The 72089-nt window shown below is 33.9% G+C and overlaps 1 protein-coding gene and 1 non-coding gene across 3 annotated transcripts; one reads left to right on the top strand and one right to left on the bottom strand.

The window, feature by feature from the left end:
• Positions 1–13308: 13308 nt before the first annotated feature.
• Positions 13309–68467, bottom strand: BBOX1 (gamma-butyrobetaine hydroxylase 1). Of its 2 annotated transcripts, XM_049780961.1 has the most exons (9): positions 68351–68467; positions 67911–68172; positions 63126–63383; positions 61126–61240; positions 48699–48897; positions 30080–30185; positions 24001–24197; positions 16292–16458; positions 13309–13688 (listed from the first exon to the last, which is right to left on the bottom strand). In XM_049780961.1, the coding sequence occupies exons 3-9, from the start codon at positions 63342–63344 to the stop codon at positions 13528–13530; spliced, it is 1164 nt and encodes a 387-aa protein (XP_049636918.1). In that variant the 5' UTR covers positions 63345–63383; positions 67911–68172; positions 68351–68467; the 3' UTR covers positions 13309–13527. The 2 variants fall into 2 exon arrangements, with proteins under 2 accessions (XP_049636918.1, XP_049636919.1); XM_049780962.1 differs by lacking the exons at positions 67911–68172; positions 68351–68467 and having other exon boundaries at positions 63126–63468.
• Positions 39590–39722, top strand: LOC126019342 (small nucleolar RNA SNORA51). The gene has a single exon (XR_007499068.1). It is a non-coding gene; the product is annotated as a small nucleolar RNA SNORA51 (small nucleolar RNA).
• Positions 68468–72089: the final 3622 nt, after the last annotated feature.

The following is a 72089-nucleotide window of genomic DNA, read 5'->3' as shown; positions in this document are numbered from 1 at the left end:
TAGACATCTATAAAAGGCAGTTAGCTAAACACCTGTTTTAATTTATGCAGCTCTATTTGTTGCTATAGATCTCACTGAAGTAAGAAAGAGAATAAAAGTGCTAAAGATTTCACAGAAGAGGTGGGATATCTAAAACTTCAAGGTCCTCAAACTTAAACAAGTGTTATCTTGTGTATTTATACACTAGGACATGTCTATGTCATATTTGTCTATGTCACCATAATCATTCAAAATAGAAAATAAGTTGTGTTTTTTAGAGTTATTCTTAGATAAATAACATACTATGACAAGTTTTATTTATTTTTTATTTTGGGCCACATCTGGTGATTGATGCTCAGTGGTTACTCCTGGCTCTGCACTCAGAAATCGCTCTTGGCATGGGGGACCATGGGATGCTAGGGGATTGAACTGCAGTCCATCCTGACAGCTGTGTGCAAGGCAAAAACACCCTACCTCTGTGCCATAGCTCAGGCCCCAAGTCAAGGTTTTTAAAGGGAAAGTGCACATAGGTCTGTAATTTTTGAGTCTGCCTGCCATTGTAGGAAAAGCATTTCAGATGCATTAAAAACACAGGTGGTAGTTTTCAAATTTCTATCTTTTGAAAAGAATTCTGCTATGCTCTGCAGTGACTGTAATCAGACCTGTTATCATCTGTCAGTTTTTCTACTTTAGAAAATAACTAGAGGCAGTCCTGTATGTACTTTTATTTGTGGATGTTAATGGCAAAGATAGTTGCATGAAAGTCTCAAATGCCTAGACTTTTTGTGACAAGTGAGACACTGGACTGTGGATATGAACTGGCTTTGAAAAAGTGTAACAATAATAGACTCACTGAGCTATTTGTATGTCTGCCAAGCATACTATGAACCTTTTAAGTCATCAAGAAAAACATTATTTTCCTCTTCTTGTCTTTTCTGCCTAACAGCTTTATTTAGGTTTTCATGGATACCATTCATCAGAAATAGTAGGAGTTTGGGACTGGAGAGATAGCATGGAGGCAAAGCGTTTGCCTTGCATGCAGAAAGTCGGTGGTTTGAATCCCAGCATCCCATATGGTCCCCTGAGCCTGCCAGGAGCAACTTCTGAGCATAGAGCCAGGAGTAACCCCTGAGCGCAGCCGGGTGTGACCCAAAAACAAAACAAACAAAAAAAGAAATAGTAGGAGTTCAAGTGAATCTTATTGGCTGTACCCTGTAAATTGGTCTTTGATCTTCCCAGTGGTTATTTTAAAGTCGTTTGGGCTGATATGCCTGTGCTGTCCTGCCCACAGAGCTTTCATAATTTCAAATTCTTCTGCCACTTTATCCTTTGTTCCAATGGATATAACCCATTAACATCATCCTAGTAACGGTTTTGATTAAAATAATCAGCCAAACATGGAGCATTATCCAGATACTGTAATACTGAGTTCATGTCATGTGTTTCCTAAATAATGAAGTCCAGTGAGAGCCAGACAAGTTCCCTCAAAAACAGAACTGGAATTCTGAATCTGGTTATTTCTAATCCCCATAATCTCAGCTTTTGTGTGATATGTCGACTTGTCCCAATTAACTTTTGGGGTTGCTGCTGTTTTCCTTTTCTCTTTCTCTTGGATAATCTTTGTTGGATCTGGGGAGGAGCAGGAATGCTTCAGCGTGGAAGGCTCCTTAACTCATTCAACAGGAATCTGTAGCTTGGTAACATCATTTTTGTGAGAATTTTGCTTCTGACAAGGTGTTGTGGGACCCAGAGTTCCTTGGTGGAGCTGCCATAAGAAAATTTGATCTCAGTAGCATTAAACATAATTTTCCCAAATACCAACGGTTCTGATTTTTCATTAACCGTTGCTGCTCAGAGCCTGAACTCGGGCACAGCACCAGGAGTCCAGCAGGCCAGGCAGAGGGCGACCCGCAGCAGCCCGACCCAGGATGAGGCAGGGCAGCAGGCAGCTGCCATCTTGACATAGGACCCTCCTATTTCTTTTATTCTTGATAATTTTGCTACAATCTGTCTTACGAAAGACTGTTTTTGATTGTAATATTGGAATGGCTACCTTCATTACAGATATATTCAAATTATTCAGATTTGGAGTGTTCCTAGCTATTATTTATTTAAATAATGTTTTTTATTCCCTGTATATTTCTTTCTGGAACTTTTAACAATTTGAATATTGCTTTTTTTTTTCTTGGTGTCTCAAATATCAGATTGGCTTCCATTGCAAATTTTCATTTTTCTGTATCCCTTTTTAGATTGGTTATTTTAAAGTTTTTATTCTCTAACTTACTGCCTCTTTCTTCTATCTCCTTATTTAATTAGTGAAAATCTTTGGTTCCAGAATTGTTATTTATTAAAAATAAAATAATCTCTTTTATTTATTTATCTATTTTTTTTACTTCTTTGTTTTGGTGTAGATATTGAAGTTGATGTCTCCAATTTTATTTTATCTTTTTCTTTCTTTTTGTGCTCTGGTATGTTTTTATTTCAGGCCGAGACTATTATGTGGTGCTTGTCTTTATTGCTGTAGTGCTCACTGGATATTTTATTTGATATTTCTTTTTGTATTGTTGTGGTGTTTCAATTCCTTTTTTCCTTTCCTCTCTCAAACTGAGGTTGAGTGCCTCTAGAAGGACTCCACCCATTTTCGGCTTATTTAATTTTTACTCCATTTTATTGCTTTTTTCTTCAAACAAAACCACATAACTTGAACTATCTAGTTCGGACTCTCAAATTGAGGGGGAAATAAGGAAGGGTTCCAAGACAAACAGATGTATGATCACTAAATAGTAAGCTAGACACAGAGGGGTTCACTTATTCTAGCACCCCGGGGGGTGAGGGTGGGGGATATGAGATGCAGAATCGGAACAGAGGTGGAGGGAAGATAAATTTGGTGATGGAAATTTCCCTGATTCAATGTTAATATGTACTTAAAATATTATTGTGAAATATATGTAAGCAATATGGTCAAAATAAAAATTATATTTTAAAAATAATTTTTTTTTGTTTTTTTGGGCCACATTCATTTGATGCTCAGGGGTTACTCCTGGCTAAGTGCTCAGAAACTGCCCCTGGCTTGGAGGGACCATATGGGATGCCGGGGGATTGAGCCGTGGTCCTTCCTTGGCTAGCACTTGCAAGGCAGACACCTTACCTCTAGCGCCACCTCACCGGCCTCTTAAAAATAAATTTTATCTTATTTGTAAATGTCTATTTTTCCCTATTTGATCACACCTGGTATTTTTAAGAGACTTCTCCAGGTATAGTGCCCAGAGATATGTCAAAAACTGTTTGGCTGGTGCTGGGGATCAAACATGGGGGACTTTGCATCAAAGCATAAACTCCAGCCTACTGACCCATTTCTCTATCCGTAAATGTATAATTTTGATCAAGTATAAATGATTCATTTCCCGATTAGGGATTTAAGCACTACTCAGGGCTTCTGAGGCCATTCCCAGTAATACTTAGCCAACTGGACTGGGTCTTAAACACTGCCAGGGCCCAAGGATATGTTGATTCTCAATCCTAACCTGTGTCAGGAGCCTCCAGAATCATCATACCTGGTAGATATATTTTCCTGGTTTTATTGCATTTTATTTTATTTCTGTTTTCTTGTAGCTCATTAAATTTTCTTAAAATAGCTATTTGGAGAGCTTTATATGGTAAATTATAGTTTCTCCATGTCATTGATTTAAATTACTAGGTTATATGATATTTTGATATTTTGTTACCCTGATTTTTCACATTTCTTTCATTTTAATGTTCCTTTTATTTACATTTGAAGTAGGTATACTTCTTTTCAATCTTTACTAGGTGCCTTTAGGCTAGAAATTCTTTTTCAACCCTGTTATAGATTTAAGACTTTCTCAGACCGTACATATATATACTTGGTTCACCAAGTGAAATTTCCCCTGTTGCAGAATTCTTAAATTTGTATGTCTTCTTTTAATCCTACTGGGCCTGCTGAAATAATCTCTTCTTTGCTTTCCTGAAGGTGTCACTAAAGTTCAAGTTTATTTTTTCTCTTATTGCTTACAGTCCCTGACCTGTGTGTGCTCCACACTCATTGATCTCAGGATCCTATAAAGAAAGCAGACTGCAGAGGAATTTACTTTGAGATCTATTATTCATATCTATTCATATGCCACATCTTAAAGGTAAAGAGAGGGTTGATTTGATAGAAGGCAATTACTACGATTTTATGTAAAGATAAAATAAGTGACTTGTCCAGCTCTAAAATTAGTCAAGAGTATTAACTGTAGAAATTCCACCTTTTTAAAAAGAAATTTTATTTTATTAAAGTAACATGACTTACAAAGTCATTCATAGTTGAGTTTTAGACATTTAATGTTCCATCACAAATCTCACCACCAGTGTCAAGTTGTCTCTATTGTTATTCCCAGGTTCTTCTCCACCTTATTACTCCAATAAAGCCTCCACCTTGACAGGCACATTTTAAAGTGATTGTTGTGCTTTGGATCTCATGTTTTCAGTTTTACTGACTTTATGGTTTGGCTATTTAGCTCTAGCACCCTCCTAGCCTGCTGATGTGTATGTGTCCCCTTGAGCCTGCCCCCTGTTGCTTCTTAATTTTTTTTTTTACTTCCCCTCTTGAATTCTTTTCTTTGTTTTCCTGTGGGGCCAATGAGAATATAGGCACCCCCTTTTAATATACTCCATTCCATTATCTTGTTATTCTATATAACTAGAAGAATCGAAGAAGGAAAAAAGAGCACAAATTCATCTCATTTGGATGTGGGGTTCTCCCAAAGGAAATGAAATGTCTATTCCATTCTGGAAGTATATAGTAACTATTGCCCTATCAAAACCTTTTCTAATGATAAATACTATAATAAAATAAAAATATTTTAGAAAGCTATTAATGAATAGATTATATACTTATATTTGCTATGAGGACTAATTGAGAAGTTAGTAGAATAGTATTGAAATCTGAGTCCTATCTAGCTCTAATATCACTACTTGCTTCATTCTCGCATTTACTTATAACTCACCAATATTACTAGCCTTCTATGTACATTCTAAACTAGATATTCCTTAGAATATTTTTGCTTGATTATTTTTCTGCCTAATATTTATTTGTTTTAATTGTTTTCAGACTATACCTGGCAGTGCTAATGATATGGTTAGGGATCACTCTTGGTGTTACTCGGGAATAACCACATAAACCAGAATTGTGCCACAGAAAGTGCTAGCTAATCTTTCTGATCATGATTTATGAAAATAACGCTTCACTTATCTAATTATTAATTTTCATTAAATTATCAATTTATGTGTTGAAAATAATAGCGTGACAAATTACAACTCTATCTAACTCTGTCTTGTGATGCTCATCTTATATACAACTATCAAATCAGCATGCTATATTTCTGAAGCACTATATTCCAGTTACTTCAATTAGAACTAAAAGAAAAAAAATACATCTTAATTTTAATTGTACAACATCTAAGATACTATAAATGCTTCCAAAATTGTATTTATTCATTTAATAAAAATGTACACACATAACAGTTATGCCTCATAGTACTATTGATACTGTCAGAGACTATCCTTCATGTATTTTTTAGTGATTTTGATTTCTCACATTTAACATTTTTTTCTGATAATTTACGTATTGATGTTTTTTGTCATTTACTTGTGGATACTTTTCCCATTAAAGCTCATTAACACATTGGTCTTACAGTTTACAGATTTCTGGTCTGATCATTGAGTACTTCTGCCATAGCTCTTTGCTCAATCTCTTTAGACTGTTTTTGATCTTTCAGTATGCCAATTAAATTTTTGTTGAAAGGGAGTATGATGTACAAGCTGAAAGAAACTGAGATTAACAAAGCTTTAATAATGTGATGACAAGATGCGGTAGTGAGTGGGAAGCGAAGGTTTTATAATTCTTGATTGCATCTTAGTCTTTTGGTGAGCTAGTGATTTTGGACATGAAAACATGACTTCTTGTCCTCTTCCAACTGAACTGAGCTGGGAAAAGATGACTGGAGGGCATGGAGTTGTGTATTTCCCTTATTCCCTCAGGTAAAAATAACTTTGATATAAAATTATTTTTCATTAAAATAGTTTTCCTGGAGACAGACCTGGTTAGAACATAATTTCAGGCACATTTCAAAATGGTTCATTTTTCTCCTCCCCTTGACGGAAAAATAGGAATTTCTCTCTGATATGTATTATGAGAAATAAATAAAAATCCTAGAAATAAAAATAAAAAAATGTGATGACAGTTATGACTGTCTTGAAGTTGTTATCTCTTAATTGAATTCACATCGATTTTTCAGCAATCTGTCAATTATAGCTCAGGTTCCTAGCACTGGTTCCTCAAGAGGTTTCAGTTAAGTTATGATTGATTCTTTGTCTATCTCTATAATTTTCTTTGTCTTGTGACCTCAATTGATTGATAGATTCAAGAAGTGTTGCTGATTTTTTTTCCAGATTTTTTTTTAGCATTTTACATGTTGACAAGATTCAGTGAGAAAGAAAAGAATATTATGGTAATAAAAGCTGGAGTTTCCTGAGGCATGTTTTAAGTAGAGGTGAGTGGACAGATATTGGTAGAGAAAGAGAAAAGAAAACTTTTGAGGTAAAATTAGACATAAGCCGTGCTGGAGCGGCCTTGCCCGTGGCCCACACAGGACAGACCCTGGTTCCGATCCCGGCATCTCATAAGGTCCCCTGAGCCTGGCAGGAGTGACTTCTGAGTGTAGAGCCAGAAGTAACCCTTGGCACTACCGGTGTGACCCAACCCCCCACCCCCCAAATTAGGTATATGTGAAGAGAAAATGCATTCTCGGGGCAGAGCAATAGCACAGCTGTAGGGCATTTGCCTTGCATGTGACAGATCCAGAACTGACCCATACATTCAATATGGTCCAGGAGCTTGCCAGGAGTGATTTCTGAGCTCAGAGTCAGGAATAACCCCTTGGGACCGCTGGGTGTGGCCCACCCCCCAAAAAAAATGAAAGGAAAAGATTCTCTAAATGAAAGAAAGGAGAATAATGAAGGCAAAAACTGACTTTTCTGGTTGACTGAGATACTGGGAATCTGATCATTTTCATTATGTGGGGGGGGTGTCATCTTATATGACTGAAACACAACCACAATCATGTTTGTAACCAAGGTGTTTAAATAAAAAATATTAAAAAAAGAATGTAAAATGGAGGACAGTCACATAAACAAACAACCTTTCTTCATTTACTTACTCTACCAATATGTAGATAGTGAAGAAGCATAAATGTAAAATATCCATGCCTAAAGAATTCATCATCCATCCCAAAGTTGGTTGATTACCCAATTTATAGCCACGAGGCTGGATTTATTTCTTCAATGGTATGATTTTTCTCTCGCTGGAGAGACTTTATTGCTTGCTGTGGCTGTGTCTCCTCCTCACTTAGAAGAGTTTCTTATTTATAGAAGCACTGGTTGATTATAGAAAACCAACTCTCACTTCAGTTTTTTAAAAAAATTATTCATACCAAGGATAAAGGTCAGGTCTGCAAATATAAAACCATTAGAGTTCATTTAATTATAATTTTATTTTGACCATAATTAGTTTAGAAGAGTGTATCTGACAAATTCTAGGTAAAGATACAAAAGAAAAATCTTTCAGAGGACTTCTGGGAAAAGGTCCTTTATCTCCAAGAAAGATACAGAAAGAATGTCTCTTTGTCCCTCCCCATGTAACCAATTTGGTACCTGGATATTGGGCAGCATTTTACCAGCTTGAGGTTGAAGCATATAAATGAAGGAAAACAGTCAAGAGAGCTTGTGAGACTGAGGATAAAGAATGATGTAAGGTTTCTGCCTTATGCATAAATTTTATGGTCACAATAAAATTTATTGTTAGATTTAATTATTTATAATTATTTTTAATAATGCATCATCATTTACAAGGTTATTTATATTTGAACTTTAGACAGCCATTAATCTAACACTCTTTTATTGTTTGTTTTGTTTTGTTATTTTGGGCCACACCTGGTGGTGCTCAGGGGTTATTCCTTGGCTCTGTGTTCAGAAAGTGTTACTGGTTTGGTGGACTATATGGGATGTCAGGGATCGAACAGGCGTCCATCCTGGGTCAGCTGCATGCAATGCAAAGATTTTATCATGGTGCTACCACTCCGGCCTCAAATCCAAATAATTCAAATCCAACAAATCCAAACTAATAATCCAATTAATTGAGGCCAACAACTTCATTGATGTATGGCTCAAATATTGCCTTTTAGGTGAAAATTTCCTGTGACCCACTACTCTTAATTTTTTCTGATCTCTTAATTTATGTACTCTAGATTTTTAAATTTTTATATATAATCTATATCTGCCACATTCCCACTCAGGAGAAGCACACACCAAAGTGTAGTGCTCTCCTGAAAAGGAATTATTTGCCAAAAAGGCCTGCTTAGAGCAGTCAAAATCACTTAACCCTTTGCGTGGAGGGTTTGGCAATAATTCTAAATAGTGGCTATAACTATCTCTCTCTTTATTTTAAACCTTTATTAGAAATCAGGCCTTAGTAAATTCTTTCTAGGACAGTACTAATCCCGCCAAAAATCTCCCACTTAATAGCTCCCTGTAATTTTTGCTACTTTGGCACCTAAATTCAGGTTTTTCCATAACTTAGCTCAAAACAAAGTAATTTTCACTTTTCCCCCAAAACTCTGAAACATTCCTCAGTTTTCCAACTTCCATGTTAATTACAAGCCGCCTTTTCACCTTCAGTATTCAGCTCTTTAATATGCTAATCTAAGCCAGAGTCCTCCTTTCTCTCCCAGTTTCTTTGATGTCTAGAATTTGCACCCGCTTTTCCCTGCCTCTACCTTTTAAAAGCTGCCAGCTTAAAAAATAAAATTGTCTCTCGTTCCTTGTAAACGTGAGTCCCCATGCAATCTGTGTGGTTTCATTCATTTTTACAATATATTTTCTGTCATTCTCCATTCCGCGTGCCCACCTTCTCCCGTGGAATTTTTCCCGAACTCCACGAAGGATTTGTTTGCAGGTGCTAAAAACTGCAAACAAAATTTGGCTCGCAGCATATATCTTTATCAATAGTATTTATATAATAAAATGATTAATGCCTTATAGTTGTATTGACCATCAACTCTATGAAGACTCATCTGTGTATCTTATTTACCAGTGTATCATCAGTGTGCTAAATAGTATCTGGTACATAGTTGACACTCTAAATATTTTTGAAATGTATGCATAAGTAAATAAGACTCATTGGATGTCAGGGGAAAGAATTAATGGAAAAATTGGAGAAGACTTCATAAAGGAGTAAATTTGACATTGCATAGGTATTGGTGGGGCGAAGTGCCATTGTACATCAATTCCATAAATGTTAATTCACTATAAATATAATATCAAGATTATAATATACATTATATATACAAAGGAGCAATCAAGATGAATTTTAAAGAAAAAATTTTTTCCAGATCTAAAAGGTCTCAGGAAGAGTGTTTTAAGTAGCTAGAAATATATGTGTGGAAACCCACAATGTGATTCAAGATATTGTAGCTAACTAAATCACGTTTTTATTAAATAATTATTTAATTATAGTCTACCTTTAAATTAAAAGTTAACATAAAAATTAAAATTAAATATAGTATTTCCCAAGTTGCTATTTACCCTTGCATTCACTCAATTTTTATTTTGTATAAATTAACTGTACCCTTATTTACTGACACATTTTTGTGCCAGACTTTGACATGTCTTTATTGTGATCTGTAGAGTGTTTCAAATGAACTATCCAAGCAACTAGTATTCTTCAAGTAAAATCAAAGAAATAGTACATTTAATATGAGTCATTGGGTCAAATAGGGAAAAATCCAAACATAAAATATATCCTATTATGAGATTGGGAAGAAGTCAAATCTTTACACTATTTTAGCCAGGAAATCTAATTATTTTTAGTTAGTTGGCACCAACTGCCATAACCATAATATTATCAGTTCTTTTATAACCCTTTACAAATCGTTGTAAATGGGTTCAATTCTTTTTTCCTAGGCAAAGAGAAAATTTTGGCAGAGATGAAAACAAATAGGCTAAGGGGTGCTGGTTTACTCTCTTCTAGATACAAATTAGATGAGAGAGTTTATCACTGATTATAAATCTTAGCCACTGCTGATTATTTTCTAGATACAAATGGAGATGCTCTCAGTGAATATTTACATAATAAGACTTGTGATCCTGGTCACAATCACTGTCTCTAAAATAATGAGTGATGATTTCATCTATATTTTTTCTTCTGAAGATTTCCAATCAACATCTCTTTGCTGACGCGTATATATGTAAATAATTTCAGACAATTCAAGTTCAGTCTGTTTAAATCTAGGTTCATTTTCTTGCTCATAAGCTTATTTCTGTTATTGTAGCTTTTCTCTTTGTGCATTGTTTCAAAATATTTAATCTTGTTTCAATTTATTTAATCTTATTAGAAACTCAGGTGACATCTTCATTTACAGTCAGTGGATCACCAAATCTACTAGAGTAAGCCATCTAAGTAACCCTATTTCCTATTTCAAACCATTCTTAATTTCTCCTGAGGTTTACTGCAAATTTATAATCACATCCATATATTTACTGCCTCCAATCTTGATAATTTAAATTTTTTATAATATAGCCAGACATGTCTTTTAAAAAATAATATCTAATAAGGATATTTTATTTTGCCTAAAAACCCTTAATGGCTCCAGATTGCTTTCAAGATAAAATATCTCCTTAGTACCACCTACATCTAAACAGGTTTGTTTGGGTTTTTTTGAGGCCCACCAAGCAGTACTCAGAGGTTACTCTAGGTGGGTTTAGGAATCATATAAGGTTGGGGATAAAAGCTGAGTAGTCCACATGTAAGACTACTTACTGTACTATTATTCTGGTCCCACATTTAAACCTTTATGGCTTGGACTCATCTCTTTTCACTGTCACTCACTTTTTTTTCTTCTATGGATTTTTTCATTATAACTAATAATAGTTAACACCTATTGATATAACTTAGCTAGAAACTATGTTAAATGCATTATGTCAATATTTTCCAAACCTTTGGCCCATGTCACATAAGACCCTTGCTAAAAATACAATTCCCGGTTCTTGTTCCAGACTTATTGAGTCATTCTCTTTAGGGAATGAGTTTGAAAGTTGTATTATAAAAATACAAAAACTGTATTTATGATTTGTGACTCATGAGAATTATGGGGAAACAATGCTTTTATATAAACTTACATCCAATCCTTACTGATTATGTAATGATAAGATCTTGATTACATTTATAAATATAAAAATAAAGAACTATAGTAAGAAGCAATTTGCTAAAAATGAGAGTTATTGATTGTTTTCTTTATATTTGAATAAAGGTGTTCACTGCCAGAATTTATACTATTGTTTTGATTTAAACTCTATTACCTCTATTAAAGTAACACTTTTCATTATTTTTTTCCTCCTAGTCACCTGGAAAGTTACTTGTCCATTTTTTCTGGAAAAGTGCTATTTTTTCTTAAACAAAGACTTAAGCCTACTTGATTGCCTTCCTATGAACCCGTTCTGTGAATACATCATTAAATATATAGTTCCCTGTTCTCACATCAGACTATAAGCAGATATATATCAAATACTATTGACTCCTTAGTCTAGTGTCTGACATATATCAGACATATATTAAATATACATTAAATGAATAAAACACTTTAGATTGGAAGTACGTAAAGTACAGATTCTAAGAATGAACCTAAGATAACTCTAGAAAATTATTTTAGGTATTAAATGCTGCCTCTTAGATCGCGTCATTCTCCTATTAAAATCAACCATTTTCATCCTGGAATTGTTTTAGAGAAGATAGTAGTGAAAACATCAGTTGAAATTTAAAATTTTTTTTTATGAATTTGTGATGTTGTTCAGTTGTAGAATATGTACTTTGCATATAGAAAATCCTGAGTTTTATACCTTGTAAAATTGTAGGTGGTATGTGAGGTGAGATGGGATGGGTGAAGGAAGAAGGAATAAATCTGTAGGGAAGAGGGATAGGTCTATAGTTCAATGGCCAAGGACATGTGTCAGAAACTGCATTGTCACATGCACACGATCCCCTGGCTATGCCAGGTTGTTCCTGATGGCCTCCAATACAGCTGGGCCTGAGTAATACCTCATCTTTGGGCTAGCATTGAATTGTTTTGTCAGTCCCAACCACTCACCACAGCCCCTAACTCATCCCACCTAGACCTACCTTTTACCGCAGGCTTTCTAAGCATTATGTTAAAGTATTCCTCCCTATTTTATTTAAGAGAAATAAAATGGGTAGTATGCTGCAGTAGCTGTGATCAAGAGATGCTCCATAGTGGAAAAAATAAGGTAAAATGGTAAGAAAAGATAATAAAGCCTTCAGAAATAGGCAGTATTATAAGGAAAGTTGGAGTTGGTCTTACAACATGACCTTAATTCATGTCAGAATTCAACGAGGATTGACTGGTAATGAGCTAGACACTAAATTTAGACTCTCCTAGCTTTAATCTCATGTTTTGTTATGAAGCAAAATTTAAAATATGGTTGGAAGTAATATTTCCACTTCATCTTAAACTTTTCAACAACAGATAGAGATCTGTATGGAGACAGTGATTTAAAGCTTTCAAAAGAAAAGATTATATCATCCCAAAACATGCAGAGTAAAAATCTACTTAGGACTATATTTCAGCAATGTCAATGTAAAGATTCTCTTATTTGCAAGCATAGGAAAGGTGCTGAAATCAACAGGAATTGGACTTTCATGGATGAGAGTGACATTTATATTTCAATACCAGTGACAAGGCAAGGACCATGGAGAAAACCAAGATTGTAGATGACATTGTTCAGTTTAACCTATATTGGATCCACTTGAGTGTCACATGTATCTTGGTTAGACATTTCCTAGTTACATGTTAAAAGTAAGGAATCAACAGAATTGATCATGAACAGGCAGTTCTTGAAAGTATGTATGTGAATAACTTATATTGACTAGGTTTTTTCTTTATTTGGTATGGTTGGGATTGGTGCATAACTAATATATTAAAGGAAATATTAATGTTAGCAAGGTCTGAGAAATTGACTAATAGAATCTGTAATAAAAATTAATAAAACATATCATTGAAAATATGAAGATCATTACTTCATGCCTGTTATTGAGAAATACACCATCAAATATCTATTTGATGTAGAAACAGAGAAGAACCAAGTTGAATATGAATATTTACTTTTATGAAGGCTTTATTTGAATAAATCTTTTATTTGACATAAACTATTTGCAGGCATCCATAAAACTTTCTATGGGTAAAGGTATGATATCATTCATGTAACAGAGAAGGAAAGATGCTTTATTTTGGCAAGAGTAAAAGACTATAACAACATCTTAAAAGTTGCCATTGTATGTAATTACAATAAAAACTTGTGAGAAAGGTGATGCAAACAATGTTAAAGAAATAAAAATATAAATGGCATAATTTATGGTCTGTGGAGACAAATAACCTGACCATAACTCCCAAAACACATTTATTGAAGAAAATCATAGGAGATTTAGTTTCTGTTCTCCACACTTTGCTTTAAGATGCGAAGCCTTGACATGACCACATCCCAATCGGCATATGCTCCTTCTAAGTGGCGGGTTATCTCAGTTCCTGCTTCATAACTGCGTCGGCCATGAAGCAAGCGCCAGTTATCAAAAATAATCACATCACCTAGACAAAAAAAACAAAACAAAACAAAGTTTAATATGAGTTATCTTGTTTTTAAAAGGTCTGTAGAGCTAGAAAATGACAACCGTCATTATTTCTTGGTTTATATTAAGAAATAGTATTCTTGGGCTGGAAAAATAGTACAAGAGTTAAGGTACATACATTACTTTGCATGTAGCAGATAACACTTTGATTCCTAGTACCCCATAGTTCTGCAACATCCTTAGATGTATTTTAAAAGGCTATAAATCCTCCCAAGGACTCACAAAACAAACAAACAAACAAAAAAAACAATGAGTTGGCCCATAGTCTTCTAAAAACTTCACAGATAACTTTGGTGGTCCTTGACACTACTGTAGTTCCTTAGACTCTTCCTTTGAAACTGCTGGCCAGTTGACCAAAAATCACCTGGAAGGACCCCAGACTTCCTGATCAGTGCTGGGTTTCCTACTCGCAAATCAACCAACCAAAACCAATATGCTTCTTCATATTGAAGTGTAAATTATACATCAGACAATTGAATGCAGAATTTTTCTATTTATTTTTTACACAGTTTGGGGATCAAATCCAGGGCCTCATACATGAAAGGTAGGTATTTTATCCTATCATCAGTCTTGCTTTAAACTTTAGAAATTTAATTTGTAGTCTACCAGGGTCCTATAGACACTTTTTATACTTCACACACAAAATATTTCTATCTAAAGCAGTTTAATTTTTTTCTGCTCAATACTTATCTCTTAAATTAGAATATTTTTTTAACAGTTTAAAAGCTTCAAATAACTATTGGAAAACTGATTTACTTATCTTAAATTTTATGTGCATGGGGCTGGAGAGATTACATGGAGGTAAGGCATTTGCCTTGCATGCAGAAAGACAGTGGTTCGAATTCTGGCATCCCATATAGTCCCCTGAGCCTGCCAGGAGCAATTTCTGAGTGTAGAGCCAGGAGTAGAGCACTGCTGGGTGTGACCCAAAAACCAAAAAAAAATTTATGTGCACTATATTTAAGTTTTTTTAAAATCCTGGAAGGGTGTTGGGGAGATGATAATTCAAAGGTTAGAGAGAATACCTGGAATGCAAAGGGCCCTGGTTTGATTACAGGTACCACATAAGTAACCAATTATTATTAATATAGCCTTGGTGACCCCTATCACCAATAGTAAGGCCAAACAAAATAAAATAAAACAATAACCCCCCAAAGCATTATTTTAACATTTTTTCATACATGAGAAAAATAAAGCTTTGATAAGTTGGAGGATTTTTTCCTTAAGCCACACTGCTATCATATGGAGAATGGACTCCATTTTTCTTTCCCTTTTAGAATTTTCCCCATAGTAATATTATTTTCTATACTATTTCTTTTTAAAATAAGCCTGTTTTTTTTTTTTTTTTTTTTTTTTTTTTTTGTGGTTTTTGGGTCACACCCGGCAGTGCTCAGGGGTTATTCCTGGTTCCAGGCTCAGAAATTGCTCCTGGCAGGCACGGGGGACCATATGGGGCGCCGGGATTCGAACTGATGACCTCCTGCATGAAAGGCAAATGCCTTACCTCCATGCTATCTCTCCGGCCCCAAAATAAGCCTGTTTTATGGTTTAGCCATGGCCTCATTGAGCTTTCCTGTATACTTTATTATTCAATAATCAATAATCAATACACACAAGTGAAAAATCTAATTTGACAAATTAACAATAAAAGAAAATTATGATTTTAATATATACAAAACTTTTGTTTGATGACTTTATACATGTATTTTTGTTAATATCTATACATATCTATCTATCTATCTATCTATCTATCTATCTATCTATCTATCTATCTATCTATCTATCTATCTATCTACCTACCTACCTAAAGCCTCAAGTTTGATGTCACTTTCTGAGATGAGATAGTCCAGAAAAAATATAATGCATTTTTCTTTTCTATTTAAAGTATATGGAGTACTGAATATATCAAAGATAGTTATCTCTGTCATACCAAATAAATTTAATTAATAATCATTATTTACTTAATTTAGAATGAGAATTATGGTGATGATCCTACAGTAAGGAAAACTTAAGTTTTAAGACAGCATAACAGACATTAGTTTTCCTTTCATCTATAACTTGTCTTTTAAAATTTATTTTTTTCTCCAAACATTCATTCTATAGTTGTAGTTTATTAAATTTGGTGTGTTTAGGAGCTACTTAGAAGCTTGTTAAATGTTTTTAAAATCTAGAGAATTGGAGCCAGAGACATAGCTGAGCAAATGAAAAGCAATATTTATTTATTGGAGGTCCAGGTTTGATCCTCAGTACTGCTCGGTTCCTCTAACCACCACTGGAAAAGATCTCTATCCAGGAGTTAGTTACTCAGAGAGCTACTTCCTTGAGCACTACCAGATATGGTCTGAACACCCAATCCCAAACAAAACAAGAAAAAATCTGGAGAACAAATGTATTAGGGATAGGCTAGAAATGTTCTCTTTAAGCATGTTTACAGCTCCCTAATATTTTCATCTAAAGTATCTGTAAACCATAATGGAGAAAATATGATTTAGATATTGCTTTAGGTGTTAAAGAATTAAAAAAAATTACACCCTTTACATTAGGGAAAATGAATTCACTGACCTGGATTCATCTTGAAAGTAAATTTGAAGTCTTTGCAGTTCATAAGGTCAACAAACTCCTTCAAAGCAGCATAGAAAGGTTGAACTTTTTCAATGGGTGCATCAAATATTGTGTCTCTAGTTGCGTTATTGAAATTGATGCGAATCACTTGGCCTTTATCATCTAATCTAAAGTTTTTAAGGAGAAAACGTTAAAATGTTTCATTCATAATGTTTTACTTACATTTATTTTTGTTTTATTTTGTTTTTGGTCCATACCCAGTGATACTCCTCGCTCTGTGCTCAGAAATTATTCCTGATGCTTGGGGGGGACCAAATGGGATTTCAAGTTTTGAAACTGAGTCTATTGTGAGCAAGTTCCCTACTCACTATACCCTGGCCCCTTATTTACATTTCTAAAGTTCTATTGAACTTAAAAAATGTTAATGGAATATAATATTAAAGAAGTAAAAATTGTATAAAAGGTATTAAGATGATCTATTATACAATATTAATCTTCTTTTTAATTTATTCATTTGTAAATTCTTTTTTTTAAATTTCACACAGGGGCCACTTTCTAAAGAATATTGAGCCACTCTAGCCCATGTTCCTGATACCATAGTGATAGTTGTGTGCTTGAGCTAGCACTGCTCAAGGGACACTCGGGCTATACCCACTGGTGCTAGGGATACCAAGTATAATGCACATGCTATGAATGTGTTCTTGAATTGTCTTCCTGATTTAGATAAATATTCTTGAAATCTTACCACATAAATGTCAAAAGGATTAAAGTTAATATAAAGCAAATGTTACTGAAAGACTTTTTAACAGAGCTTTTAATATTTACAGAAATGAATTTGTTCTTTAAAGCATTAGAGTTTATACAATTAAATAATTTTATGTTACAAATTTATACATCCATTTGTATATAAGTTTCATCTATTGAGCTTTCAATTTTTATTTGTTGGGAGCTTTATTGAAAAAAAATTGATTATTTGAAATACATTGCCTTTTAATGTAATCTTTAGGTTTTTTTTTTCTTTAGACACAAAGAGATGAGATCAGTGCAGCACACATTGTTTGTACCTTCATGCCCATAACTTCTTTTTCAGTGTATTGACTTATAGAAGACTAATTTTCCTTTAATGCTTTATTCTCACCATTTAATACAGAACCTGGACACAGAAGACAGTTATATACTAGTTGCAAATGTAACTCTTTATATTTTTAGTATCTTTGGAGAGTATATGAATAATGAATCTGAGACAGTTGCAAAATATCAGTTTTTAAAAGAAAGACTCAAAAATTATCTATAAACTTAAGATATACTGATAATAAATAGAAATGAATGAGCATTGATTAGACACAGACTGAAATGAAAATAATAGTGGAAGGTGGCTTTTCAACCGTCCAAAAAAAAAAAAAAAAGAAGAACTAAAACCACCTATTCTTTAAAACCAAAACCAAGGTCTGAGAAGATGGGGAAGGGTTGTGGTTAAATGCCTGAGATTATTCCTGAGATTATTCTGGGCACCCAGAAGTAGAATACAGACATGATGGGTCAATTAAAAATTCCACATGTTCCAGCGTTTGGAGACATTGACTGAAGGTCTGGATTACACTTAGATGAGCAATCACAAGTCACTTCGAGTCTGTTATTAAGACAGGTAGAGAAAAATGGGTGTGATTGACTTTGGGGTTAAAATTTTTGTGGTGCCCTTCTGTTAAAGTCCCAGAATCTTAAGAGTAAAAAATAGGCCAAGATGAGTATGTCTATATTTATGAAAACGTAGACTAGGGACCTATAGTGATAGTACAATGTATAAGCCTTGCATGTGGCTGACCATCATCAATCCCAGTGCCACATATGGCAGTGTAAGCCCCAAGAGTGATCCATAGCATTGCCATGAGTATACCCTGACTGCCAGGTGTGGCCCCTAAACAAACAAAAATATTAAATAATTGAACACCCAATGAAGCTGCCTCTTTTGTCCTATCTTCTCTAAAAGAACTTTGTGAGGTATAGTTAGAATATAAGTTCACACTGCTCATTTAAAATTTTGTAAAGCCATTTTGCTTTTAATCTTAGGTTTAAAATTCTAGTTCTACTGTTCCTGACCCATTTTTTTCTCCTTGGTCTCTGTATATGTCAGCATTTTTTTCTTCCATTCTCTGTGTAATGATAAGGTTATGATGAAACTTTGAAACTTTGTGGAGTTATTTCCTTCTAGTTACCCTGGGTAATTTTTTCTTTCCTTTCTTTCTTTTTTTTTTTTTTGGAGGGGGAGACAGTCTTTCATGCTCAGTGGACCCAGAAACCACTCTTGGTAATTATTAGTCAACAGGAACATACAGTTGAGGGGGAAAGTCTAAGGATGCATTGGTGCTTGTACCCTGCAGTTTGAAGGGCCACAAGGCCATCTATTAGTGATTAAGTGCCACATCCAGTAGTATTTGAAAGATCATATGGTATAGGAGATCAAACTAGTTCCTACATATGCCAGACTCACATCTTAGTCCCCTTGTGTTCTATCTCACAAATACAGATTTGTTCTACTTCTTGATGTAAATAAATAGTCATGATAGGAAGAATTTTTTCTTTTCTTCTTTCTTTCTTCTTTCTTTCTTCTTTCTTTCTTTCTTTCTTTCTTTCTTTCTTTCTTTCTTTCTTTCTTTCTTTCTTTCTTTTCTCTTTCTTTCTTCCTTTCTTCTTTCTTCTTTCTTCTTTCTTTCTTTCTTCTTTCTTTCTTTCTTTCTTTCTTTCTTTCTTTCTTTCTTTCTTTCTTTCTTTCTTTCTTTCTTTCTTTCTTTCTTTCTTTCTTTCTTTCTTTCTTTCTTTCTTTCTTTCTTTCTTTCTTTCTTTCTTTCTTTCTTTCTTTCTTTCTTTCTTTCTTTCTTTCTTTCTCTCTTTCTCTCTTTCTTTCTTTCTTTCTCTCTTTCTCTCTTTCTCTCTTTCTCTCTTTCTTTCTCTCTCTCTTTCTTTCTTTCTCTCTTTCTTTCTCTCTCTCTCTTTCTTTCTTTCTTTCTTTCTTTCTTTCTTTCTTTCTTTCTTTCTTTCTTTCTTTCTTTCTTTCTTTCTTTCTTTCTTTCTTTCTTTCTTTCTTTCTTTCTTTCTTTCTTTCTTTCTTCCTTCTTTTTATTTATTTGTTTGTTTATTTACTTATTTAGTTATTTATTTATCTTTTTTGGTTTTTGGGCTACACCCACTGCACTCAAGGCTTACTCCTGTTTCTGGGCTCAGAAATCGCTCCTGGCAGGCTCAGTGGACCATATGGGTTGCCAAAGATCAAACCAGGGTTGATCCTGGATAGGCTGCTAGAAATTTTATTTTCTAGAATCTGTTTCTTTACAGATCAGTGAAAAGAGCCTTTCAATTTATTAAGTTAATGAAATCAAAATTGTGTATTTCTTTCAATTTTAGTTTTAGGGACACAATTAGTAGTGTTTCTGGGCTAATCCTGTCTCAATGCTAGGGACTTGCTCACTGAAGCGCTCAGTTAACTATGCAGTTCCAGATTAAATCTTGAACTCCAATATGCAAAAATCCCCCCTTTGAACTATGTTCCAGCCCTATTATGTATATTAAGCTTTTGTTTTTATGTATGTATGTATGCATGTATGCATGTATGTATTTGTGCCACACCTGGAGGTGCTCAGGTATTACTCCTGGCTCTGCACTCAAAAATCACTCCAGACAGGCTCAGGGATGCTGAGTATCCAAGCTGGGTTTGTCAACTGCATGCAAGACAAAAGCCTTACCACTGTGCTATCACTCTGGCCTCAAGCTTTTGTTTATGAGAGTTCACATGTTTGGATAAAAGTATTCCATTTTATGAATCAGCTCCAAGGGAAACATGTTATTACCATGATTATCAATGACATCTCATTGGAGATGTGTGTTTATTGAGAGATGAGATTTTTGATGGAACTCTTGTGTTTGTCATTGGAAACTCACAATAGTATGGCCCATCACATCAAAGCTCAAAAGGCTCTGCCGGAATCTTTTAAATTGATTATATATATCCTCCTTTATTTGCCTTATAAACTCAATTGAATTTGAGATTAGCAGTAAATGTTAACTCATTAATCAAATTTTTATTATGCCCCTTTCTATGAATATTTTTTTTCTACTCTGGTAGGTGTATTAACAGTATTATTACACTGAAATTACAGGATTATAATACCAATTCTATCTGATGTGATAGATACTAACATTACTCCATTTAAATTGGCAAAGATGCCTTAATAAACATATTTCTTGTTCCAAAATGCACTGTTAGTAAGAATAGGAATTTGGGGCCAGAGCAATACCACAGCAAGTAGGCTGTTTGCCTTGCATGTGGCCAACCCAGGTTCAATTCCAGGCATCCCATATGGTCTGGTCCATCATAGTTGCCAAGAATGATTTTTATTGAAGAGCCAGGAGTAACACCTGAGTGCTTCTGAGTGTGGCCCCCAAGAGAAAAGTAGAAATTATCAGGGCTGGAGTGGTAGCCCAAGTGGTAGGGCTTTTGCCTTGCATGTGCTGACCTAGGATAAACCTCGGTTCAATCTCTCGCATCCCACATAGTCCCCCAAGCCAGGAGTGATTTCTGAGCGCATAGCCAGGAGTGACCCCGGAGCACCACCGGGTGTGCCCCAAACACCGCCCTCCAAATAAAAGAGAAGGAAGTATCTTTTTGATATATTAGGATACACTACTAAAGATTAGTCTCATCCATATTATTTTTGCCCTACTTCCATTGTTTATTTATTTTTTATTGTACTGCATTAACACTATTTCTGTCAGCATCTTCCACAATTTTTTTGTTTTAGGTAAAAAATGAGCTTCTCAAAATAATTGAAATATGTGACCCTGAGGAAAATGAAATGAACCAGATAAATTCAGGAAATAAAAACTCCCGTTAAGTGAAATTGCTCTGTTTTATCCCTGTTGTCAAAAATGCATTTTAAGTGGATTAATTTTAACCAGTTTATATTCTCTAGACTATACCTGATACCTTGAAAATAAACAGATTCTGGAAGTTTACTATAAAATATACACAAAACCTAGTATTGATTCAGATGTAGACCATTTAGTTAATCACATTTAATAGCTATATTCTTTGCTTTTGTTTACCAATCTTTTAGGACCTGTACAGTGTGCCATAACACACTGGTAATTTATCATGAACTTTTAAAGTAGCTATAGAATAGTTAAAATGGTCATGTTACAAACTAGAATTTTATAATTATTTATTCTCTTTTCTATCTTAGATTGACCTCTTAGAGGATATATCAGATTTATGGTAACTAGAATTTATTTATTAAGCCTATATTTCTTTTAGACTTTTTCCAATTTGTCATTTTATACCTACAAAATATTCCCCACCTGGACGTAATATTCATGTTTTAAGGTATCCTCACCTCTAGTCTGTAGTCTTTCCAATTGGTCTTCTTGTTCATGTCTTTACTTTTGTATACACTATTTAGCATAGGAAGCTGTGTGACCTAGTTAAGCTAATTAAATTTATACAAATATAAGTTGTCAAACACTGTGGTTGCTCTGTATTTGTGAATGAAAGATTTTGACCTAACAATGACTCATGGGAATTTATATGTACTTTCCCTCATGTAAGACTGCACTAAATACCTTCTTTCTTACTCAGTTCTATACTGCTCTTCTTATTGTCTCTGAACACTTAAGACATATTCTTAGGATCTTGACATTAGCAGATTTTGGAAGCTACCTCTCAGTATACATCGCTCTTGTAAACTTTTTCCTTAGAAATCACCTACACAGTAATTGCAGATTGTTTTTATACCATATTATAAAATGATACAAATCCCATCTTCCCTATGCTTTTATTTATATGAATTTACTATCCTCCCCTACTTTTAAATTTTTTCTCAAGCACTTACAATTTTTTAACCTTCATGATAATATACACATGTTTAAAAAAGTTCAAATTCTCCTCTTTCCTATTGGATTGTATGGAATTTGAAAGTAGAAATCTTGGGGCCATAGTGAGCATTTGCCTTGCATGCTGTTGATCCAGGATGGACCCAGGTTCGATCTCTGGCATATGGTTTATATAAAATTCACTTTGCTGCAGAATTGAATATTTGAATCAGGAATGTCCAATAAGTGATCTCTAATTTTCTGGCTATGCTGATACCTCAAAATATATTTAGAAACCAAATGAATAATAAATAATCTATTTTTGGGGAAAATAATGCACTTTGTGTGCTTCACTGTAGATGAAAGCAGAAATTCTAATGATTATTAAAAGAATAAAGTCAACACATTTCCTTAAAGAAGAGATATAGATGGCAAAAAGCACATGAAAAATGCTCCACATCACTAGTCATCAAGGAGATGCAGATTAAAACAATGAGATATTATCTCATGCCACAGAGACTGGCACACAACACAAAAACAAGAATGACCACTGCTGGCGTAGATGTGGGGAGCAAGGAACTCTCTTCACTGCTGGTAGGAATGCCATCTAGTACAGTCTTTCTGGAAAACTATATAAAGTTTCTGGAAAACTTAAGATTCTGGGCACTGAACTCCCATATAGTCCAGCAATTTCACTCCTAGGGATATACCCCAGGATCACAAAACACAATACAATAATGCCCTCTTGACTCCTATGTGTTCATAGCAGTGCTATTTACAAAAGCCAGAATCTGGAAACAACCCAAAGGCCCAACAACAGATGAGAGCTAAAGAAACTGTGGTCCATATACACAATGGAATACTATGCAACTGTTAGAAAAATGAAGTCATAATATTTGCCTATACATGGATGAATAAAGAGACTATTTTGTTGAGTAAAATAAGTCAGAAAGAGAGATAAACACAGAATAGCCTCACTCATCTGTGGAATTTAAGAAAAATAAAAGTAGTATAGTAATAATACCCACAGACAATATAGATGAGTCATGATATGAGCTTACCACAGAATAGTATATGCTGTTATAGAAATAATTATATTAACAAATACCATGATAATAATAGAGAGAGAAATACAATGCCTGTCTTAAAGACAGGCAGGGGATAGGGAAGGAGAGAAATTGGGGACATTGGTGGTGGGAGTTTTGCTGGTGAAGGTTTATGACTGAAACCCAGTTATGAACAAATTTGTAATCATGGTGTTTAAATTAAGAGATTACTTCCATAAAAATAGCACACACAAAAAAAGAAAATAAAGTCAATAGAGAGGATAAGAAAGCTAATAAGTAAAGAAAAGAGAGAACTAAATTTTTACATAATATTATTTAGCTCCTAGATAGTCTTTCACTTCTTGCTGGAAAGATTGTAATATAAGCATTTATATCTTTTTGCAAGTGTATTTTAAAAAAAAGGAAGTGCTTTAAATATAATATCTTTATATATTTTCACATCTTAAAATTCATTTTAAATTTGAGTCATGATTATTTGTAATATTGTTAATGATAAGATTTCTGCTTACAATGTTGCCACATCACACTTTCACCAGAGTTTCTGCTTAAAAATCAAATATGCATCATGTTTCAATTACTTATATGCTACTGATGAACCACTATAAAATTTGATGGAAAAACTTTTTGTGGGGAAACTGTTTCTTTGTTTTTCTCTAAAATTGGATTAAACACTTATTAAAAAGTAAAGTTTTGGAATTAGTGAAAACTGTGTCTAAGTTTTAGATTCATAACTCTTATTGTTAGCAGTTTTATTGCTATGAGAAATTTAAAAATAGTACTTACTCTATAATTTTGTGTTTGGATTGTACAGAGAAATCACAATAATCCACTCCAATGTCTGTAAAATCCACAAAGGTAGAAGATAAAATCTGAAATGCCCGAGGGTTTCTTTCCTTGAGCTTTCGGCATATGTTAAATCCATCTACGATTTCTGTATCACCACCAGTGACTGTCTGTTTTATGCAATGAAGAAGTTGAACCTATCGAAATAAATAGAAAAGGATGCTTTTATAAGTAATTACATTTTTTTCATATGTGCTAAAAATATTTAAAAAATACCTTAAGTGAATTTTTTATTCACCTAGTGTTAGAAAAGAGGGTGGCTGTAGAAAAAGTTGCTTACTTAATGTTAATGTTTTGTAGTTAATAATTAAAAACAAGCATAGACATGTATTTATCTTTTATAAACAAAAAGCACACATTACAATAGCTTCAAGAAATGAAGATATTATTTTCTAGTATTAAAGCACTTCTTTAGAAAGAAGTTAGATTCAATCTTGGCAAAAAAGAATGGAAACATTTCAAATATATAAAACAGAATGCAGAAAGAAAAAAGGCAGCAATGATAATTGATATACAAAAATCCATATTTCACTAATTGCCAATAAGTCCCTAGATTAGCATGTCATAAATGGGAAGAGTAGACCCAGTAGGAAAGGTAACCGAGGACCTTGTCAAGAAGAATTTTGAGGGGCCGGGGAGGTGGTGCTAGAGGTAAAGTGTCTGTCTTGCAAGCGCTAGCCAAGGAACGGACCACGGTTCGATCCCCCGGCATCCCATATGGTCCCCCCAAGCCAGGGGCGATTTCTGAGCGCTTAGCCAGCGGTAACCCCTGAGCATCAAATGGGTGTGGCCCCAAAACAAAAAACAAAATTTTTAACATTACATGTTTCGACTTCCTATTGCACAGAGTAAAACATTAAGTACTCCAGAAACTGGGGCAATAGTTACAGTGAGTTAGGTACTCGTCTTGCAGACAGTAACCAGCTTTCAATCTCCGGTTCACCATATGAAACTCTGAATCTTGCCAGTAATGATCACTGAACACAGAGCCAGGATCAGATCATATCCTGATCACTGTCAGCAGTAAACCTCTAGAAGAGTTGCATGTGGCCAAAAATAGCCAAGTATACAAAAACATAAAATCATGGAAAGCTTTTGAGTATGTAAGTGATGTAGACGAGACTTTATTTAAGAATATTAGTCCAGTGGTATTACATAGGATGAATTGTCTAAGAGCTGGGGATTATGAGTCATAAACCACTTGGGAGTGGGATGTGTTCACGTAAGGATAAAAGGACAATGAGGTAGCACTGAAAATGAGAAATCAAAATGATACTATATATGATTTTTATAAAATTAAAGGACAATTTTAAAAGATTATTTTGTTTGGAAAAGTTAACCCCAAGGATATAGTATAGTGCTCAGGGCACATGCCTTGCACGTGATGGTCCAGGGTTCAATCCCTGGCATCTCATAAGGTACTACAAATCTGCCAGCATTAATTACTGAGTGCAGAGTCAGGAGTAACTCCTGAGCACCACTGGGTGTGGTCCAAAAACAAATGAATAAACAAAAATATTAAATATATATAAAAATAAAAACCAACCCATAAAACTTAAAAAATGCGTTTGAATGGAGTTGTGCTTCTATAATTATACTGATGTCTTAAGTGTTAAGAAATCGACTCTGCTTAACTGTGAAAATTTCCATCTTACTGAGAAATACGAAAATAAAAATAAATGATAGAACTTGTAGGCTGGAAAAGGAAAATATGATTAAATATATTAAAGGAGGAGGCTATTAGGAAAGGAAACAAATACTCATTTAGCTTGGTTTTCTTCAAAATTGGTCTAGAATTATTCTGGCCATCAGAACTTTCTGATGTTTTATGTTGCCCTACATTGTGGTTGTTAATGAGTGAGTCTCAGCAATTGAATGTTTTTGTTTTTGTTTTTGGGCCACACCCGGTGACACTGAAGGGTTACTCCTAGCCATGGACTCAGAAATCGATCCTGGCTCAGGGGACCATATGGAACGACGGGATCCAACCAGGGTCTGTCCTGAGTCAGCCCTGTGTAAGGCAAACGCCCTACTACTGTGCTATTGCTTCGGCCCCTGAAATTTATTTTTTATTTAAATAAGAAGACAATTATATGGCAAATGAAATCATTAGATTTTCAGTAATGAAGGTAATGTAGCTTATATACATGCATTTTTAATGATGCACATGTACCGTAATATTATAAAATTTTTAATGTAATGTGTTACTTCAATATATAACAATCTTTTTTTTTTTTTTTTTTTTTTTGGTTTTTGGGCCACACCTGGCAGTGCTCAGGGGTTACTCCTGGCTGTCTGCTCAGAAATAGCTCCTGGCAGGCACGGGGGACCATATGGGACACCGGGATTCGAACCAACCACCTTAGGTCCTGGATTGGCTGCTTGCAAGGCAAACAACGCTGTGCTATCTCTCCGGGCCCTATAATAATCTTGTATACATACAGAATGAAGATTTTAAACATATTTTTATTCCTAAATGTCACAGAATTAAAGCATTTGAAGTAGAATTGTGATCATGTTTTTGTTAAGCTGCCATCGAGTAAGTTATGGATAATTATAGAAATTTTTAATAATTAGAGCTTTTTTTTTTTGAAGTACTGGGGATTGAACCCAGGACCTCAAACATGTAAGGCAAGGACTCTACTGCTAAGGTACATTCCTGATTCCACAAATTAACTAGCTTATAAGTGAGAGGTGATAAAGATTGCTAGTTCAGTAAATGACTGTCATTAAAATGATTAAGAAACTATTATTTCAGTTAAATAGCAGCATATGATTAGTGGCTCTCCTGCATCTTCTTAAATTGCACAAATTTTTTCAATATTTTAAATCTTACATATATGTTGTTCTAATGTCATGATTATGTTAATTACACATCTTAATTATGCATAAATCCTTAGGATTTTATATTTTTATTTTCATCTTATTATAAAAACACAGACGAAGTGGTCAAAAATATACAATTGGTGAAATCTCAGCTCACAAAAGGTAAAAAGCTATATTCAAACTTTGATTTGTTTGCCTCAAAATTCTCTTGGAGCAATTTCTTTTACAATAAGGGTAACAATCTTACTAAGTCAGAATTGAGTGCTTTGTGGGTTTAACATCCATTTCAGGCTAATGAGGTCTGATTTTCTGATTCTAGGAGAGATCTAGCCTAAATAAAGTTTGTTTTTTTAATATGCCTTTCTTAAATCTAAGAAATATATACATAAACCAGCTATATCATTTTGAAAATCATCTCATCATCAGTGCAATGAGATGTGAAGTTGCAAGATTAAAAAGAAGATTAAAAAAAGTTAACCTAAAATCTACTGAACTCCAAGCAGAAAAATAAAAATCATAATAACATTTTCTTGAGAGAATTAGCATGTTATTTTAAAGTCTTTTTAGGTTTAGATGAAGTCATAGAATTTTTCAAATATAAGTATTTAAAAAGACTTTCAAAAAGTCATCTGATAAATTTTACATATGGTCAGGCCAAGTAATTGTCTACTTTTATGAACTTAAATTTTAATGCATTCTTGTGAAACAGAAAAGATGATGGGCCTAATAACACTCACAATTAATTCAAAAGATAAATCTATATTTTCTATGTAAATTCCAACTTTATTTCATATAAGCCATTTATTTTGGTTCTATATATTACTTTATGCCATTTTGACTTTTGTCTTCGAGTAAAAAAAGCAACATTTGGGTCTCCTAAGAGATGTGTCTTCTTATTTTGCTCACATATGTTCCCAATTGGTTAAACTCAATTTGCACAGGTAAGATTTTATCTAGATTATTTTCTGGATATTATCTATGTTCTTTTATCTTAATTTATACTTTTATTACTACAAAAAGCTTAGGCTTTGGCATATCTTTAAATAATTAAAACTGGATTTTAACAATAGCACAAACAAGTTCCAACTTTACAGTCATTCTACTAGAATATGAACAGAATTTTTATTTAAAGCTTTTCTGTCAGTGAAGTTGGCCTTGGATGTTTCACTTTCTGATGGAGATAGGTGCAACTTTTGCCTTTCTTTGCCTCTTTAGAGCTTATCTGCGAAGGGTCTATTATGTGTCAGACGCTGACTTATTGTCTGAGAGATAGAGAAATATATGATAGAGGTTCTGTGCTTAAAATGTTCATAGGGAGCTACAATGTCTATAATTAAAGTATATATATTTTTGGAATGTTGAAGTCCAGCATGATTAGTATAAAAAAACTAGAGAGACTGGATTTAAATTTAAGTTATTTAAATTCCAATATCAGCTTGAAAAGTGTTTAACTGTGTTTGAATTATTTCCTTAGGCAACATAAAATCATAATTATTCTATCTTAAAGGAATGTGAAGAAGAATCAAAAAGTCATACAGTAAAAATTTTAAAAGTATACAATGTTATAAAAATAACTTTATAACATATTCAGGAATATTTATGAAGTCATTTAATCACTTTTCCTTCATCGTTCTATTGTAACACAAAAGGATAACTCATCTCATAATAAATAGAAAGTGTCTAAAAATTTCACATTAGACTCTGGTTTTAGATTTTTATTTTTTAAAATATACTTTTCTAATGGAAAACTTTGGACTTCTCTTTAGACTATATTCCTCTTAACCTTCTAACATATCTTTGGCAGAAGAACCAAGTTGATTGCTTTGCATTTTAATTCCACAATTTTAGAGAATCGTTGTATTACATTTGTAACAAATTATATTGTATAGGTCCTCCCACCATTCCCAGTCAAAAAAGAGAGAAAAGTATTTCACTGTCATCATTTAGTTCAATGAAATAATAATGAGATGTTTTACAATCAACAAAATAAATTATGTGTGAGAAATATTATACAAGCTAAGTTATACTGCCAAGAACAATGGGTAATAATAAACTTACACAAAGATTATCTGTTCTATAAACATGATGAAAAAAGGATAAAGTTATTGTATAGTAAATAAAGAATTTGTTTTAATCCCTAATTAGAAAATTAACAAGTGGTACAAATTTTGTTCCCACTTTCAATCCCACCCTGCAAACAATACCATCCAAAAATCTATACAGAAAACTAATTTTGATTTGACCCGTTTCACCTTTATTAACTGAGAACTACACCTATATTTTCACTTAAAAATTCTCTTTGTCCACCATATTTTTATTTTTTTTATTGTTAAATTATCTTTATTTAAACACCGTGATTACAAATATGATTGTAGTTGTATGATTACAGTCATGTAAAGAACACCCCCCTGAGGCCAGAGAGATAGTATGGAGGTAAGGCCTTTGCCTTTCATGCAGAAGGACGGTGGTTCAAATCCCGGCATCCCATATGGTCCCCTGTGCCTGCCAGGGGCGATTTCTGAGCCTAGAGCCAGGAGTAACACCTGAGAGCTGCCGGGTGTGACCCAAGAACATCCCTCTTCACCAGTGCAAGATTTCCACCACCAATTTCCCAGACCACTTAAGGCATTCTTTACGGTAAATATTTCTATGTGTTTACTTCACTTAGTGTCACTTAGGTTTTAAAATAGAAACAAGAAATCTTTCAAAGCAAAATTTCTTGATTGTATATTTGGGGTGGGGGTGGGGTCACAATGAGCTACACTGGGTAGTACTCAAGAGCTATTTCTGGTTTTGTTCATAGGAGTGTGTCCTAGAGATCTTGAGGTCTATATATGAAGCTGGAGATTTGAATCTGGGCTTGTTTCACTCAGAGCTAGTGCCTCACCTTTTTATTCTCTGTTCCCCCAATTTTTTGTGGATGCTTTTTGTCATACTTGATAGTGTTAGGGATTACCTAGTGATTCTTAAATGCAGATACAGGAATACAGCCTTGAGCACCACCAGTACCCAATACCCTGCAAAAATACATGGAAATAGGAATTTTCAGAATTTAGGTAGAGCCATTTTGTCTTTGGGTTGTGTTGGGAGAAAGATGGATCCTATAAATTGGTCAGTGAAATATATAGTTTTCTAGACTCAAAGCAGAGGATATTGGTCTGAGCCTGCCTTGTGAAAATATATTAAGTCTTACCCCAGGTGGATGATGGAGAGCTGGATAATCAGTGTGAAAGCTTAGCTTCCCAGTTGTGTAAGCCACATTGTTTGCATCAATTTTGTCTTGTACATGCCAAGTGTGTCTGCAAAATATAAGAAACATATGTTTTAAAAGGCTGTCATTAAACATAGAAAATATGTAGAATAATTTGATACTGCGGGAAAGGAAAACTTTTTAGTTTATGAAATAATTATGATAATGAGCATGAAACTCTGACCTTTCTTTGTCCAACACAACCACTTTAGGATCAGCCTCTCATTTTACTTTTCATTTCTAAAGAAGAGTATTTTTATAACTTAATTTCCCTACAAAGTTTAGAGAGATGTGTATATATGCTTTTAGATATTTTTAAATAGCTTGGTGCATTTAAAGAATAATACATCAAGGTGAAATTTAAATTACATTAAAAGGAACCATTTGAAAAAGAACATTTTAGTGACATTAATACAATTACAAATACAAAGTTGGTGACCTTCATCTGGTTTCAAAATGTTTACCTTATTTAAAACTAGAACCTTCTATCCTTTAACTTGTTTCTTTCTATTCTGCCCTTCACACAGTTCTGCAAAACTGTCAGTGGCGAGACTTCCAGACTACACTCAGATTACCGATCGTGCTCTAGGGTTTGTGAGGCAATAGGATCAAATTTAGGTCCTCCATGCATTTTGAACTACGTCCCAGGTCCCAAAGCTTTTAGGTGGGATAAAATCCAATGCTTTATTTTTTTTTATTTGTAGTTTTGCTATTATATCTACATCATTCAATTCATTGAAAACTTATTTCTTTTTTTTTTTTTTTTTTTGGTTTTTGGGCCACACCCGGTGACGCTCAGGGGTTACTCCTGGCTATGCGCTCAGAAGTCGCTCCTGGCTTGGGGGACCATATGGGACGCCGGGGGATCGAACCGCGGTCCGTCTCCTAGGCTAGCACAGGTAAGGCAGTGAAAACTTATTTCTATGTTTAGTAATTACATGTGTTGCCGCAGTCCAAGGGTTTGTTTTCATTGGACAATTTCCATGATCTGGAATTGTTTCCTCTTATATACCGCATATGAAAATTAAATGTCATTTGTCCTCCTCTAAACCTATTTTATTTAATATAATACCCTCTATTTCTACCCATATTGTAGCAAATGATAAGATTTTATCTTTTCTTATAGCTGAGTATATTACATTTTGTATATATGCCACAACTTCTCTACCTATTCACCTGTTATCAGGCACTTGGGTGGTTTACAATTGGCTACTGTAAATAAAACTGCAATAAATATAGATGTCCAGATATGCTTTTAAATTAATTTTTTGTTTGTTTTCTTGGGTCATATTCCAAGGAGTTCCATTGCTAGACATTATGGCAGCTAATTTGTAGATTTTTGAGAAATCTTCATACCGTTTTTTCAGTAAGGTCAGATTGATTCATAATCTTATCAACAGAGAATAAGGGTTATTTTTTTTTCACCACATCACACAGCACAATTTGCTTCAAGCCTTCCTGATAGACCATTTTCAGTGGCATATGGAGGTATTTCATTGTCATTTTGATTTGAATGTTCTTAATATTAAGTGATAAACAGTTTGTCATATGCTTTTATAGACATTGATTTTCTTTACACCCTTTTTGAGGAAGTGTCTTATTTTTTTTCACTTTTCCCACATTTTTTGTGGGACTTTTTGTTGTGGTGGTGGTAATGGTGGTGCTACTAGTAGACTTTTGTTAATATTTTATATATATTGACTATGATCCTTTTGTCATATGTATGGTGACTGGGCATTTTCTTTCATTTACTGGGGTGTTTTTTAAAAAATAAATTTATTTTAAAATGCATCACACAATTGCCATAAATTATCATAATGTACCATATATACTGACATATAAGCCAAATTTTGTGTTGAAACCTCAAACTCGGCTTATACTTGGGTCATGCAGTTAATTTGAATTGGTGCACCTACTGTCTTAAGTGGATTATTCACTTTATTAAAGTTGCCATTGAATTCTATGGGCTAATGTGGTATTTTAATGATATACAGTATATCAAACAATCATGTATTGTAAATGCAATCATGTATTTACTTATTTATTCATTTGTTGATTTCTCAATTATTGTAATTATTTTGGGTATATATCTTTATTTTGAAATTTACCAGTAGCTGCTGCATTTTCCACCTCGACTAATACTTGAGTCACTAAGTTTTCCCATTTTTTTAGGGTAAAATCAGGGGATCAGCTTATACTTGGATTGGCTTATACTCGAGTATATAGTATTTGTTTCTAGATAAATGAAAGCAAAAATAAATAAATAAATAATAACAATAAAAATTATATTATATAATTTATATTTATATATTATTTATATATATTTCTATATAAAATTAGAAATAGAAAGAAACAGTAAAAAATAAAATGGAAGAGAAGAAAAATAGAAAAAAATTCAAAAGTACAATAGCAAGCTCATTTGTAAAAATTATTGTATCACCAATGAATGAATTGTATCACATTTAAATTGTATCCTAATGAAGTTGTTAATACAATGGCAGAAAATTTAATGTTTTTATTAGCTGTCTATTCAGGTGCCTCAGTCTCACTCCTTAAAGCACTGGGGTTGTTTTTTAAGTTTAGTGGTTGATTCTTTTGCAGTGCTAAAAGTTTTCCACTTTGACAAATTCTCATTTGTTCATATTTGCTTTTGTTTTATTTGCCAGTGGAGTTGAATCATTAGGTAGTTTTAGTGAGAGTTTTGCTTTGTTTTCCTTGATATTTTTACTGGTTTAGGGGCTAGCATCAAGGTCTTCAGTTCCATATCAAATGAACTGTTGTGCATGGTGTGATACAGAAATCCACAATATTTTTTTAATCCACAATATTTTTAATTTAGTTTAATTTAATATTTTTGCATATGCCCAACCAGTTTTTCCTAGCATCTTTTCTTGAATAAATTTACCTTCTACTTTATTGACCAAGTTTTCTGGATTTCAATTCTATTCCACTGGTCTTAGAATCTATTTTTATTTCAGTATCATAATTTTTTTTTGTTACTATAGCTAAATAGTATCAAGTAAAGTCAGGAATGCAATGCTTCCCATCTCATTTCCCCCCTCAGGGTTCCTTTGGTTATTTAGAGGGTTATATGGTTCCATGCAAGTTTTAGTGGCATTTGTTCTGTATAATTCAATAATGCCATTAATAAATATATACTGACTATTTCATTCAAGGTATTGTTTTAAAATTAGAGATAAAAAATAATGTACAAATAAGTACAGATTTAATATAGAGCCAAAGATAAGTGTTATAACAAATTTAAAAAGGTTAAGAGACAAGAACAGGGGTTCAGAAGAGTATTATAAAGAGTGATAACTTGGGGAACTCTTTAGAAAAGCATAACAACTATCATAGAAACCTGAAGAAGAGAAGAAAAGTAAAATTTTTGGAAGACTCACTTTAGGTGGAAGGGTAAATGTCACTTTAGGGATTCTTCCCCATTCTTTAGAACTAAGAATAATGTTAGCTTGTCTGCTTCATATTTTCCCTTATTACTTTTAAGATGGAAAGTCTAGTTTACTTTTTGCTAAAGGTTAAAGAGTCATTTATATATGATCATGAGCTGGAAAATTACTGAATGAAAGGAAGGAGTTTTATCTATAGCCTACTATAACAAATTTCAACTATTAAGCAATGTATTTAATTTTGTGATTGGAGCCAAGAAATACATAGTCCTTACAAAGTTCTTGTTCATGGCCCACACATCATATTGCCAAAATTAGCTTTTCAAGGGAATAATCAAAGTATAGAAAAGAGATTTAAGAACAAAAACAGTAATATGCAATATATTCTATAGTGATGGTCATGACACTTTCAGAAGAAAATTACTATATTCATAATTTCTTTTTAGTTGAGATAATGGTTTTGAATTTATTAGTCTTCATTATTACCTAGGGTTCTCTTCATGATCAAGGGTAAATTAGCAAAATTTTGCTGCATTAGAGTGCTGACTGACATTCAAGGTGAAAGTCTTAGGAAACAGATATTTTATTTTTTTTTACACTAATTGTTTTTCACAGAACTGGGACTGTGACTTGGCTTCAATCAGAAGATTTCTCCAGTCTTCTGAGCAAATTGGCAAAGTATGCTAAATACTTTTTAGCTTTAAAGTGTTTTAGGCACGATATGAAATATGTAACTAAAAGCTTATACTCATACATAACAAACAATAAATCCTAGAAAATAAGTACACCAAATCAATCAGAAAATGTTATTCTAACAGCTAGAAATGTCATCTGGTCTACCTTTTTATAGAGATGAATCATACCAACAGCCTTTTGTTGATTGTAATCTAAGCTTTGACTTATCCCTCTCAAAATGAAAAGAAATCAACATAGGAAACCAACATAAATGTGATCCATATGCTTGTGTTGAAATTTTTTATAAGCTCAGCTGTATGGTCTTAGTGAAATGAAGGAATATTAATATCTTATTAGTGATAAGGTCTAATGTTTTTCTAAAAGAAATACCAACCTAGACAATCAAGAACCATTAGGTCTAAGCAGATGTGAAGGACCAGATTTTTCCAATAGTGAAGGTACAAGATCAGTGTGGTACTTTAAACCAATGACAAGGACTTGTTTCTGGACAGAAAATTAAAATTGTACAAATAATTCTGTTTTTGAAAGAGATGTATTTTAAACAAAAGTTTGTTAAAAAAACAAATTTTGCACTGCACTTGTTATGTTATTAACATTTTAGTAGAACATTTTCTTATAATTTATTTCCTATTAAGGCTTTTTTTGTCAAAAGCTCTTGTACCTTAAATTAATGATGTTAAAGATTAATTTGTGGTCTTGGCTTAAATGCTTGTGACTAGATTCACCAAATCTATATCTGTAACTATTCATGATATTCATAAAAGTTAATGAAATAAGTAATGCTTTAGATGCTTAAATAATTTATTTTGCTAATTTTTTATACCCTTTGTGATAGACTTACTACACTTTTGGTTAATTAGTCACACTTGGGAAGTGATGCTGTATTTTAAAAAATATTCTTTTCTTAGTTAATACTTAAGTAAAAATATCATCTATACCCATAACCCAAAATTATTGTCAACAGGAGCTACAGCTCTTTATTTAACATTTTAATTTTTTAATTGTAAAATTTTATTATATAGTTTATATAACATGCTTGCAATAATATTAATATCCATGACTCTAATATTTATAGTTACAGTTTTTCACACTACCAAAGAGTGCAAGGCACTCTCACCTCATTTCATTGTTTTGCAATGTATTTTATTATCAATTACCAAGAATATATCATGGTTTGATATGCTCCATTTCCTTGTTTATTTCTCTATTTCTCATCGAGTATTTTGCCTACTCCCTCTGACTTATTTTTTTTTTAACTTTATACCAGTTCCATCCACATTTCAAATAATTGTAAGATAATGATTTTTAGGGTTGTGTAGTATTTTGCTGTGTATATATGCCACACCTGTTTTTTTGTTGTTTTATTTTGTTTTGGGGCCACACCTGATGATGCTCAGGAGTTACTCTTGGCTATGAGCTCAGAAATCGCTCCTGGCTCGGGGGACCGTATTGGACTCTGAGAATGGAACCAAGGACCGTCCTGGGTCAGCCGCGTATAAGGCAAACAAACACCTTACCACTGTGCTATCATTCCGGCCCTATACCACACCTTCTTTACTCATTCATGTGTAGTTGAAAATTTTGGCACAGTCTTCTATTATTGATGTATTGTAAACACATTTTCTTTCAGACTATGGAAGAATTATTTCTTTTGATTATCAGTACTTATTTCATTGGCTCCAAACCATAATGTTCATGTTATTTAAAATATTTTTATTTGGGACCAGAGAGATAGCATGGAGGTAAGGCGTTTGCCTTTCATGCAGAAAGACGGTGGTTCGAATCCAGGCATCCTATATGGTCCCTGTGCCTGTCAGGGGCGATTTCTGAGCATAGAGCCAGGAGTAACCCCTGAGCGCTGCTGGGTTGTGACCCAACCCCCCCCCAAATATTTTTATTTAACTAAATAATCATGGTTTACAAAGCTATTTATAGTTGAGTTCTAGGCATATAATGTTTCAACACCAAATGCAACACCAGTGTCAACATTAATCCCAACACCAATCAACACCAATCTCACCACCAGTGCTCCCATAATCCCTCATCTCCCAATCCTCACCCTCCTGTACCCTCTATAGGAGCGTCAGAATTATGACAGTCACATTACAAAGTTCTGTAGTTTCAGCATAGATCTCATGTTTTCAGTGTTTCTGAGTCTATGCTTTGGATGTACACCATTCTTCCACATCACCAATATAACTAAAACACCAACCCTATTCACCCATTACTTCCCTTTCTCATATTCTTCCTTTTGGTCTTGATTTATTTTCTTCTCTGTCTTGTCTGTCTTCCTCCTCCATTGACTCTGGGTCAAGGGCAATGTTTCATTTTAAAGACTCAATACAATTAAAGTACTTGCATGCAGCCGAACAGGTTTTGATCTCAACACCAACATATTGTCCTTGAGCCTACCAGAAAGTGATATAGAGTAGAGCCCCCTAAGAGTAAGCCCTGAGCACAATGGAGTGGCTAAAAGAAACAAAAAAATCTTAAGTGGAAAATAATCTACCTCAAATACACAAATAACTACAGTTAACAACTCATCAAAAGTGATATTACATTGTATATTACTTCTAATTATAGTTCTGGCCCTTCTATATATAATGACCAAAAAGTAGTTAGTCATCAGTGTTCAAGATGTAAATTTTCCCATTATTATTCACAAACATGTAAATGAACTAGAAATTGAGGAGACATAGTGAAGGAAATAGACATAAAAGCACCCTCTGTGGCAGTACCTAGACTACTACATGCAGCCCATGTGGGTTCTACTGCCGCAATAATTTAAGGAAAGTTAAAATCAGAAGGCCCACTGGGCTCTTCCAGTGTGGACTGCTAAGAAAAGACCTCAAAGAGAGGTTGCTTCCTTGAAAAGTAAGGGTGGTATTTCTCAAGCTTAGTAATAGTTTCAAACAATATTTGCAAACATATATTTGGCCTAATAATCTCCCTGCTGCTGTTCTAAGTATGTATATAGTTGAGCATTTATTTCTAGATGACAAATTGAATACATAAAAATATGGCCTTGATTAAATATCACTTTACCTGAAAAATCAGCATCAAGAGAAACATAAAAATCACTTTTTTTTCTCAAAAAATTCTCAAAATAAAGTTAGTCTTTTAAAAGATATTCTGTTCACTTAGATGAAAGAAGCCCTTTGTAGGAACATTTAGCAAACTTGTTAATATTTTAGTTTATATCAGAATTGACACCCAAGGTCCAGCCTAGGAGTAAAATACTTTGAGACATTAAAGTTTGGCTTTAGATACCAGAGGAGCCTCTGGCTCAACTCCCCTCCGTTTTTTAATTGGAACTTATTCAAAAGATTTGTAACTCACACTAAAAGCCTGTGAATTATCCGTTGTGAAGAAACTTATAGATCAAGCAGTATGTACTAATAAGCTTGTTGCTAACAAGAAAGTACAATTTTTTTGAAAGTACAATTTCTTTAACCTTGCAGGAAAGCAGATATAGACAACCTCTCACACATAAAATTTATGTTTAAATAAACCTCTGTAATATTCAATAAACACACAATTAAAATCCACCACAACAACTGAGTGTGTCTCCTTCCTTTGCCAAACCCTGCACCCACTTTTCTGGGGACCCAGAAAACTCTCTGAAGTGTCTAGACAAGGAGGTCATAGGAGCTTCAGTCCACAGCGTCCCATTTGGTCTTCTAAGCAACACTATGTGTAACTACTGAGTGCATAGCAAGTAGTAACTACTGAGCATCTCTGGGTATAGCCCAAACTCTCTTCCACCACTATCCCCCCAAAAATAGCAACTCAGATTTTTTGTTGCATGAAGATAATTATTATATTTTTAATATAAAGAACAAGTTTTTATATGTGAAAAGTGAAAAATAAAATGGGCCTGAAGATTGAGTAGGAATTTCTTAGGATACTTATTATTGTAGATAGAAGAAATAATTTTTGAAACTCAAAATGAAGGAATGAACAGCCCAATATAGGATATATTGGGGATATAGGAGAAATACTACATGGCTGAAATGGGGAGGGTTTTCTCTGTTTATTATTGGCTTTTCTTCAAATTATGTCTCAGTTTTTGTCCTGTGAATTCTTAACCCTATACTTAACCCACAATCTCATTACATTAGAAAACTAAATTCAAATAGCCTTTATCCCACTGCCAAAAATGAAGGAAAACATGAACTCTAGAATATTAATCAAATGAATATTAGCTTTAATATAGCCTAAGCTATATATTTTAGGTTTCTTTCAGTCATTAATACTTTAGCAAATAATCATTACTTCTGTTTTGTTTCTAAGGGCAGTATTAGAATACTTGATAATTTGCTAGAATTGTGGTTTTTAAAAATTCTCCTAATATCATGGACATCCAATTGCAGTCTCCTAAATAGTCTCATACTGTTTTTAGGTGAGAATTAATATCCCAAACACAAACTAGTAGCACAAAAGATTTTTGGTATCAAGTACTATTTTTATTATAGTCATTAAACTAAGAATAGCCGTCTGTTCTGGCTACAGAATATAAACCCAGGAGACAGTGGTCAAAGGGACAAAGAGAAACAACTGTTGTAGTAAGGTGCTTCATAAATTTCCTGAAGTGATTTCTAAAGGAGTAGGCAACTCAAATTATTTTTTTCTTTAATTTACAAGATGATCTCATGCTAAAGTGGTTTTATTGGCAACATTTTTAATTACTGTGAAACTAAGCTGACATAATAAACTAAGGTTCATAATGACCAAAAGCTTCTAATTCATTACACTAGTTATGAAATGTAGAACAATACACCTTTAAAGTCCCCAAACCATCCTCTCCTAAAAAATACTGTGGTCGATACTAAATCTAAAACAATAAATTCCTTTACCAGTGCAACATTCCCATGACCAATATCCCAGTGTCCTTCCTCCCCATCCCACACCGGCCTGTATTCTAGACAGGCTTTCCACTTTCCTCATTCAGTCACATTTTGTTATGATAGTTCTCAGTGTAATTATTTCTGTGACTGCTCTAAATGATTCCTGTGCTAAGCTTCATGTCAGGAGCTGGACCCTTCAGTCCTCCTCTATTTTTGTCTCTGAGAATCATTACACAAATGTTTTTCATTTTTCTCAAAACCCATAGATGAGGGAGACCATTCTGTGTTTATCTCTCTCCCTCTGACTTATTTCACTCAGCATAATAGATTCCATATACATCCATGTATAGGAAAATTTCATGATTTCATCTCTTCTGATGGCTGCATAATATTCCATTATGTATATGTGCCATAGTTTCTTTATACTTGGGATATTGGTCATGAGAATGTTGCACTGGTGAAGGATTATATATGTATTTTTAAAAAAAGAAAAGAAAAGATAAGGCCTCCCAATTTTTACCACAGGCTATGTTCTTTACACTGACTGTATAGAAAGAGGAGGTATAGTAAATGCACCCCATATACACCTCAACCCAGGCCTTTTGCCTGGTCTGTATTGTGAATTGGAGGACAAAAAAATAAAACAATAAATTGCTATGTGACTTTTATACAAAGGAAGAAGGAATTACCATTAAAAGTAAAGCACACTTTGTGAGTGAGGGTTCTTCTACAGTATGAATTGTTTCTAGATTTGATTTTAATAATCCAGAAGTCATTTTTTGTTCAAGAGGAGCTATACAGTTTTCTCAAGTAATGTATTTCCAAGAAACCAAAAAACAAAATAAAGAAATTTGATTTTATTTCACTGTTTTAACATTCAAAATGTTCTTAGTGACATGTATATCAAACATATAGATGCTTTAAAGTCAGATTTGGAGGTAATGCTGATGGTAAGGAAAACTTTAAATGGTCTAGGTGACAAGGAATGTTTAACTCATATCCTCTTAATCTGTAGTAAAAAGTGATCATGGAATGCTGGTAGGGTGGTTTATAGAAATATTACCATAAATATGGTAAAGAATGTAAAGAATAGAGTTGGCCTGGCTTATAGAAATATTAGTGAAGTTTGATGAATGTTGTACTTCATATATGCTATTTTAATATTGCTTTTTCTTAATTGGCATCCTAGATGGTATATCTGACAAGTTACTGGACTCATTTTTCATTTAACATTATTTCATTAATCTAAGGAAGCCTGTTTGGGCGACACTCTGTTCTATTGTGACTGATAAAATTTTATTTAAAAATACTACACACAATATACTGCTTTTTTCCTAATCATATAGAAAGGCATTACAATAATAAAAAAATTCTTCACTGTTTTAGCTTTTGTATATAGCATTGCTATAAATATTGGGGTAAATATGACTTTTTGTGTTAATAATTTTATATTATTTAGATATATGACAGTAACATTACTTTATCATATAGTAGTTTAATGCCTAAACTTTGGAATTTTGAAGATGCTCTGTATTACTTTCTAATTTAAATTTAATTTAGATTACTTTCCATTTAATTTCATCAACTGTAAGAATTCTCTTTACTCTACATTTTCTACGATATCTATTACTTTTGTTATAAACCATTCCTATTACTTTTGTTATAAACCATTCCTATTGCTCTGAGATTATAGTTTATTATTATTTATTTATTATTATTTTAATTTGCAATTATCTGAATATTAATGTTGATGAGAATCATGTCACATGCTTACCAACCATGGGATTTTCTTTACCAACACCCTTTCTCACATGAAAGCCTTCAATAATTAATCCAGTTATAGTAGTAAACATTTTATATTACACACAAAAATTGCTTCTATGATATATTGGTAAAATATTCACAAGGATCTGAGAAAATACAAATGTGGAGATAACATATACTTTTATCTTTTAAGATGTTACCATCTTGATTTAATAATTAATTTATAATTTTATTATAAAATGCTTTAATAATTATTTAATTCATTTGTTGCTTTGCATCCTTTAAAATATGTAGGTTTGCAGTTCAATTCATAAAGTTCAGTTCATAAAGTGGTCCTTGCATGCATGAAATTATGCATGACATAGTCTATCTACTGTACAAAGGCATGGAAGTGGCTCATGGCGAAAGCAGCTACTAATATTATATGAAGATGAATCATGCTCAAGTGTTATAGCAGTAAAATGAGAGCATGATAAATACCATTTTGTGTACATAGTTGTATTAGTTTAGAATATGTAAAACGCTCATGTGTGATTCCAATTGATACTTGCTTTCTTTTGAAGAACCTCTTCTTTTCAACAAGAGGTCCTAAATTTTTGCTGTACATAAATAACATCTGAAGGTTTTTGTTTTAGATTTTCTTTGTGGGAGAGCACCTGATAGTGCTACGAGATCACTTCTGATTGGGCTCTAGGGTCCATATGTGGTACCAGAAATTGAACATAGACCAGTTATGCACAAGACAAGTGCCCCACTTGCCATACTATTGCTCAAGCCCCCCACCTGAAGAGTTTTCTAAAGTCCTGATGTTCAGACCAAATTCAAAAACTGATGGAAAGTCTCCAAAGATGAAGTCCAGGTGTAAATATTTTATAAAGAAATTTGACCCTTCCTCTGTACAGTCTACAGTGAGGACCAGAGCTCTCTCTCTCTCTCTCTCTCTCTCTCTCTCTCTCTCTCTCTCTCTCTCTCTCTCTCTCTCTCTCTCTCTCTCTCTCTCTCTCTCTCTCTCTCTCTCTCTCTCTCTCTGTCTCTCTCTGTCTCTGTCTCTCTCGTTTTTTTTTTTTTTTGGCCACAACCGGTGATGCTTGCTCGGGGTTACTCCTATCTATGTGCTCTGAAATTGTTCCTGGCTTGGGGGACCATATGGGGCGCTGGGGACCGAAAGGAGGTCCGACCTGGATCAGCCGTGTGTGAAAGGCAAATGCCCTACCACTTCACTATCACTCTGGCCCCGATTTGTTCTCTTCTTAAAAAAAAAAAAAAGTGGCTGCATTCAGGGATTACTCCTGGCTTTGCACTCAGAAATCACTCCGGGCATGCTCCGGGTATCGTATGAGATGTCCTTTGTTGGCTTCTTGCAAGGCAAACGCCCTAACGCTGTGCTATCGCCCCTAAAAAGCCCTTTTTGAAAAGATACAGATAATCGGACCCTAGAGATAGCACAGTGGTAGGGCGTTTGCTTTGCACATGGCCATGGCCAACCCAGGACGGACCTGGGTTTGATTTCCGACATCCCATATGATCCCTGAGCTTGCCAGGAGCGATTTCTAGTGAAGAGCCAGGAGTAACCCCTGAGTGCCTCTGGGTGTGACCCAAAAACCCAAACAAAACACACAAAAAAAGAAATACATATAATCAACAGACACACTCAAACTAAAAAATAGCGCAATATCACAGGTTTACGGATAAATATTAATCACAACAATGATGTATCATCTCATCCCTGTGAAAATCCCTACATTAAAAATTCAGAATAAACAAGTGTTAGTGAAGATGTGTAGAAACAGGAAACCTGATTCTTTATTGGTGGGAATATAAATTGATTAAGCTTCATCTAAAACAGCATAGAGTTTTCAAAAAATTTTTGAAAAATGAAAGTAATGTATAATACACTCATTACAATCCTAGGTGCCTGACCAAAGAAAACAAAACCTGTAACATAAAAATTTAGGCACACTTATTGCAGCATTATTTGAAACAACCCAATATTTTACGCATTACTATGGAAAGGAATATGCAATGGGAGTAACTTCAGGAAAATATTCATTAAAAATTCATAACAATAACAAGAAATAAGAAAACTAAAATAAAAACAAAGTAAAAAGAATAATAAAACAATCGTCCTACTTTCAGAGAGATAGCAGATAAGGCATCTGCCTTACTGGCTTCCACCCCTAGTACTACCTGTGATTTCCCAAGCACTTCCAAGACTGATATTACTGAGCAGAGAGGCAGGAGTAAACCCTGAGCATACCAGGTATGATCCCCAAACCAAAACCAAAACAAAACAAAGCAAACTAACTTTTATCAAAAGTTTATAAAGTAGGTTTATAATAGAAAGACTTTAATAGTCTTTGGTTGATCAAGCAATATGGTGGAATGAAAGGCATTTGTTGGTGCCTGGTATATTTTGAGAGATTCAGAGAAGAAATTCAAAAATCTCTGAAAGGTTAATTTAAGCCAATCAGGTATAATGCAAAGATTTTGGACAAGGAAATGTAATAGTATTCTAGAAAATCTGGTTTGTTCTGACAATAACATTTTAGCATTCATTCCAATGAATTTCACAATATTAGATTGTGGCCAAATTATATCCTTTTTAGAACTTGTAAAGCAAAACAAAATACAAATCATAAATCAGGATGAATATTTTGACCTTAATGTGCTATACACGGGTGAGCTATGGAACTCCAATACTGACACCTGAAAGTTGACCACTGTTAGGAAATAGTGAAACGTGGTGGCAAAAAAATACAAAAAGTAAATGTGTTGTTGGTAATTGATAGTAATTCCTAGTGAGGTTTTTTTTCATGTTCTTTTAAATTTAGTCATTGTGAAATATCAAACATTGTTTGCCTCCAATCACAAATCTGCTTCTATGAGAGGCACATTTTGTTCTCTTTAGTTTTTGCACTGGTTTTTTTCTTCTTTTTTTTTTTCACTTAGTTTTTTAGTGGTTTATAGCAATGTTGCTGATAGAGTTACATACACAACACTTGACCACCTTTCAGCAACTCCTCTTGGTCCTGGTTGAACGCTTCCTTCCACCATATGCATTGCTCTCTTCCTGTCCTATTACCCAGTCACCTCAAATGGCATATTATTATTACTACTGAATACCAGTTTCCCTGTTCTTTGTTTCTATTGTCTTTGGTCATTTTTTTTGTCCCATCATATGTTTCTTTAAGTGTTGCATATGTGAGAGAGAAAAGAGAGAGATATAATTTTGTCTGTTTCTCTCTCCCTCTGACTAATTTCATTCAACATACATACTTATCATAAAAATAAAAACATAACTATCAAAAAATAATCCTCTATGGATTCTATCATTTGCTCTTAATCTTTTGCTCTATATACTTCAGTTTTATAGTCAGAATCTTAGGCTTTGTTCTGGTTTAATTTTCTGTGTTCCTTTGATTTATTTTCTTATTTTTCACATGTGAATGGAATTCTTCAGAACTGTTTTTTTTTCTGACATTTTGCTTTATGTAATTCTCTAACTATGTCTTCAGAAATAGTGGAATTTCAAGTTTTTGATAGTTAAATAGTTTTCTTTGTATACATATACATATGAATACATAAAATATATTAAATACATTTTGTTTATCTAATTGTTGGAAGAGAGTCTCCAAACATAACAATGTGGCTATTGTCATAAATCTATATAAAATTTTTTTTATTTTTAACAGTTTTAGACTTTTATCCTAGCCCTCAGTTTATTTTGAATTGAGTTTTGTATATGGCATGAAATAATAGTGAATTTTTATATTTTTACATGTGACTATTTAGTCTTCCCAATATTATTTGCTGAGGAAACTTATCTTTCTTCATTGTATTTTCTTGATTTCTTTGCTATTAATTAATAGTGCATATAAATGTAAATTGAATTCTGGGCTTTCAGTGATATTCCACAGATCTGTGTGTCTATTTTCACTCCAGTATAATTCTGCTATTTTATTGTTTTTGTGGCTGTTTTGTGGCTTTGGTCAACATCCACCAACACTCAGGTACTATTGTTTGGTCTATACTCAAGAATGACTTGTGGTGCCAGGGAAACCATATGAATACTAGAAATTGAACTATTTCCAGACACATTCAAATACCTTAAACCCTGTACTATTCTCTTGCCCCAGTCTACTCTGTTATTTACGATAGTTTGTAATAGATCTTTAAATTAAGGTTGTATTTTGTTGGTGTTTTCGCTCCCATACCAATTTTAGTAATCTCCTATTTCATTGAAAAAATGCAATTATAATTTATGCTCATATTGCATCTCTATATATTACTTTGAATAAGATGATCATTTGAGGGTGGGCTATGTGTATGTGTGTTTATGTATATATATATACACCCAATAGTTTACTATATTCTTGACCCTGGTAAGATAGACATTATAACAATATCAGTATTTTCAATCCACGGGTATAGAACATCTTTCCTTTTGTGTGTGTGTCTTCTACTTTCTTTTTTCTTTTTTTTTTTTTATTTTCCTGGTCTGGCCAGCCCTGTGTCTTTTTTTCTTTCTTTCTTTTCTTTTCTTTTCTTTTTTTTTTTTTTATAAAATTTCTATAGTTGTGAGTAGATCTTTCATTTCCTTTGTTAAGTTTATTCTCTGGTTTATGTGGTGTCTGTGTGAGATTACTAGAGATAAAAAACTTTGGATTTTAATTTTTAATACATATAATCATTGTGCTTTTTATTTTATATCTACTAATAGGATCTTGGGTTATAGTATAATATTAATTTTCAGATTTATTATCAGTGAACTGGATTGACAATAACTACTTGAAAAAGTTAAATAAAGTTAAATAAAGAAAAAATACTATTTAGTTCTTTAAAGATTTCAAGGTTCCTTCATCTATTTTCTTCGCTTATTGTAACGTTCATAATTTTTTTCAAATCTTTAAACTTTTTATTTAGTTAGGGTGAATTACAAAGTTATTTATGAGTGTCTCAGCCAAACAATATTCCATTCCCTCCACCAGTGGTCACTTCCAGTCACCAATCATCCAGTTTCCCTCCCAGTCATCAGTTTGCCTCTATGACAGGCACTTTTTTTTCTATTTTGCATATGCAGGGGGTGTTTTATATTTTTTATATTAATAATTTTTATTTTGACCAAAGTGATTTACAAATCATTCGCAGTAGTATTTCAGCTACATAGTGACATTGAATTGGTGTCATTCCCACCACCAATGTTGTTCTCCCTCCACCCCTGTTCCCAGCATACATCCCATATCGCTCCTCCTTTGTCTCCTGGGCTGCTAGTACAAGTGGTCCCTTCTATGTCTAGCCTGTTGTAGATTGGGTATCATTTCTGTTGTAGTTGGCTTTGGATTTGGTGTTCAAGTCTGATCATTCTTTTATTTCTATTCAGTGTTTATATGACTGTTTGGTCTTGGGACAGGCACTTTTTTAAATAAAAATTTGGCACTGTGGTTCAAAGTACTCTTACTGATAGGGTTTCATGCAGAGCATTTTGCTGTCTTTCATCACCCTTCCTCCTCTTAGTTGAGACAACGCAAGTTCTTTCAGAAGTAGGGGAAATTGAACTTTTATAAAACATAAATTTTTAATGGTTAAAATCTAGGGGGCTATGCTGTCTAAATTTGATACAACCTTCTGTGCTGTATTTAAATAATTTTATTGCATTTTTTCAATTAATTAAATTTGTTTACATCATTGGGGACATGTGAGTGAACCTTTTTGATCCAGTATCAACAGATCAGTTCTCACTATAGTTTTTAGGTGGCATACTCAAAGGTTAACATGGCCCTTCCTGGTCTCAGATTGACAGATGAGGTGAGAAGGTGAGTGGAGAGTAGAGATAATGCTTTTTCTGGGGAACAGACTTTGTGTATAAATATTAGCTTGGCTTTTATGTATATACATTATACACATTGACCATATATATATATGTATATATATATCTGTTGGATTTAGTTGAAGTTATTGCCTCATCTAATATTAAAGAAATACCATATTTAATGTAAAATGTGCCAATTTTAAAGTGTTCAATGACTAATTCCATTTTATTTCAACATCATATGGGCCAAACAAAATACATCTAGCTATATAGTCTGTGTGCTACTGTTTTCAAACTTTGGATTTTGAAGACCATTTCACTTCCAAATCCTCTACTCTAGGAAGCCAAAAATAATAATACCATGCCAATGACAGATCTCCCCATAAAGATTAGAAGTCCATTTAAACTATTTCTATATCCACAGCCATGGTTCCTGCTGTTAGTATTTCAGTATTCATAATTAATGCCACTCCCAGGTAAGTTTTATGCAAGGGATTTTTTTCATAAAGTATTAATTGTATTTCATGTTAGTTGTTAAAGTATATAGACTTAATTTTTTTCATGTTAATATTCTTTTTTTTTCCATAAAAGGAGGTGATTTGTGCTGCTTCTAGCTATGCTCAGGTTTTAACTTAGCTCTGTTCTCAGGAATCACTCCTGGTGGGACTCAGTGGACCATATGTTTGCTAGGGATTTATCCTGAGGTGACAGCTTGAAAGAAATGTGCCTTAAAGCTGCTATTCTATCTTTCTGTCCTGCACATCATTAGCTTTAACATCTTTTTTTTTGTATCTAATGGCAAGTGTTAGTTTACTGCCTCTACTTTGCACCAACTTAATTAAATGTAAACATTTAATGAACCTAAACCATCATAGAGTTTAGTATTTTGTAAATACCTTTGAGAAACAATTTATTATCCTACCAATTAAGAACAGAGTGTATTCTCCCAAATTCAGATAATGAAGCATTAAGCAAATTGTGATAAGCTATGGAAAACAGGGTATTTTTGTGGTAATTAAGAATAAATAATGTCATAATGAGGGTCTCTAAAAGAAGAGAAAAGATACCAGACAACTGGAGCACAATGGAAAGGCTAAATGTGGACAAAATGAGAAAATGACCACCTGCAAACCAGGATAAGAACTCTCAGAATTCAGATCTACTATCTTCTTAATCAAGAAATTCATTTCATTAAAAATTGTGAAGAACTTTTTGTTGTTGAAAATACATAGTCCACAATATTTCAGTTATTATATTATAGTCCTAGTAACTGATATTATCTAGTCCAGAGGGTTTAGTGTTAGTATAAGGTATAGGAACTTAACCTTTCAAGAAGCCAACTCTAGCTCAAACCCTGATTCTGTACATGGTCCTATAAGACAGGAGTAATCTGGGCTCGGAGCAGTGGCTCAGGGCATAAGGTATCTGCCTTGCATGAGCTTGCCTAGGATGGAGCATGGTTTGATCCCCCAGAGTCCCATATGGTCCCCAAGCCAGGAGCGATTTCTGAGCTCATAGCCAGGAGTAATCCCTGAGCATCACCGAGTGTGGCCCCCCAAAAAAAGATAGGAGTAATTCCTGACTGAGCACAGTCAGCTTTGATCCCTCTGAATACCCTCTACTACTCCACAAAAAGTTTAATATTTTTTAGGATTCCATAATTAAAAAAAATTTCAGTCTAGTAATGGGTACGATAGTACAAGAGTTTAGTCATTGCCTTGAATGTGGCTGGCTTTGGTTCAAATCCCAAATATAGCATATAATACATGACTGTTAACATAAGTGTCCTGAGTGTATGGTCAGGAGTAAGCCCTGAGCACTACTAGGTATCAGATGTGGTCTAATATGTCTCACCTGGTCGCCCCTTGGTCCCCACAAATCCAGTCTTGTTAAACAAATTTCACTTTTAGATACATCTTCATATATGACTTTCTGCTCAAGACATCATAGAAATTTTGTTATATTTAATCAATAAATATCTCTCCTAGAAAATAAAATCTCAAGCTATATTAACAATGGGAAATTATTTTATGACTCACCCATAAAATGTGAGATAAAGAAAACCAATTCTTTTTCCAAGTTTTAAAATTTCTCCTCGTTTATCAGATGCTCCTGTGAGTCTCACTATGCCCACTTTCTTGAGGTTAAAGAGCCACTTGTATGCATGTTCATCATGTTTTAAAACATCTTCAAAATCCAATGTAGGTAGCTGGAGCTCTGAGCCCCAATATTGACATTCTGTGAATTAAAAAAGTAAAGAAAATATATATAAAATTTTGTTTATAACAGCAAAGATAACCTCAAAATGGAAGCTACTGCATTGGAAGTGACCTTTGATTTGTCATGGAGTTTGCTAAATTTTATTTTATTATATTACTTTTTAAGTAAAGAAACATTTTTTTAATTGAATAAAACTTACTTAGAAATAGGTTAGGGGAGAGAAAGAGGAAGTACATGTTTGAGAAAGAGCACCAAGGACTTCTTCAGAGAGGGGAAAATCAAGCAGATAAATAGAGACAAGCAGGCAAGATCCACATGTTCAAAGGAGAACACAGACTTAAAGAGGAAGCCATTTTACTAAAATTTAATGAGGATCTAAGTTGCCAAGACCTTCACACTGGTAGTGGTATTAGTGTTGGAACACTGAATGCCCAAAACAATTGTATTCTGAACAATTTTGTAAATCATTTAAGTAAAGTTAAAAATATTTAAACAATAAGAAATACCCAAGCTATTTGGTATATATACAGATGAAATCAAATATTCTCCTTAGCCTTCTGGTTTACTTGATTATATAATTATAAAAATATTTACCTAATATAGGAAAACACATAAAAAGTAATATCTTATAAAACAAACCTCTCTTTAAAGGTAGAGGAACATAAAAGAAATATAGTTTTGTTGAGAAAAATACCTCAGATCTTAGTGATATTTAGAAAAGACAAATTACTATTTGATTTCTTCACTTTAGGGAAATTTTTTTTGAAGATCTTATCTTATTAACTTATGACAGAATGAGAACTTAGGGTATCAATATCATTCTGTGAAATACTTCAGTTTTTAAAGTGGATTCCATTATGGAAAATAATCACAAAATTCCATCTTTTAGATAAAGAATGGAGGTCAAAGAGATAGGTCAGTGACACAACACATGCCAAGCATGGCTTCTCTCAATTCTTATTAGTGTGACATCCTGAGTCCTACAAGATCTGGCCCTATAAAAGTAAATTCAAATGTAAAGCCTTGGAAGTAGCTCAACTGCAACATATATTCTGAAAGTGTGAGACACTGTGTTTGATCTCTTGGAACTAACGGGTGTAACTCTGAACCTCAAGGACTATTGGAGATGATGCTTAAAATGTATTAAGAAAACTAAAATGGAAGATTGGTTTACAGACTTTGCTTTGATACTTGGATGATAATGGTCTTTGAAGAACCAATAGGAGTGATTTTCCTTTCCTCACATGCCCAAGAACCAGAGCTGAAAGTAGTACTTAAGTCAGGATGGATTTGAACCTAGCATTCCTCCTAACCACCATTCACATGGGTTGGTCAGTGATCTTTATAGTTTTGTGAACTGGGAAACATTTTCTCTTTGATGATCAAGTGTCTCTGACTGCAAAACAAGATTCCTTAAGAGTCATATTATGGCATTAGTAGTGATAAGATATTTGCAGTGTAAAGAGCCTCTTTCTGCATTTTTAGCAGGCAGTTGCATAAGAATCAGTGTGTGGAGGGGGGAGTAGGTAGAATATAAGTGCATATACTGCCAAACCATCTGGCTTATTAAGCATAATGGTTTACATAATGAGGCAGAATTTATAGAATACCAAGTAAATTAGGTTCCCTAGTGGCTATATTAATTTCTTTATGCCCAATTTTATTTTCATTTTTAATAATTTATTAAATTACATGATACTTAAGTACCTTATAGTATTTTCTCATTAAGTTAAACTCATATGTAGTCCCTGTTTCCTAATTTCTCATTGTGTTTTTTAAAGCTTTGTTCATCAACTATTTCTTAACATAAGAGAAAAATTTAAACTGAATCAGAGTGCTTTAGCAAAGAAAATAGCTCAGTATATGTATGACTAGGCTGTATTACATCAGATCATGTTGACTAAAGCAATAGTAAAGGCACATGAGGATTTAGGAATAATGGTTTAACTTTTTCTAGGAAAGATTTTGGTACTTTTCTATACAAGTTTAATATTTGTTGATTAAATTACACATCCCAATAATTATTTCTTGGTATGTCATTAATAAGCTGACTGTTTTACCATGTCACAAGTTACTATGATAAGCAATACAGTTTAAGAAGCTCATAATTGAATGAGGAAATTGGACTCCAATGTTTGTGAAACGTAATATGATGGGAGCTGGAATTAAAGTATATGACGGAATATATAATTGAAGTATACTTAGCATGCTGTGGAGGCATCAGAATTTCTGGACTCTTAATATTATTTCTTTCATGCCCAGAATGTTTTTATATGTATGACATTTTTTATTTCTGTTCCTCATCCCTTAACTATTTCTTTTAAAATAAAGCAGGAGTTAGGCCAGAAAAATAGTATAGGGGTTTAGTTACCCATCTTGCCTGTAGGTATGGTGGTTAAAATCTCTAGTACCTCATAATCCCTTAAGCACTGTCAGGAGCAATTCTTGAGTACAGAGCCAGGAGTGAGACATGCACACTGATAGGAATAGCTCTCAAACAAAACAAAGCAAAATAAAACAACAATAATCCCCAAATGAAAATAAAAATAAGTAGAAAAATAAATAAAGTAGAGCAGTTGTTCTGTGAAAGAGCCTCTTCTCAAAGAAGCCATCTCTTTGACTTAATTTTGAAAACTAGATTATGTGGTTGTTTGCTTTGCTACTTTTAATTTCTCACTACATTTAAGGTCTTTAGATTGTAAAACCTGATATTTATTATAAAAATGATAAATGTCATCATACTACTTATTTGCTGTCTAACTTAGAAAGTAATCTAGTTTTGGTAGGAAAAATGTCATAGGTTAAGCACTGTTATTAATATATAAATAAAAATGTGCCACTTTATCTTTCCAAATCTGTTCACTATAAAACTGATTCCCAAATAAATTATGGAAGATTAAAATATCTGTAAATGTATTTATCTCCAAATGAAAATCATAAATTAGAAAGAGATGAAGAAAAACTGGTTAAGTCAGATTTAGGTGACCATTTCCAAAGTCTATAATTTTAAGACTTATACATAAAATAAACCTAGAATGTCTTGTAATACTATTCATATGTATCTTTTTATGCCTCACATCTGGATATTCATATTTATTATGACTTTTACGAAAGAACTCTAGTAGATAAAAAGCAGGACAAGTTACAATTAAAAACTCTGCCTAAACTTGTTCAAGCCTAAATGTTTATAGTTAAATCTTGGCTTCTTATCAGAAAGTTTAAATGTAGAAACAACATTAGGAGCAGCTTTCATTGCACAACACTATAACATTACTATTATTATTATTATTATTATTATTATTATTATTATTATTTCTTTTGGTTTTTGGGCCACACCCGGTGGCACTCAGGGGTTACTCCTGGCTGTCTGCTCAGAAATAACTCCTGGCAGGTACGGGGGACCATATGGGACACCGGGATTCGAACCAACCACCTTTGGTCCTGGATTGGCTGCTTGCAAGGCAAACAACGCTGTGCTATCTCTCCGGGCCCACTATTATTTTTTTGTAAAAATAACTAAGGCTTAAAAATCAGGTAGCATCTATTTTAATTTATCTTAGTATATTTTAGCATCCAGACAAATTTAGTTTACCAAAGGGAATTAACTGTTTTCAGAGATTTTTGGTGACTATTTTGTAGAAAAATGTTAATAAATAGAGATTGACAAAATTTTCACAGGATTTAAATGTCTTAAAAGCTTTTAGTTTGCATTTTGACTGCTAGGTGACTCAAGAAGGATTTGATTAGGGCAACTAGATTTAGCTATGTAAGTATATAGTGATTTTTAAACTATTTTTTTCTATATCAGTCAAATTTACATCCAAATAACTGATACTTTTTTATTTTAAAACACAAAAGTAAGTATATTTTTTCCATAATTGTTTTACTCTGGACATGTAAAATTAGCCATATTCATAAAAGGGAATTACATTGTAAAGCAATGCTGTCAATTCTCTAGAAAGTGTAGACGGTACTATAAGTAATTCCACATGTATGGGTTTTTACTATCAGACTGTTTAAAATTCCTTTTAAGTCTTGCGAGACTTACGATTTTTTTTTGTTTTGTTTTGTTTTTGTTTTGTTTTTTTGTTTTTTCTTCAAATTTTAACTCTCATTTTTTGCATGCCCCAGCAACAGTATTGAAGAAACCAACGGCTCTGTGTCGGAAACCAGCATAAAAATTATTTCCTAATTTGAGCTATTCATCTACTTTTTTATGCTAAGTGTGACTTTTAGAGCAGCACCATGACTAACCAGTTTCCAACTTCATCATAACCCCTAAAATATAAATCTTTTCATCTCTGAATAGAGATAAATCACATTTCATTTAAACTCACCAGAAAAATCATTCTAGGATATCTGCCTAGAAACCTTACCCTGAAAAAATAGCTAAAACCATGGTTTCAGTTTCCTCCAAATGAAATTGATAATGAGCAAGGACCCAAAAACATATGACAATAGTAAATAATTTTAATTTTTAAAACAAAATTTAAAGTTCATACTTGGATCTAGACACATAAGCAGTATGAAAAATGGTGGAATGTTTAAGTCATGAACCATCCTCTCTAATTTAACTTACAGTTTTACTAATAAATACTTCCACGAACATGTGCTTCACACATCATAAACTTTATGAACAGGCTACATGCTGACTTTCAAGGACGATTTCTACACTATTTCCTTTTTGGGGTTAAACATGACATTCCTGCATCATGAGTTATATTTCAATAAAGAAAAAAGACACAAAGAAGGTCTTTAAAGATTCATGAGTGCAACATGCTAGGTTGTAATGTGTTATTTTAAGAGTTTTAACCTTCTGTCCACCTGCAATGTGTCACTGGCACTGAAAAAGCTAATCTAATGTACTGAAGATCAGCCAACCTTTTAAAACCTTTCCTATAAATGCCTTGTTAGGGATCAGCTAAAACTAAAATCTGAGCCTTCCTTGAGCAAAGATACCTGAGTAGAAATAGGGCATTGATCCTCCACTTCAAGTTAAGGGTGTGCTCTTAGATGTTCTTTCACATTTTATCTTCCAATATTCTGTTCACTTGTCCTTTCTAAACAGAAATCTTCCAGTAGCTAAATTGAACTGAGAATTTATAACAAAGTATTAATCCCTGCAAGTTTTACTAGATGGAGAAAAAAAATCTTTGGAAGATATTTGAGTTAACGGATTACTGCTTTTGGCAACAAAGCCTCACTCAGTCTTCTGGAATTCCTAGCTCTACTTGTAGAGCCTAGTCAAATTGTACTTCAGAATTGCCCTACCCAGAGGCATGGAACCTTAATGGCACAGACTACTGGGCCTAGACTGCATTGATTGAAGACTGTTTCTTTAAGCATTTATTTTTTTCTACCTTCCCTTTGTGTTGGCTAAACGTGCTTTTTGGGCAAAAAGCTCCCTGCAGAGTGATATTTTTTTTTCTAGAATGGACTTCGGGTAACAGAAAGTTCTTGGCAAGAGGAGGGAGAGTGCAACGGGACTAATATTCGATAGCACACTGTGCTAGCATTAATAACTCAAGGTTTGAAGGGCATAAGTTAGTCTCAAATCTTAATTTGTTCTCCTCATTACATCCGTCAGAAAGTAAACATTTTCAGGATGATAAGCACCTGTGGGTTTGTTGTAAAATTTAAACAAAACATCTATAATAAACAGCAGAGTGAACTTGATTAAATCTGCTCTGAAACCAGAGAAGCTGAATGTGGCAGGACGAAAATGCATCATAATGACTGATCTTCTTGCATGATCACTAATCTCACATTCACTGATGCTTCCCAACAACTTTTTCTCACATTCTCTATCATCAAACTTCCCACACTTTTTTCTGCTGAATGATTGCTGATGGTTTAAACTTTTGATTTTATTTCAGTAACAAAAAAAGAACTCAGAGAGGACTTACACTTTCACTCTCACATAGGCAGCACTTAAGAATAGTGCCTAGTATTTAATGCATGTTCAATAAGTATTTATTGCTGAATAAATTCATAGTAGCCGGTTAAGTGCAATAAAAGAAATCTTTACTCGTGATAGTTCTTTTAATTCCAGCTGTGTAGGGGGAAAAGCAGACAAATACGCAGACACTGACCAGTAAAAGAGCTAACTGCAGTAATAATCTGAGAAAGATATGCAGATTACTGGGTTAATAGAGGGAAGCATTATAGAATGTATTTCATGGTGAAGATCTCTGTGGTCAAATCTTACTTCTGTTATTTCATATTTTTTTATTTTATGAGTATTTTAATTTCATTCATCACATATATAAATAGAATTAAAATTAAATTACAAATAAATAAAATTGTGAGAATCATGGCTTTAATTGTTCTTGTTCTCTCTCTCTCTCTCTCTCTCTCTCTCTCTCTCTCTCTCTCTCTTTTTGGCCATACCCTTACTCTTGGCTCTGAGCTCAGAAATTACTACTGGAGGTCTCAGGGGACCATATGGAGTGCTAGGGATTGAACCATGGTCAGATGCCTGCAATGCAAGATGTTTGAATGTTTGCCCCTCCCCATTTTTTCTTTTATTTTTTTTCTTACCTTCAAACAGAACCACATAACTTGAACCATCTTGTTCTGCCTCACAAATTGAGGGGGAAATAATGGAGGGCACCAAGACCAAATAGTCATATAAACATTGAGTAGAAATAATAAATGATCAGACTTAAACACCAAGTCCAAAGCCAACTACAACAGAATCAATACTCAATCTACAACAAGCTAGACACAGAAGGGACCACTTATACTAGCATCTCAGGGGGCAAAGAAGGGGCGTTATGGGATGCATGCTGGGAATAGGGGTGGAGGGAGGACAACATTGGTGGTGGGAATTCCCCTGATTCAATGTCACTATGTACCTAAAATACTACTGTGAATGATTTGTAAACCACTTTGGTCAAAATAAAAATTAATAAAAAAAGGAGCCATTCAGGGGTCTCAAACTCAATTTACCTGGGGACCGCAGGAGGCAAAGTCGGGGTGATCCTTGAGTGCAAAGTCAGTAGTAAACCTTGAACATTGGGGGGTGTGACCCAAACAACTAAAACAAAACAAAACAAAACAAAACAAAGATTCCTCTAGGGCAGGGCCACAAAATGTTGTACGGAGGGCCGTTTGCGGTCAGTAGGCCGCGAGTTTGAGACCCCTGCTGAGTACAATCTGACCCTAGCAAAATCATGGCTTTTTAAACCAGAAATGAGAAGTACTAGTTTTTAATAAATGAGAAAGAAGGGGCTTCCTTATCCCTACAGGAGACTGCTGAGGAAGCCCCCAGCAAACTCAATCTGAACATTCACCAACCAGGAAACAGAGGAGCACGGCTGCTCTGCTTTGCTCTCCTTGGCTGCGTGCATGTCCTAGCCCATGAATTCTATCAGACGTGCAGTAAAAGCTTCACTACAAGTGTGTCAACAGGGAAACAATGCAGGACAACAGCATGCATAGAGAACGAAGATGACAACTCTTGATGACCCAGAAAGTACCTACTACATAGTCAACTTCTTAGACAAGGAGTTTAGACTAGTAATATAGAGAATGCTCATAGAACTCAAAGAAAGAATAGGTCAAGCTGAAGAGAACACAATTAGAAAACTCCAAACTGAAATAACAGAACTTAAAAATTCAGTAGATGTAATTAAAAACTCGAAAGTCTTTCAAACAGAGTAACATCAGCCGAGGACAGAATCAGTGAGCTGGAAGACGAAATGCAGAACAACTCCATACAGCAGAAGAGACTGGAAAAGAAACTTAAAGTAAATGATCACACAATGGAAAAAATACTCAAAGAATGTGAACAGATGAAAATACAAGTCCTTGACAAATTAAACAAAAACAATATAAGAATCATTGGATTCCAGAGTCCCAGAGACCAAGAAAGAAAATCCCCAGGAAGAACCAAGATATCATTACAGTGAAATTCCCAGAGCTAAAGACAGATGCAACCAAATCCTGCATGCCCAAAAAAGTACCAGCTAAAAGAGACTGAAGAGAAAGATGTAAGAAATATGAGCTTTTTAATCAGTGAGGTTTGTTTTGCTTTAATTTTATTTGTTTTACTGGTGAATCTCATTATGTGTAGGCACTAGAAAAAATGGAAGAGGAGATTCCAGCTTAAATGTAGATTTGGTAAAAATGAAGCAAGCATACAGAGCAGTGTCTTGAAATTGCCACCCTTGATGTTTTCTAAATTTATGAGCTTAAAATTTATAGTCTAATTAGACTATAATTGAATAAAACGTATTCTTGGGCTGCAAGAAAATGTAAGCCTAGTTTGTGAGAAATGAAAGCTTCTCATTCATTGAAGACAGCCCACTTTACTTTCATCCTGTTATAATAGAAAAAGAAGATACATAAACTGATTTTAAAGTAATTACAGAAAATCACACATTTTTGAGGATTTAAAATGTAATGTATTTTCATTGATTTTTTTTGTGACTAATATGCTGAAAAACAGTGAAAAGGGGATGGACATATATGTATGAAATAAATCTTCTGTGAAATAGATTTAGTTTAGGTTTTCAAAATACCTCTAACTTTTTTCAATGTATTAAAACCACCAGCTTTTAAAGTATATTACTTTTAAAAATTCTCTTTAGCAAAAGATTAAAATAATGCACATAAAAAGACATCAATGGGGCACAAAGAAAAGTGGAAGCATATATATGTATATATTCATAAACTTACAAGCAAATAAGAGACCTGTATCATTTCATAAAACTCCAAAGACATTTACATGAAAGTCAATAGGCCTTTTTCACATATGAAAGACAAAAAAGGAATAAAGATGACTTTCTTCTCAATCATATGATGACTGTGTATCAGAGTATTAACATGATTGGCTCTGGGAAAGAATCTGTATTTTCCTTCCTTGCAAGGGGATACCTTTTGGTACATGATCAAGTTGGTCTTTTACTTTGATTCAGGTCTTTAGACAGAGCTATGTTCTGGTATAACCCGACAATCACAACTCTTAGGCCTTTATATAACTGCCGAGTGACATAGAACCAACGCCCTCTCTCCATTCTTAACTTATATTATAGGTTCCTTCCTCTAAGTTTCAGTGATCAGATTTTTAGTGGAAAATAAGAAATCTTTGCCAGAAAATCCTTTCTTACAGGCCAATTAGAATATAAATTCTACTGCCTTCTCTGCCACTTTCAAAATACTAAATTCTCAGGGTCTTTTATAGAAACATTCCCAGGCCCTTCAATGCTCACCCTGAACCAGTCGTTCCTCTTGCTGTAACCAACACAGCTAACTAAAACCAAGACTTTTGCAACACAGAAACAAACACTTTACTTTTTTGTAAGATAAATGCAAGCCAAAAACCAAAAGTCTATGCTGAAAAAAGAAGCTAAAGAGATATTAAAAAACTGGTATATAATTAAAAAGGTATATGAATTTGGTTATAATCAGAAAGACACTTCTGAAATATTAAGATACATTTTTAAAGCAACTGTTCCTTAAGCTAACAAAAATCTTAAAATTTATTTTGCTGGCTTCACAAGAAGAAACTAACCCTGGAAAACAAATAGAAGCAGAAAGTATATTTATATTTATATTGAGAAAACATTTATTCCCTAAACATTTATATCTGGGTCTCTTAATAAAACACTAGAGCCACTGCCTCATTGGACATCTCTTTTGCTGAATGACTTGTTCCTTATTGCAGTTTCCTAAACCTATCCTGTTCTTTAACTCTTATTTTCTTTCTGACATTCTCCTCTACTCTCTCAAGAATTTACTTATTTTCTTATCTTTTTCTGACCCAAATGATTCTTCAAAATCAAGCTCAGACAATATCTTCCATCTAAGAAGCATTTGCTCTCTCTAGAATCCTTTTCAATATTTTAAAAATCCTTTAGATAATATGTTATACCTCTTTGTTTCATGGATATTATCCTTTCCTAGACTTGATAAGTCTTCAAAAGTCAGTATCTTTATTAAAATTTGGTATTTTCTTCCAGCATTTGTAGCATTAAATAGATCTCATGTATGTATGATTTAATAAAAATACATGAGAGACTAATTATTATCTATGTCTTTCTTTCATATGTGACTGTGACAGGACACGAAGGTTTTATTTTTAAGAATTTTTAGTTTCTTTTTATTTTTTAGCTCAACATCTAGTGCCAAGGGGAGATCAAGGAAAAGTGCACTGCGTCTTGACACCAGAGTTTAAAAGTCTCAGTGCTCACTAGAAGGAGAGCAGAAGAGAAATCAATGCCACTGAGAAAAAACTAATTCTTTCAAAAATATAATTCAGTTTGTTTACATGTTCTAGAGCACAAATAAAAAAATTTTAGTACCGCAGCAGTAAAATATGATTTACTATTTAATAGGCAAAGGTCTGTAGAACAAGATATCCAAACATAACTCATTAATTTCTTCTTTAAATCATCAACTGTACTGCTTGAAAACATTTTAAAAATATATATACTCCCACCTTAAAAAAAATATGTTCTAGTATGTAAATAGTCACCAGTTCTCCGTGTATTGTTTATGGTCACAGCCTTAGTATGACCCACTTTTTCCACCACTTAACTGACTATTGTGCTAGCACTATTGTGCTGCTGCATGATAATACTGAGAAGTGTAATCTACAAGATTTTACTTTTTAAGGAATATTAATGAAACAAGAGGCTATGTTCATTTACAATACTTAAAAGTTTAAGCTCTAATAATAAAATAGTTGGATTCTATTTCCTTGAAGAATCAAAATGAGAACTTGAGATGAAAATAAAATCCCTCCAAAGTACCAAATTAAGCCAAAGTTAAGAAAATGGTGTTTTGAGTGCCAAAATAAATCTAAAGTAAATAAAAACAATTTCTTTTTTTATGATACTGTTATTTGACTCAGACTACTGCTACTCAGTTATGCAACTGGAGATTCCTTTAATAATTTAGCAATGCACTTACTGGGAAATACAGAAAAACATCTTCCCTTAGACACCCATCTGGACTCCACTAGGTAGCTGGACTAAATAAAACTAAAAGTGAATTCAAGGTGATTCAGACAGAAAGCACTACAGTAAAATTGTGTCAGCTTTAAGAGTGATCAGAGAAATGAAGAAATCTTTTACTGTTTATGTTGAAAAGAAGAATTTAATATCATATTCTTTTAAAATAACCATTGGATAGGTGAAATTTTATAGGTTAAGTGACTATATTAGAAACTTCTCTAACACAAATCATTTGAAACACTATCATTTGAAATCATGGATTATCCCACATACTTGATATTAAAAGTTGAAATGAGTGAGGTAAAATCCTTTCCTTGACACATGACCAAAAATTCTCATAAGCATTGTTACAAAATAAACTAAGCTTTGTAGCTATTCCAAGAGTTAGCAGCAAATGAAGATAGAATTTGCCCTTGCTCATGTTTTCGTAGTTAAGTTTCTAGAAAACACCTACAAGTTATCTTTTTTTATAAATTGCCTTTAACCCAGATAATCTTATGTAAACAAAATTTCAAAATACACTAGGAGCCAATGATTAACTCTTCCCATTTCTCCCTGCTGCCTTAAATTCGATCTCAATTAATGTGTTTCTTCCAAAAGCCACACAAAAAATAATTAGTCTCTTTAGCTCAAGAACACAGCATATTTTCTAAACATTTTTAGGTCACAAATTCCCTTCAAGGGTCATATAAACTTTCCTAAGCAAATGTATCTGTGACCACATGTGCGCTCTCTCTCTCTCTCTCTCTCTCTCTCTCTCTCTCTCTTTCTCTCTCTCTCTTTCCTTCTCTCTCTTTCCCTCTCTCTCTCTCCTTCTCTCTCTCCCTCTTCCCCCACTCTCAAACACATAGTCCTGATGGACTCTCAATGTGTGTATTTCCTTTCAATGCATTCATGGGGCGCATACTTTCATATGTAGATACAATGTTGATTTCTACTTTATTAAAATTGTGTTCTTCTGGCCTTAGAAAGATATATTAAAAAGGGCCAGTCAGCCTGCAGTTTGGAGTCACACTGATGATGGAGACATTTCCATAGAAGCCAGGTTTTGCATTAATGAAAATAAAAATTTGATTACTTACTAATTTTTATTTCTTTATAATGTCTCAATTATCTATGCTTCTTTTCATCTCTGCTCAAATGATGTGTTGATCAATCTTTAAATACTCCATATGGGTCAATGTAATATTTATCCAAAGCACAAAGGATTGCATTTGCATCAGAGTGAATTTTTTAATGTAAGGATTTAAAAAGATAATAAAGACAATGACAATGGAAGAATTACCTGGCAAAAACAGTTCTTTTTGAAGTTTTTCTCTGGCCTTTTGTGAAAAACATCTTTTCTTCAACCAGTCAGCGTCAAATTCACTGTAATGTCCATTTGGCCATGTGATATGAACCTTAACAAACAGAAAGCAAATATTACCCATATGTAAAATATGCTACGGTGTACTTTGATCACCACTATTGTTCTGCTTCCAAGTGCTACTTAAAATAATTATTATTTCAGTTACCACTCCCCTCCCTTTAAATTATGAAACTTTCAAAAAATTAGAAAATAAAAAGTTGAAAGGATATATCTAAGGTCTGAAATTCCTAAAATACCCGAAGAAATTAAAACGCTTAAGACATGTTCTTGTTCTCTGTCCATTAAGTCTGTGTTTCCCAAACGTTTTGTGAAGACTTGAAATTGGCTAGCAATCAAAATTCCCACATAAAGTGTTAATAGAGTAAAGATAAGGAGGCAAATTATGATAGTAAAAATAACACCACTTCAATGTATATTATATAATTTTTACAACAAACATAATTCATTTTGTCCTTCTAGAATTCCAAAGAGTTTTCTCTTTGTGAATAGTACTAGAATTCACAGTTGAAATATAGGAACTAAAAAAGAAAATAACAGTTCAGAAGGCCTATTTCCAATAAGCAGTGAAATTTTCAAGCCAAGATGAAAGGGCCAAAGGGATAGCGCAATGGGTAGGGTGTTTGCCTTGCACCTGCAGATTTGGATTTAATCCCCAGCATCCTATATGGTTCCCCAAGACTGCCAGGAGCAATTTCTGAGCACAGAGCCAGGAGTCACCCCTGTTCACTGCCAGATGTGACTTAAAAACAAATAAACAAACAAACAAAAAAGCCAAGATGAAGATAAGTAAGGGAACCAGTTTAAACAATAATATTATAGTTGGTAAGGCACTTGCCTTGATTATACCTACCGGGTTCAATCCCCAGGACCTGAACTCTCCCCAAACTGTCCCAAAATCCAAAAAGAAAAAAATAAAAGAGTGTGGAGATGATCTTCCTGCTTGCATTTAATCTTCTGAATTTGATCCTCATAAATTTGGATGAGGAAAAAAACCAATGTAGTCACATTGAATTTGTGGTTTTGATAGCTATGCTATGGAGCACACCCAAAAATACCTTGTACATATCTACTCACTTATTTGATCAAAAAGTTAATTAATGTAAGTTTGTGAATGCATTGATTTTATGCCAGGTATTATATTGAACATTTCAACCCATATTATCTCATTAAATCTCTACACTATTTTTATCAATAAATTGTCAGTATCTTTATTTTACAAATGAGTAAACCAAGGCCCAGAAAAAAATTTTTATGATAGAAATAGTTTATTTCTTTAAAGATGCCACATAATGATAAAAAATAATGGGCTACAATGTGAAACATATTTAAAACATGGTAGTACGAGAGATTGGAGAGATAGCATGGCGGTAGGCCACTTGCCTTGCATCCAGAAGGATGGTGGTTTGAATCCCAGCATCCTATATGGTTCCCCCTGAGCCTGCCAGGAGCGATTTCTGAGCATAAAACCAGGAGTAACCCCTGAGCGCTGTTGGGCATGACCCAAAAACAAAAACAAAAACAAAAGAAGAAAAAATGGTAGTATTAGCAATAAAACATAATGATAAAGAAGCTTCCATTTACTTAGCAATCTTAATTTTTATAAGCACTATATTAATATGATTATATAACTTTTTGTTTTGTTTTGTTTTTGGGCCACACCCGGCGGTGCTCAGGGGTTAATCCTGGCTATCTGCTCAGAAATAGCTCCTGGCAGGCACGGGGGACCATATGGGACACCGGGAACCAACCACCTTTGGTCCTGGATTGGCTGCTTGCAAGGCAAACACCGCTGTGCTATCTCTCCGGGCCCATGATTATATAACTTAATAGGTTAATTGAAAAATTATTTGTTATTTTCACTATTAAAGATTATACTTTTACTTAAGAGAGATAAAGCGTTCATTTAGAACAATTACCTTATTTCGGTCAAAGGTCAAGTCTTTAATACCAATGTTCACATCCAGAGCTTCAACGAGAAGTTTCCGTGCTTTTGCAGAATGTAGGTAGCAGTCTGAGCACTGACAATTGTCTCTCAACCAAACGGAGGGGTATAGAGACTCCACACCATCATGCCAGAGGATTTGCATCAAATGAGCCCCATCAATTACTTCTGCCTTTTGGATGGTACAGTGCATTTTTCTGGTCCTTGAGGGGTAAATCTTGACACCTACCTGCTATAATAAATCAGTGTTATTTGACTGTCAGCAGACTGGACCTGACTTTAACTCTAACGGTGTCAGCCATTCAAGTGGACTCTGGCTTCTGCTATTCTCTCAGCTGTCACTTTGTGGTTTGACTTATCAGCACTGGGACCTTTGCTCTGGTGGGAGCGTTTCATGTGCTGTGAACAGAAACACAGTGACTAAAAGTAAATAAATGTACTAAATCAGGACTCAGATGAAAAGAATTCTTTGTTTTTTGCACAGAACTTTTAGATAATTAGTATGGGGCTAATGTTATATGCACTCTTACAGTTAGGATGGAATAAAATATCTATAAAGTGTTTTAAGGCAGAAAACAATGTTCACCAGATTGAACATATAAAACCCATACCTGTGCTTTTTAAATAATACCCAATTGAATTTTTTTTGTGTGGAAGGTAATCTTTTGTCACAAAACTAATAAAGTTGTTTTAATGTGAAATATCCCAATGCAAATTATTACTTTAAGAGTTGCTATAAATTTTTATATTACATGACGAGGTTATCATGCTATTTATGTTCTGCAATTTACCTTTTTTACTTATTCACTGTATTTTCTCAATGGAAGTATAGCTTCTAGTTCCACAAGAAATTTATTGGTATGTTCTCTGAGACTTTAACTGTGTTTTGTTAGTCTAATTTATTCTATTTCTCAATGATATGTAAATGAAATACTTACCTATACTTGAGAATTCATAAATTATTTTAAGAAATTGTAATTTAGGAAACACAGGTGAAAGGCATTTCAGCAGTGGTGGTATTGCTGTGACTTTGAAAACTCAATGCATAAAAATTAATACTATTGTAATCATATCACCTAGACTAAAATGGAAAGAAGTAGATGTAGGAGAAAATATTTTGGTGTTAGTTTTCATTTTATTAATGAATATTTGATAATCAGAAATATGTCAATGTTCTAAATCTCACCATAATAATGTATACTTTTTCAAGACTTTAAATTTATTATGGGAGAATATACACTATAAACAATGGAAAATTTATGCAGAAGAAATAGATCTTACCTTTTCCATATAATAATAAAAAATATGTGATCAAAGGAGACTGATTATTCAACTTCCAAAATGAAAGACTACTATGTAATAAGTTTTGTAATTAAGGACAGCAGCAGAATGGGATCGTGTTTTCAAATGCCAGTATCAGTTATTTTAAATATTTTTAATTGATTGATATATTTTGCTTTACGATAATATTAGGAGTATCTCATACTCAAGCACAAAATTTCAACACTATACTGAACATCAGTACCTACTCCTCTCCTAAGTTCATGTCTCCCTCTCAAACTTTCCAAATGTCAGTTACTGTGAATTCATATTCTCTTTTTCCAGTAAATCATCAAAACCATCATAAATCAGGATCTTCTACTATTTTTAATCTTCTGCTTTTAGTTAGTAGTAACAGAATATTTAATAATTAAGCAATTGTATGGTTGATGGATCTGAGTCATATGTACAAGTTTATTTATTCAGCACTTATATCCTTGTGACTTAGCATATATTTTATACTATCTTAAGCTTGTCTTCCAGAGAACTCTGTAAGATTAGTGCCAACAATTCTATTTTACAGATGATTTTGGAGCCTGAAAATTAATTAGCTGGCAGAAAATTAGAGAAAATCAGAACATTGATCATTGAGTAATATTACACTGTGAAGAATCTATGTCTGAATACTTTTCTAGCAATACTTTTTATTTACCAAAATATCTTTTCAAGGAGTAGTTAAATCTCAAGAACGTTGTTAATTGACTGTATTAATGACATTCTATCCTTTGGACAGAGAACACTGGAAGAAATTGGTTAGATTGTATTCCGAAAAGACTTAAAACCATTACTATTCTTTATAATCATACCTTTAACCATAAAATTAATTAATTTCCATATAATAAGGTAATGGTGATAAAATATTAATAAAATATATGTTGATTAGACTCTATTTGTAATAGTTGAACTTTTCTTGAATATATACATTCTCATTACACTTGCCAAGGCCCCACTCCAGCATAATTATTTTAATTTTTATGTAATAAATGATTAAACTATTTAATAACTTATGCATATATTCTCATATGAACAATGAATTCTATAAAACTATTAAAAGAATCTTCCCCTCTTGAATAGTTTTATATTCTACCTCCTACTTTTTTTAAATTTTATTTTATTGAAATAATTGCTATCTACAGAGTCCTTCATAGTTGAATTTCAGGTAAGCAATGAGTCAGTGCCCTTCCCACCACCAGTCAACCTCTCTTCACCAATGAACCCAGAGTACATCTTATCCCATCACCCTTTGCCCCCTGGCCTGCTAGTATAACAGTTCTCTTTAAGTATAGGCTGTTTAAATTTAGGTCCCTATGGCTTGGAAATTTAGTTCTGCCCTTATTTATTTCCTCACCAATGCATCTGAGATCACTTGGCCCCTAGCCCCCAGCCTTTCTTTATTACTTTTCTCCTAGTTTTATATAAAATGGAGGGAATATGTGGTAAAATAATCTGTGTCCCAAGGTTCTATAAAAAATGCATGAGATAATAATACCATAAATAATTAAAAAAAAGTGTTGTGGTGGCAGTTTTTTTGTTTGTTTATTTTTGTTTTTGCATAAGTACAGCATAATATGAGGAAAATAGAAAGGAAAAACCTTTGACCTAAAAACAGGGAGACCTTATCCATGAAGCATCCTGGCATAAGACCAATTGTAGGCACTGAGCATACTAAGTTGTCTAACCTCAAAGTCTTTCTCTGTGATCCCAGTAAAAAAAAAGCTCTTCACAATCATACTTATTGCAATCACTACCTTTTATTTTTTTTAAACAATCAAATTTTGTACAACTATGACTCCCTAATTTAAATATTTTTAACTTTCTTTTGATAAAACTATTAGTCAGATCAGAACTCAAAATATTAAGCCACTAGTGTAATGCAGAATAATAAAACTAGGTTTCAGGGACTATAAAAATGTTTTAATTTTTTGGCAACACCCAGTGTTGTTCAGTGGTTATTTCTGATTCTGTAGTCAGTAATTATTCCTGGTTGGCCCACAGGATTATATAATGCTGAGAGCAGAACCTGGTTGGCCAAGTGCAAAGCAAGCATCCTACTATTTTTCTGACCCTGATATAATATTTTTTAAATAATTTTTATTGTGACCAAAGTGAATTACAAATGTTTCACAGTAATATTTAAGGTATATAGTGACATAGAATCAGGGGCATGCCCATCACCAGTATTGTCCTCCCTCCACTCCTGTTCCCAGCATACACCCCATTTCCCCCTCCTTTGCCCTCCGGACTGCTAGTATAACTGGTTTCCTTTGTGTATAGCTTGGTGTAGATTGGGTATCGATTCTGTTGTCATTGACTTTGGATTTGGTATTTAAGCCTGATTATTTTTTTTATTTCTTCTTAATGTTCATGTAGGGTCTTGGTACCATCTATTTTTCCCCTCAAATCATGAGGCAGAATAACATGATTCAAGTTATGTGGTTCTGTTTGGAAAAAAGTAAAAGAAAAAAGGGAAAAAAGAAAAAAGAAAATAAAGAGAAAAAAACAAAAAGCAAACAAATAAACAAACATTGGGAAGAGTCCATCTTGAGATTATAAAATTTTTTTAATTATAGATTCATAATGACTGGCACTAATTTTAAATACAATCAATTAAAAATACTTGGCATAGGTTTTCCATGCTCCATTTTGATCCCCTTTCCGTAACAATATTACATACTACCATGTGTAAATGGAAAGAGAGAGAGTTGAGAAACAGAGAGAGATGGAAAATAGAGAGAGAAGAAAAAGGTCTGCCATAGTGGCAGCCAGGGGAGAGTGCAGAGGGATGGGAGAGAGAGAAACTGAGGACATTGGTGGTAGGAAATGTACACTGAACATTGTAAGACTGAAACTCAATCATGAACAACTTTAAAACTGTGCATCTCACACAGTGATTCAATTAAAAATTTATTAAAACATATGTGTCATATCTCTTCTTGGGCTATATTCAAGGAGCAAAGCAACTATAAGTGTGAAAATGGAATTAAGTGATCAGTATTCTAAACAAGCATGATGCCTTCAGGTTTTGAAGGGTATCACAAAAGGGCCGTGGTATAATATGTTATCGTCTACCTTTAGGCTGGGTTGTCAATTATTTTGGAAACATATTCAAAATCCAGCCAAAACTTCCTCATTCATCCCCGAGATGGTATCTACGTCTGTATGTTTTCTGAATCATCATAGAAACTACAAAGAAATTTGACTGTGGCCAAACAATATTAGGAAAGGGAAACTGCCAAAGCACAATTATATCCCTTGCATCACAAAACCAATACTATTTAAAATGTTTGATGGCCCATCCTCAATGCACACAGTCCACAGGGCTACAAGATACATGTGACAAAATTTTTCCAGTGGGTGTCTCCCATCCCCAACCCCAAACTATACACTAGACTAAAATCTGTAATGTCTTCAAGTAAGAGAATGCTGAGTTTGATCCTACCTGTTCTCAGATGTAATTTCAGTGCCAAACCATGTGCAATTTACCACGACAAGGAAACATCAGCTTTGGTCTTCAATTTCCTTTGGTGCTTCCTGGAGCCCGTCACATCCTAGATCGATCTGCTCCTGTTTTCCTCATGACTGTTGCAGGGCTATTACTTAGAAGCCTTTCTTTCTACTCCTGGCAGCTCCACTGTGCCCTGCCCCCAGACACAGCTGAGGTTTGCAAATGAGGATGTCTCAATCTGAAGGTGTAGCAACTCCTGCAGGCAGTTTGGAAGATAAAAATAAAATAAAATAAAAAGCTTCTGTAGCCTAGAGAGAAAAGCAGAAATGCCTTTCATTTCTACCAGTGTCTGAAACCACAAAACCCTGGGATTTAATACAAAATATTTGCCCTCCATTAGAATCTTTTCTGAGAGCATGAAGAGCAGTTCTCACCTGTCTAGTCTCTAGTGCCTGAACCGGCGACACCAATAGAAATGAGGACAGGCATATGGTCACTCCTGTCGCACCTGTTCAAGGTGACAGCTTTTCTATTGCAACATACATTTGAAGACACTGAGACATGCACCAGTTTCTATCTGAGTATAAAATGAGGGGGTAGCTACTTGCTAAAAGAATACTACATTTGAGCCTCTGTTGAAGAAAAGGAAACTAGATCTCAGGTGTTTATAGGAAGACAGGAAAATGTTTCCTTGACTCAATGCCCTTTCTTCTCTACAGCTTCCACTAGAATGCACAAACAGTAGTTACCAGAGCTCATGAGGTTTTTCTAAAAGTACCTGGTTGCCCAGTGACTTGACTAACAACACACAGCCCTTCAGGCAATAAAAAGAAAAAAAAATCTAAGGTGGGCAGTATGCCAGGGAACCAGAGCTTGGCTGTCAGACAGTCAGCTGGAGAGCGCCCAGCAGAAGGCGGGGAGGTGGTGGGTGCTAATGGATAAGACTCAGTCCTACTTCCTAATAGAGATCAGATTCTAGTAAAATCAAACCTGAAGGTACCAACTACAGTTCAGGAAAGATTCTGGAGCTTTCCTCCCACCTGCACCATCCTTCTCAGTTAGACTTGGAGCAGACCCAACCTACAACTTGTTGCTTCTTGCCCAGAAAGGCTCTCATAGCTATGAGGTTCTGATAGCCAAAGACAAATGAGAGAAAGAAAATGCAGAACTACTGGGATTTGAAGCCATGGAATAAAGAAACCATGGAAGCATGATGTTTTTATGATGTTTTTGCTCAGGACTTTTCCTCCCCGGAAAATATCTCTCTCTTTCCCTCCCTTCCTCCCTCTTTCCCTCCCTTCCTCACTCTCTCCCTCCCTCCCCCCCCCCTCTCAAAATACTAACAGCCAGTATTTTCCATGTATGTTAAAAGGATGGTTGGATTTATGGGCCATCAAACCCATGGCAGCTGAGGTTATAGGAGTGCTGAAGTAATATTTAAAAATTCAGGTGACAACAGAAATTCAGTCAACCAATGTTCCATATTTTCCTTTTATTTAGCAATTGCTGGACTAAACCAGGTAAACTCTATTCTAGTTTTGATAACATTGTTGAAAACAAATTGTGTTGTACGTAAATTGTTTCTTTTTTGTTTGATTTTTGGGCAACACCAGTTGACGCTCAGGGGTTACTCCTGGTTATGCGCTCAGAAATCGCTCCTGGCTTGGGAGCACTTATGGGACCACGGTCCTTCCTAGGCTAGGGCTTGTAAGGCAGACACCTTACCTCTAGCGCCACTTCTCCGGAATCTGTAAATCATTCCTAACAGTGTAGGAGGGTCAAACAAAAATAAAAAAATAAAAATATAAAACTTATGGTAATTAAAATTCTAAAACTACAAAAAATAAATTCCACATTTAAAACAAAATATAGTAAAACTGTCATCAATGGATACTATTGTTTATACCATTTCTTATGTTGAAAATAATCAGGTCTGCAAAGATTACTTCCCATATGATTATTTGTAAATAACAGCATCTTTTTTAATTTAAAATTAAGCCTTATTTATTTATTTATTGGTTTCTGGGCCACACTGGTGACATTCAGGGCTTACTCCTGGTTCTGCATTCAGAAATTGTTCCTGGCTTGGGGAACCATATGGGACGCCAGGGGATTGAAATGTGGTCCATCCTAGGTCAGCCGCACGCAAGGCAAACTCCCTATCACTGTGCCACTGCTCAGGTCCCTAAACTTAAGCCATTTTATATAAAATTTCAAAATGCACATGTGCTGTAACATTAAAAGACTAATCTCTAATATACCTATATAAATAAGAAAATGTTCATAATTTCACTGCCCCTAATTATTAAAAATAATATAGGTGGCAGAGAGATAATATAGCAAGTAGATGCTTACCTTGTATATGGTGGACCTGGCTTTGATTCCTGGTAAGCCATATGGTTCCCTCAGCCCCATTAGGCTTATTCTCTGAGTGCAAGAGGCAGGACTAAGCCCTGAGTACCACTGAGTACCACTGGGTGTGTCCCCCAAACTATATATATATATATATCTTATATAAATATATAGAGAGATAAATAATAGGTAAAATTATTTATTTTTAGTCTTTAAAATTTCTTTTCCCAAAGGTTATCACTGTTAGTGATTTTTGGGAGCCCATACCAAATTATTTACTATGTGTATTTACATATGTGTAATCCACTGGTCTTCTGGTAAATATTGAACAACCAACTTTCTGTGAACATATGTTTCTAATTCTCAGGCAAACAGTCATATTGCATTTATTAACCATACTAGAATTTGCAGCATGATTTATTTGAGTATGCAGAAGTTTCACTTATTGTAAATGAGAAGCTGAATTGAGTCCTAATATATACTATAAAGAAAAATATAATTATTTTGCTTGCTAAAAATAATTGCCAAGCTCTAAAATTATCAGTCTCACTAATTCTGAATAAATAATAAGCAGTTGATAAAATGTTATTATTAATATTACTTCACATGCCTATATTGAGATATGATATAATAGACTAATCTTGAAAATAATTGATTTTGAATATTTAATTGTGATCTAATTTCAGCAGAAAATAGTTTCTGTCAGGGCTTTGAGGCATTACCATGGATCCTGAGTTTTAAGGTACTTTTCTCTGACCCTTCTTAATTTATACACTTACATAGATGTTAAAGGACCCATTTGGAGTTTACATCATCCTTTCATTCTGGAAAATTACTGTGACTCAGACCCTGAAATCTCCTGTTTATGAAGAGTGGTTTAGGCCAGTATTTTATATATACACATATATTCTCAGACAGATATGAGTAATATATTGATGAATTATCTTTAGATTTGTATGTTGTAGTATTTCCACATGTTTTCACATGTGAATATTTTTGCTGATGTTAGGTTAACTTAAGATAAAAAGTGGAGACAACTCTGGACTTTAGCTATAGGCTGTGGGTAATGTTTAGGGTTTGGTTTCCCCCTTTCAATTTATTTAAAGAAAATGCATGATACTAATTGACACAATTGACCATAATATATTTTTCCTGATACCTAAGAATAAAGTTATTAAGAAAGAATAGAAAAAAAAGAGAAAAAAGGAAGAGAAGTTTTAAAAAAGATAAAGGAAAAAGAAAAAGTTGAGTAATGAGTACATTTTTTAAAATTATTGTATTGCTAATAAAGTCATTAATACAATGACAGAAGGGATAATAAGCTCTTTTTAGTTGTCCATTCTCTTAATTTGGAGTGTTCTTTTAGGGATGACAACATCAAACAGATGAAATTATTGAGCAATTCTAAGCACTATTATCGATACTGCGGCTTTTAGGGTAGTGTTCTCAGCTGCCAGGCCTCCTGGAAGTAGGATATGGGGGGACGGTGCCTGAAATAGCTCCCAAAAGCCCTGGTGATACCAGCTTAAATACCAGTGTACCTGCAGTTTGGTTAGATTTGGTGTCAATGAAGAGAATTGTAGAGGGGTAATGAGGCAGGCCTATCAGAAAAAAATGGTGATTCTGAGTGATAGATGAAGCAAGTGTGACTTCAGTAGGGTGGTGACTTGACCTGTCCTGCTGAAAAGGCCAGCTTTATGCTATGTGGCTGTGTGTCCATGATTTTTCATGGTTTAGTTTACATGTCATTCAATCAAAAATGAGTTTATAAAACTATCCTGGTACAAACATGGCTACTGCCTCCCTCCATTAAAATCAAAT

The sequence above is a fragment of the Suncus etruscus genome, chromosome 9 (assembly GCF_024139225.1).
Source record: "Suncus etruscus isolate mSunEtr1 chromosome 9, mSunEtr1.pri.cur, whole genome shotgun sequence".
Taxonomy (NCBI): domain Eukaryota; kingdom Metazoa; phylum Chordata; class Mammalia; order Eulipotyphla; family Soricidae; genus Suncus; species Suncus etruscus.
Note: the sequence above shows the minus strand (reverse complement) of the source record. Positions and strands in the feature narration are given on the sequence as shown.

Coding starts and splice junctions, on each gene's coding strand:
- BBOX1 (XM_049780961.1), bottom strand. CDS start 63,344: ATGCACTGTACCATCCAAAAGGCAGAAGTAATTGATGGGGCTCATTTG. Junction 61,241..63,125: donor TGACCTTTGACCGAAATAAG/GTAATTGTTCTA, acceptor CTGTTTGTTAAG/GTTCATATCACATGGCCAAA. Junction 48,898..61,125: donor AAAAGAACTGTTTTTGCCAG/GTAATTCTTCCA, acceptor TTTAATTCACAG/AATGTCAATATTGGGGCTCA.